General features: G+C 38.7%; 1 protein-coding gene and 1 long non-coding RNA gene across 2 annotated transcripts; both read right to left on the reverse strand.

Annotated features, from left to right (window-relative positions):
- Nucleotides 1–15,040: 15,040 nt before the first annotated feature.
- On the reverse strand, nucleotides 15,041–18,931 carry LOC141353370 (uncharacterized). The gene is made up of 3 exons (XR_012360467.1): nucleotides 17,538–18,931; nucleotides 15,259–15,341; nucleotides 15,041–15,148 (listed from the first exon to the last, which is right to left on the reverse strand). It is a non-coding gene; the product is annotated as an uncharacterized lncRNA (long non-coding RNA).
- A 3,253-nt stretch (nucleotides 18,932–22,184) lies between these two features.
- On the reverse strand, nucleotides 22,185–30,750 carry LOC129439961 (fucolectin-5). Its single transcript, XM_055198964.2, has 3 exons — nucleotides 30,696–30,750; nucleotides 23,781–24,060; nucleotides 22,185–22,335 (listed from the first exon to the last, which is right to left on the reverse strand). The coding sequence occupies exons 1-3, from the start codon at nucleotides 30,748–30,750 to the stop codon at nucleotides 22,185–22,187; spliced, it is 486 nt and encodes a 161-aa protein (XP_055054939.2).
- Nucleotides 30,751–72,089: the final 41,339 nt, after the last annotated feature.

Raw genomic sequence — 72,089 nt, forward strand, 5'->3', positions numbered from 1 at the left:
CGCAGCTGCCATGCAACAGACACGCCACGCATCCGGTGTGAATCGGCCCTTAGGGTTAAACTTGGGTTGGGGCTGTCTGGGGCTAAGCTCCGGCACATAAGATGACTGTCTTGCTACTGTGAAAGGTAGGCTTCATGCTCGCAAGTGCCTTATAGCACAAATGCTCCCCAAAGAATATGTTTCCAGGATATCGCAGTGCTTTAAGTGGGCCGGTACGCGCCGGTACTCATTACCGCCACTTCCAAATATAGCTCTTGAACGTACCACCACCTCTCCGTGTGCCCAGAACGTGCTTTTAGCGTACCAGTACACTCATTTGCACATCTGTTTAAAAATTAGAGGTTTTAATCCTTTGGCTGCGCTGCCGCTTTTCAGAGCGCCCTTCACAATGCACGCTTCCTTATTCATCCCACCGAGAGAGACTACATTACCCAAACACCCTTGAGTTTTACAAGTTAAAAGCGCATGCGTCGCTTTTGCTGCCGTCAGCCAGTGTCAACAGAGAGGTGTGTGTTTGTGTGTGAAACGCACATCCATAGCTACTCAGTGAAAATGAAAATACAAATGAACACTTAATATGCCCTCCTGGTTTTAGACTCTGAGTAGTAAAAGAACAAGGTTAGAATCAGAGGACTCGCTGGCTGACATCCCGCCAAGCCAGAATGATATTGCTGCAGGTCAGACGCAAGCTTTTCCAATACCCTTTTGTAGGTACGTGACAATGTCCGCTGTTGCGGCTGTCAGTTTGGTTCCCCTCGACGCAACTTCGGATTTCCTCAGGCGATGTGCAGAGTAAAAACATTATTGAAACTGTAATATACATTTAGTTTAATTGCTAAACTACAAGTGAACGGAATTTCAATATATTTGAAAAATGTGCACAGGAGTTTTACCACCCGCAAAATGGAAAACAATGGGACAAAATGAAGTGATGACTTTCGAGTTTCAAATGGCCAGTATTTTGTTATTCTTGAACCCATAGACATGGTATTGGTGTCATTTTAAAGTTTTTTCAAGCTCTTTCTGTCTGAACAACTAGTTTTAGCATTTAACCATGTTAAAAATGCACATTTTATTTATGTTCAGTAGCTATTTCTAGCTCAAGCAAATCCACAAAGAGTTTATTATTTTTAACAAGGTTGTCTGTTGACTGCTGAATATAAAACCCCTTCAATATTCGAGTCAGCAAAATAAACAAATAAATAAATAAATATTGCAGATTTTTTCATGCAAATGTTTTCTCTTAATTGACGAGAAGTCGTAAATGTTAGGTTAACCATAATGTTTTGTTCTAGATTAATCTACCCCCTGTCCGGGAAACCTCCCCTAAGTGTACTCGTTTGTTATCACATGAGATTTGGCAAGCAAAAGCCTATGTACTGTAAAAAATATGAAGAGTTTGGTTTTAAAACGGGATAAATGCCATTAAAAAATTGTTTCCACCAAAATCAGTATTGTATCAGGTCAGTGTTAAAAAGTAAATTCTTCATTTAATGCAAAATCCAATATGTGTTATTCTGTTATCTTTTCTCCATTCAACAAATCACAGCGCACCATTCCACACACTGTAAACAATAATGGTGGCACTTTGAATACACACCGAATCCTAGTTTTCCTCATCTACTTTGTACTTCGTGATCAACAAACAAACAAAAACAAAATAATATTTTTGATGGCATTGATAAACCCGTGGTGTTTTTTTTCTGTGGCAAGGAAGAAACGTAAGCCATCAAAATCTAATAATTTACACGAGAGACACTCGGACGAAGGAAAAATGCCGTCTGTTGCTTGTTCTCCCAACAGCATCAAGCTTCTGTCATGCTAACACATTGACCCCAGAGGATCTTATGAAAAAATTTACTTTATTTTACTTAAAGTCAACGGTATATACATCAGTATAACAGCAGCAATGACAGTGTTCTTAATATGACAAAGTAAGTGTTTTGATTAACGCCATTAATGTTCAATCAGTGTATGCCACTAGTCAACTAAATGAATATAACATGGCAAAGATGAATGCACATTTATATATTGATTCAATAGATTTAAAGAATAAAAAAAAATTGTCATGGATTTATTGCGTTTTGCAGAAAATGAATCAGTTTTTATAATAAATCTTTAAAAATTTAATTATGGATTTGAATTTTTTATGTTTTTATAACCTAAAGATGCTGTGTGAAAGTTTGTAAGAGAAAATAGTAGTTTTCATATTGTCACTTTCTTGGTATAGAAAACACATTTTTACCCAAATAGATTTATTGCGTTTTGGAACCAAACTCTTCATATGCAGGATTTTTGTCGAATCAAAATATGTTTTTATGTTACTTTTTATAAGTTATTTTTAACTTTTCCAGGCCAAAACTTAAACTAGTAGGTTGAGTTGACCAAGTTGTTTTAACTTTATGGGGTCATTCTATGAAAATGGTGGCTTTCCTGTCCCAGCCCCAACCACCAGGAAAAACACTTAAAATTGTCAGATAATGAAACAAAATATATGTTTTTTTTTTTCATTTAAGTGTTTTATTATTAATAAAACATATGTAAGACAGTTATATTGCAAACCATTTTTTATATATTTTGCAGAACACGGTCAGTACCATGAAATTGGCTTGTCCCTCGGGTCAGGAGTTGTGGTTTAGTGACATATTTTGAGTTAAAAATATATTATTCTCCCGCTTTAAATGTCATAATACAAAGGGAAGTAGTACAGTTATTTAGTGGACTACTTAAAAAACTAAAATATTAACTAAATATTATAAATAATTTACAGGGAATACATGTCCCCCAATTTCATGTCACTGGTGTTACAATTTATAAAAACCAACACTTTGAAAAAAATCAACATCCTTGCCAACTTCTTCCTGGGTCAAACATTCATTGTAGGCCTGGCTGTTTTGAAAAGCACATAGTGAGTGTGCACTCTCTCCTCATCTTTTAGCAATTTGATCAATAATTTGATAATTTCATGTGAGGACTTAAGATGTGTCACTGGTGTTACTACAGTTTATAGTAAGGGGAAAGGAAATTTTATTAATATAATTTCTCAAATTGCATGATTAAGTGATTTATTTACAATTTAAGAAGTGTGGTTTGAGCTACTGTGGCCGCAATCTTAGATATGTCATTGTGTCTGCAGATTTGTCACTGGTGTTATCGTCACTAGTGTTACTGTTGCTGCATTCATAAGAAAGCATTTTAAGGATATCATCATTCAAATTTGATCACTCAACTTCAATTACTTCTAATGTTACAACATAAAACACAATGGTAGAAATAGAAAAAAGTCACACAATAGAACTTTACGCATGCCTGTTTAAAGTAAATTATTACTAATCAAGACAATTTCTTAATATTACAATAATTTTTTCTGTCTTTGATTATGTATGCAAATAAAATAGTCAAAATACATTCTGGGAAGCCTGAATTGTCATCTAAAATATAAGTAACATCAGTGACAAAAAAATCAGTTTTTTTAATGTAATGTAGCAAAATTTTTTAATGTAATGTAGTAAAAATATAAAAATACATTAAGCTGTCATTTAAGTTGATTTATAATTTTAAGAGGTTAACTATTATCTGACTATAAGTTTTGGTATAAAAAAAATAATTCCATTTTTAAAAATTTGTTTGTTCAAAAAGCCACCATTTTCATAGAATGACCCTATGCTGCATTTTTTTACAGTGTGCTTTAAAGAGGTTTTTATTCATGAAAAAAATCAAGGAATATGGGAATATGGAGCCCTGCAATTTCAATCAACATTTTATTGTTCATAGTAAAAATAAAATAATATTTAGAGTTGGTCAATTGATAAGATTTTATAAACTTTGCATATGTACCATTTGAAGCACCCCCCACATAACAAATCCCAATTGAACCCCTGGTTCCCATCATCAGGTGTGTCAGCTGCTGTACTCACCAGAAATTAAAATCAGATGAATTAGTTTCTCCATGTTTAACTCTATAAAGATCATTAAACATTAAACAGACGAGAGAATATAAGAGATATTCAGCATTGATCTTCTGTAACACTTTGAGATTCTTATTATGTTGTTAATATGATGATAACATACCTGTGTGGAGTTATATGAAGTCTCTCTCTCTCTCTTTACTCTCTTCTTTAGTCTTCAATCAATCCCATCCATCACTTTGACTGCTTGGATTTCAGTCTCCTCCCTCCTCACATCCTCACTGTATGTATATAACGTATATGTCACTGGATCTCCAGGAACACTTTCCCCAGCACCTCCAGCTGTCATTTTGAGTCTTTTACAAACCAAATTAGGTATGAATCCAAAAATGCAAATAAAAGTGAGGTCCTTACCTGTGATGATTACAGAAATTGGTACCCCATAAAATGCCTCACTCAAGTGTTCTGTCATTCGATCATGAAGTTAACAAAATGAACATTGGCCAAATGCAAAAATGTTACAATTTAACAAATAAAAAAAAGTTGGAAGTAGACTTGACTGGCACCTTCTGCCTAGTCAAATCAAAGACATGCAAACAGCGTGGAAAAGAAAACAGCTTTCATAACACGTTGCAAATTTCCTACAGTATAAGCCTTCGATGAACTCTGTAAAAATTTGCCTAGAGATGTTAACAACCACAAGTGCCCTGGAAAGTGAACTTTACTACCTGTTCCAGCATATTAAATGAGAGTGTATATAAAGCACATGTGTTCAGTTCAGTCCTCCTTTGTGTGGCATTCAGTTTAGACAATTTGATACATATTGGGGCAGTTTCCCGGACAGGGATTACCTTAAACCAGGACTAGGCATTAGTTTAATTTGGAAATATAACTAGTTTCAACAAAAATGCCTTACTAAAAACACTACCTGTGTGCATTTTGAGGCAAAACAAAGGGCACTGATGTATTTTAAGATCAGTACAAGTTGTTTTCAGTTTGGACAGCTCTTAAAAATGTTTTAGTCTAGGGACTAGTCTAATCCCTGTCCATTTGTTTGCGTTGGGGTGAACTGAAAATGACTGAGATCGATTCATATTGCTGCAAGAATCTGGCAAGGTGAACTGAACTTGAACACAGGTCATTACAGAACTATTTCAGTGAGATGGCACATAAAAACCAGGAAGGGCAGGGGCTTTAATGGGGGCTTTAATGGGGGCAGCAGTGGTTTAAAGGTTCATGTAGGTTGTCTTCAAATCAGAAGGTTGGTGGTTCAATCCCCGGCTCCACCTGACCAAGTGTTGTGGTGTCTTGAGCAAGACACTTAACCCCAGCTGCTCCCGACGACCTGGATGGTGCCTTGCATGGCTGACACTGCCGTCAGTGTGAGTGAATGGGTCAATGTGAGGCAATATGTAAAGCGCTTTGAATGGCCATTGGTCTATGAAAGTGCTATGTAAATGAAGTCCATTTACCATTTTTTTATACTACTGGTATTACATAAAAGGTGGCACCTCACAACAAAGGAAATTACAAAAAATGAATTGACTATAAGAAATATTTTGTATGGGCTCATTTTGAATTAGTAGTACTAAAATATTTGTCAACATAAACATAGCTGTGTGTATTTTTTTGCTCTTTTAAGTTTGAAATCTATATTTGTTCATGTGGGTTAAAGCTGCATTATGTAATGTATTGTTTAGAATTTACAAAATGTAAATAATGAGAAAGTTAAACAAACATCAACTTTGTTGACCTTACCTTAAGCCTGGTTCACATTGCACCATTTTTGGTTGTACCAAATGAAAGATGGCCATTGTGAAACATGTGTGACCATTTTTATGATGGTAAATGGTGGTCCTTTGTACAGTGAGAAAGGTTTAATCCGTCTCTGAGTCCAAAGGCTACAGCCTCTCAAGGTCACATTTCTAGGCTGCTTCTGTCATCAAGCCTGTCTTTTTCAGTATTTAAACAATTTTAACATTGACTATTATTCTAAGTTAATCATAAATCGTTATAATATGCTTATGACTTGCGAATGTGATGCTCATTTAACTTAAATAAACCAGGCTTGATGATGTATGCAGCCGACATATGCAACCACCACAAGCTGCATTTTTTGGATTGAGAGACAGCCTTAAAGAGCGCTGTTATCATGCCATCAATGATCCTTCTACTTACACCTACTGAGCAGGGGCGGACTTACCATTAGGCAAATGTCGGCAATTGACTTGGGCCCCGAGCTACTAAGGGGCCTCAAATCACACGTGTGTACTTGGTGAGCTGCCACTTTTTGCCATTGGTAATTGTCACGGGGTGATTCAAGAGCGGAACTAAAAGTGGCAACTAATAGTTCCGCCCGGACGAGAATCCGTGATGCACCGCTACTTCCTGGTTACTCTGGGCAACCGAATTTGGGCTTCATTGCGTGCAGGTGTGAAAATGAAAGTGGCGAGTGTTAATTGGATGAATCAAGGAAGAGGTAGAGTATAAAAGAGCATTGAAGGAAGAGGAAGGGAGTTGTAGTTTATTCCAGTCGAGACAGGTGGTGAGAAGGAGCAACGAACTGGCTGAGAGAGAGAGAGAGAGATATACTGAATATATTGTGGATTTGGTAGCACACACGAAGAGGAATTAACAGAGTAGTGAGTTTAATACATTTAAGAAGTCTTCGTTGCAACCCGCTTTTCAGTCTCCTGTGTTTGATTGACGGCGTCATTAAGGGACGCGTGGGAGAGGATAAGGAGAAGGAAGTTGTCGTGTGCCGATGAACTTGTGAGTACGCATTGCTACAGCTCTTTGAATGTTTGTATGAACAGTGTGTGCCAGCACGACCCGACAAGGAACAGCAGTGTGGATTATGATTGCGGGGTGACGCCTATCTAGCCATTCTTTGCGTCAGCCTGTTTATCCGCCATCCCAGATCTACTCTTAAGCAAGATGGTGGTGCGGCCTTAAGTCACGTGAGTGTGTGGATTGCTGTGGGTGAGTCTTGTCATTGCTGTGTTTACACTTGAAGATTGGAGTGTGATATCGTGTAAATGTTGTCAGCACTCGCCCCTTAAGCCGAAGAGGAAGTCTTGGATGAAGGAGGGTGAGCTGGTGTCGCTGGATGACCGCTATCTTTATACATACCCAGACGGCGATCTGTAACCCATTCTTACATCTGTGGTGCTGTGAACTCTATACGGAGAGGAGGTTTACTGTTATTGTGGCTGATTTACTGGACGTCTTCGTATACGACCACAGGGCACGCATCTGTTGGACCAAACAACCCCAGGTACCCGCTACCTCCCTTACCTGTCTCCATACTTACCTGTGTGTATCCCTTCCGTACAGGAACTGGGAGCGAAGGAATTGGGCTGGAACAGCTGTGAATGGAACAGGAATACGCATTGAAAGTCACGGACGGACACGATCTCACAAAGGTGGAGCAACTTACCCCCCTGTCCCTGTGAGAGTCCAGGCGACTCCGGAAGACCCCGCTCTCCCTGGCCCGGAGAGTTAGAGTTTTAGTGTCCCCTTCCCCTTTCTTAATTTTAAGTAATTTAATAAAGTTTGTTTTAATTGTTACTTACTCTCTCGGGTGTCTGGTCATTTGGGTGCTTTTGGGACCTCCTCGAGGTGGAAACTAGGGAGGGGCGAGACTCACGACATCTGTGGTCCGCTCCGACCTGTGACATAATTATCAAGATTTTCAGAAGTTCTGAGTCTCTGGCCCTGTGTTGGGAGACAGAACTTGGGTTCTCCGTTAGTGAGTTTCTGGCCTGTGCATCCAGAGACTAAGCAGGTCACACCACGTTCCGAGCTTCTTGTCCAGAAAGGCAATCACTGACATCTGGAACAAAGGACCTTCATAGGCATGTTCCATATTGTTAAGGGGCTTCTGCACCAACTCCTGGAACGCATCTGCGTGTTCCAGATCGCTAGAATCCTCTCGGTGCTTCCCGGAGATCAGCCTTTTCACAGCACTTTTTGTTCAAGGCTGTTGAACTGAACCTGACTCTTTCCCAATTGCAGCACAGAAAAACCTGACACGTGGCAGACGTGCCACCATTGGACTGCTCATTCAATTGCACAGAACGTAAATATCACTTAAACTATTTCCTGAAACCTTAGCATTAGTGTATTATGTCAGTAACTATTTACCATAGATGCTTTTTAATACAACTGATTTTTATTGTTTAACAGATAATTCTTTAATTATTTGTTTTATAAAAAAGGTTTTCATCTTATCAGAAACAAAAAAATTTCACTTCTATTTTCTATTCTTTACATTTATTTTAGTATCATTAAGCAGTGTTTTTAGTTATTCTTGTTTATCTTTTGTTAATAAATTCCATTTTATTACCAATGTGTCTTCACTGTGTTGATAATACAGTTAAAGGGTTCTACAAGTTGGCCAGAATCTCACAAAATCCTTCAGATAAATTAGATGACAAACTCAGTCTAATTTACATATTTTTTAATTTACATTTATTTGTTGAATAATCTATTTAGATCATTCTTATTTTTAAAGTGAAATTCTTTAGCTGGTGCCCCGAGTTAAATGAGAAAGGGGTCATCTGACACACACACGCACACACATTCATACCTCTAGTGTCCTGTGTATGGCATACCACCCAATTGGTGGCCATGTCAAAATCACTACAACTTTTTGCCGCTCGAAACAGTTTGTGATAGTGATGTCACGCGAATGGCTATGATCATGTGTAAAATCTTCTGAGGCCGTTTTGTCTGATACCTTGTTGTGCAAGACCTGATGGCTGATGCTTTTTAGTGTGATGTTGTTTCGTCCGAGATTGCCTCTCGCCTAATCACAGCCATGATAATATAGACCTATATCACAGTCCTACTCCAGCGATATTTGTTTATTATTTAGTGTTGTTGCTTGAAGTTGACGGCTCTTCGATGCACAACTGGGTGATTCTCACGAAACCATTGAAACACCACGGCACTAATGATTTTAGCTTTAAAATGTGTAATATAGCAACATTAAAAAGCATCAGAATTAACACAATACTGTGTTCTACCTTGCACAATGTGTGATTTCAACATAAGAATTTATAATTGTAAATCTTATCTCATTTTCTGCTGAAATTCTCATTACCGCAATGTGTCCGGCTGTGTTTGAACATGCATTATGTTGTAATTTAATCAAATTAACACAAAAATATTAAGAAAAAAAATAAATGGATGTTTTGCTAGACTTCTTTAGATGACAGAAAAAATATTTACTGAATATTCATGTATAATAATAATGAAGAAAAATTAGGAAAATGATGTGTCCATGCCTGATGTTCTCATCCTCCGCAACACTTTGAGAACAGTTTAAGCACACATACAGAATTTTAATAAAGTTTGATTTTGAGTGACCAAGCACATGGACCAGTTACTTCAAGATGGCTACCAGGTAAGATCATTTTTTTTACAGTTAATTTTAAATATTGTCTTGTCAGAATACCAGTACCTGTACAGTAGGAAAAGTCAGTTGAGTGTTTGTACATGAAAATACCAAGAATTTGAGTTTTTACCTTTTCATGTGTATGTTTAAAATATCACTCCCCCTGAAATGAGTTTTTATAAACAAACATTTTTAATTGATTAATGTTTGGATTTTTTTATGGCAACATGTCAAGCTTATCATGTGAATGTGGTGCTTTCTCCTGACAGCATCAGTAGCGTTCTCATTCAACACAGCATGAGTTATTATAACACATCACTTTTATTGATTCGTAATCTTTGTAAGTCGCTTTGGACATAAGCGTCTGCTAGATGTAAATAATTAACAAGAATTACATTTATTGAGTTACATATTAGTTTTGTGTTAAACATGCATGTGTTATATAAAATTACAGCGCTTTATCCACTAGAGGAAGACATTTAGGAAGGAAATTATTAGCTTTTTCATTTAAAACATAACAAAATATATGCAAAACATTAAAGGCGACATATTAGGAGATTTTTTAAGATGTCAAATAAATCTTTGGTGTCCCCAGAGTGCGTAATTAAAGTTCTAGCTCAAAATACCACACAAATAAATAATTACAGCATGTTAAAATTGCCACTTTGTAGGCCTGAGCAAAAGTGTGCCTTTTTTGGGCGTGTCATTGAAAATGCAAATGAGCGGATGAAATGCAAACACTGGTCACAACGCAGTGGCGGATGCAGAACGTGACATATGGGTGGGCATGGATTAAGTCCGGGTGGGCCTGAATCTATGGGTGTCACTTTTGAATAAGAAACTATATCAAGTCTATAAAATTCGTCAAAACTTCAGAACACTAATTTAAACAGCATACACACACACCCGAACTGCACGTCACATTTTTGACATTATTGATACTTTAAATTGTAATGCAACGTGACATTTATTAAGCCTTTTTGGTCATAGCCTACAAAAAAGAACCTGCACACAGTGACAGGAAATATAAATGAACCCAAAAAAAAACCTTATACTTTTTTAAATAGCCTATTAAAGTTTTTAAATAAATACGGCTACTAAATGCTTAAAATGAAGCTTCTAACATCATATTCTCTTCATGCAAATCACTAAAAATATATTTTCGTTCTCACATATTTAAGTTAACTTACTAAATAAAAAAAGAAAAAGGGAATTGCTAGAATAATGTTAGACTCTGGTGTTAAACGAAATGACAAATAAATAAACATTTAATATACTTTTTGATGAGCACAAGAGCAAGCCTACTCGTGAAGAGCGGAGCCGAGGAGCGCGCATATCAGACGTGAACGAAAGGAATAATGGATTTAATGCTTTCACTTCATTTCCTGACAGTTTCACTTGTTAGTGAGGATATTAATGACTAACAAGATGACGCCGAATTACATACAACATTATTACCTAATTAATTCTGAGAGAATGCAAACACATTACAATATTTTTTCCTCCGCCCGACGGCCAAGGCGCAGATACATTTTTGTAGCCTGACAGGAATTCCCCATAGCCCGTAATGGACGTCGGGCAAGCGATTTTGCGAGGTTTGTGTAGTAGAAAGTCTTTCTTTAAAGTGAATTTCGTTTTGTATAAATTGTATCTTAATATTAATCAATGTTTGATCAAACAATTGCTTCGATTTAATAAATAAGAAGCAAACCAAGAACGTCTGTGGTGTGGATTGAAGTGAACCCACTATATTTCCGCAGCCTACACGTCTTTCTGCTTTTAATGCATTTCTTAAAGTAATGTCTCAATTACACAGTAGGCTTATAGGTTGTTATGATAGGCTATTTGTTGCTTAAAAGCAATAGGCTATATTGTATAAAGTGTAGCAATAAACTACCCAGTCTCCGTGGCGTGACTTATAGTGCTGCTATATCGCTATATCAAACAACATCACTATGATCAGATGTTTTCTTTCTATTTTTTACCCCGCTGTCATATTTGTTGTGTGTTTATGTTATTGAGAGGAAAGCGCGCAGCACATATTTATAACGTGCTGTTATTCAAAATACGTTTCCCACTTGCTTGCAAAAAAAGTTCTCAAAGTGATCATGCCTGAAAGCTGCTCAGGAATATTTTTCTCATTATATGTAATCTGGTGTAATCAGGCTTACTTATAATTTTACTGTTTTTAACATAACATGCAATAGATAAAATACACCACATAAAGTAGTATACATGTCTAACTATACACAGTAGTATTTTTTTACATTTCTGATTGGGCGGGCCAGCTATCAATTGTTGCAATTGAAACTTATTGTTGCAATTATTTTCTTTCTCTCTCTTTCTCTCTGTACTAAATGGCTGTGCTCTGGTTGGATAGTGCAGATAAAAGGGGCGGTACTATCCTATTCTGACAAATTACAATGACCTATTTTTTTACATGCTTGCAGAGAATAGGTGTGTTCCAGATCATCCGGCGCTGCGCAGACCGATCGGCAAGGTTTGCCGCTTGCAGTCCAGGGAGGAACTGAAGACGGAGCAGTCAACCCGGACACCTGCGGCTTGCCATAGTGACGTGTGCGCCGCGTTTCCTTCTTTTTAATCACGAATGAAATGAATTAGATGCTGAATTTGATAAAAACAAATCTTTTAAAAAAAGTTGCACCAGAAACATTTTATATTGAATATTTTAATTGCTGCTTATACTGTATACCCGAAAATAATGGGAAACAAGCTATTATTTAAATACCAATAGAGTTTGTTGTTTTCATTTTTATTTTATTACACAACACAATATAACATATTTATGCATATGAACGTGTTTTTTCCTGTTTTAAAACATGAATTTATAATGTTTATTAGTGGAACTAAAGGTTGGATTAAACTTGAAACGCACGTGATCGTTGTCATCCAAAAAACAGGCACAGGTCAAAAACAGGAATCAGGTAACAGATACAGACAGGCTAACATACAAAGTAATTAATCAGCAATGAACTGGGCAACAGAAAGTGGCTTTATACTATACATACAGGAAGTGGGACGTGAAGTGTGACATGGCATGAATATCAAAATAAAAGTACAAAACATGAAACACAACCAAAACACAAGAAAACACATAACAAAACCTTACACTGGGTTGATCTTTTTCACATTTTTTAGGTTGATAGAAGCACTGGGGACACAATTATAGCACTTAAACATGGAAAAAGTCTGATTTTTATATTATGTCCCCTTAAAGAACTATTATAAACATTAACTAATAAGCACTTCATGCCATATATATTCTGTACTGTAATCTGTTTAAAAAAATAAAATGTTTGTGGTAATATGTAATAGCAGAATTAAATAAAAAAGCTAAATCAGCATATTTTATCAGCACAAAATTTGTTGTTTTTATAAAATTACTATATTTATTGTTCACTGGCAGTTTCTATGAAAGGTTTTACTGGATGTATGTGTTGATACAGATCATGGGTGCATGTGCGCCACATACACATTCAGTTCTGGTCCGTGGATTATGGTAAAAAAAATGTTTGGTAGAAATTTACCGAGCTTGTACCAGCTGTTATGGCAACCCTTTCAGTCTTTCAGGATGTCATAATAAACAATAACTAGTCAGTCAAAATGGCACACTTTTGTCACTTACAATACGACTACCAAGAACTAGTGGCTCACCAGGGGCCGGTTGCACCAGCTGTGCGTAAGTTACAACGTAGCTTAGTTACGACGTAAATGGGCACTAAGTTACAACTTATGCACTACTAAATGTATTTGCGTTGCACCATTAAACTTAGTTTAAACGCAACAATACGTTGTAACTAAATATTTACGGAAGCCCCTGTCCATGAATAACGTTTGGAATAAGATGTCATCCAGATTATATAACATCGATGAGCTCGTATTAATTATGAAGAGCCGCAAATTCGTCAACGAGTTTTCAAGAACTGTTTAATTTTCTGTGTATCCATCAATTACAATAACATTTAAAATTTCTTCCTGTTTATTTTCTCTTCCATGTGTGGGATATATATTTTCAATTAAAAGTGTAATGTTTTGAGTTCGATAACATATGCTTTAACGTCTTTTTTAACTTTCAGTTTTGGCGAGACAAGAATGAGTTTGAAATTACGTACTGTTCAGACTATTTCCTGTTTACCCATTATAAGGCTTGTGATTGGGTTAAGAAAAATAAACGTCATTCTATGCGACAACGCATTACTTTATGGAGAGCTTATGACCTACTAGCTACGTTCTGCCTTAAGAACAAGTGGTGCAACCGAATTAAGTAAAGAGTTAGTTATAAACTAGCTAGTAGTTACTAAGCCTCTAGTTTGGACTTTACGTCCCAGTTTAAGTAAGAACTTACAAACGACTGGTGCAACCCTACCCAGAAGTCTTACACAAAAGATCTCAGAGATGGCAGTTCCCACATTTACCTCGAAAAAAAGGGGGATAGAAAACAAAATTTGAAGGAATAGGATAAACTACTATGCATAGAGATGAGAAAAAATATATCTGAGAAAAATAAATCTAACAATCTATGATGATTATTAGTTAGGTGTACTGTACTTTAACAACTGAAATGATAGCTGAAAATAAAATAATCCCTGTTGCTTTAGCTAAATTTGTAAATGTTTTGAAGTATTGTGTAGTTTTGACTGTTCTGTATCTTTAAGATCTATTATGCACAGCAGGATGATTTAATGTTTATCTTGTTAACTGTATATTTTTGTTTAGTAAATTAGATCTAATTAATGATGAACTACAGATAATCTGGGCAAACTCAGAAAATAAACTGCCTCCGCTTAAATATAGTTCACATTGTTTCTATTATATAAATTATTAGAGATGCAATAATTCGTCCAATAATTGTTATCGGGTGATAAAAGCAAATTTTCTCACTGTCGGATGATAGTTTAAAAACAGCCGATACTCAAATTTAAGCTCGGTGTAGAAAATGTAAAGAAACATCACTAGTTCAATGTTCAATATCTGATGCTTATTTTTTAAGACAATACGAAATGATGAGGAAAAAACTATACACAATATTTATTTCAGATAAACAAATAGATTGTGTAAAATCAAGGAAACTGCAAGTATACAAGTGTTGTGGACTGTATTTTAAATATATATGATTTATTTTACACTTTAAATGAAACATACAGCAAGAGCAATGATTTAAATATGTATCTTCTGTATCTCTCAGGAAGCAAATTTAAGGTTAACAAAAACCTGTGGATGAAATAGAAAGATTCAGTAAATTATAGTATATATTTATTCATACATGCGCACACACACACATATATTTCTATTGGGTATCGGCTTCGATATGGAATACAATTCTAGATTGGGTATCAGTGACATTGGATCTGCTCGGTCTTATCTGACATTTCTATGCACACCGTCAAAAGTCCACAAAGCCGTGCACACAGTTGAACACACATGCACAAACACACACGCACACACGCACACATACATACACACACACTCACTCACTCAAAAGCATGCACACACAGTTGTACACATAGCTCGCGTGAACTCTCTGGTAGAAGTCCATTGGCCACTAATGGAAGCTGGTTAATATAGTTCGTGAAGTTTTAAATATTGATCTTTTCATGGACTACACTAGGAATGCACTGAATGTACGGCAACCAAAATGTTCCGCCCCCCTCCTCAGTACTGCAGAATCGCTCAGTTTATTGTACAGATGTGACAAACTCTTAATAATTCATTTAACTTTATACTTGCCTGTATTCTGTTGTTTGACTTTCTCTTTATAAGGACGTTGTGTCCAGGACAGATCAAAATCAGAGATGTATAATGACAGAGCAGACTGCAGCTAAAATTCATCAATACACAAATACAACATTTGTGATATACTGTATCACTTCCCTCTTTAATAATAAATTTATTTGTTGAACTTTAAGACTCTCAAACTCTTTTTCTAACCTGAGAGAGGATTTTGTCGCTCAGAGCCGCTGCATCAACACTGGAGAGAAATTTCAGCCTAAAAATTCCTTTTTTATAATGACCTGAAACACAAAAAAAAACACAATCATATACAAACATAAACACTGATATTCAAGGAAAATATTTCAAGAGACCAAAATGTACACTGCAAAAAATGACTTTCTTACTAGTATTTTTATCTCGTTTTCAGTAGAAATATAAAAAAAATCTTAAATCAAGATGTATTTTCTTGATAAGCAAAATGACCTAAGAAAATAATACTATTTTTTAGACAAAAAATATGCAATTTAAGTGAATTCGTGCAACAAGCAAAAATAACTGCCAATGGGGTGATAAAATTTTACTTTTATTAAGTGTTTAAGAAAAAAGAAATCTTATTTCACAATTTTTTTCCTCACCCCATTGGCAGTTAATTTGGCTTGTTTTAAGGACAATTTCACTTAAATTGTATATTATTTGTCTTGAAACTAGACTTATTTTCTTAGGTCATTTTGCTCATCAAGAAAAAGCATCTTAATTTAAGAATTTTTAGATATTTCTACTGAAAACAAGACAAAAATACTAAGTAAGAAAGTCATTTTTTGCAGTGTATAAATCAAAGTCCAACAAAGTCCTCAAGAATCTGAAGCAAAATAAAAAAGCAGCAGCTCACAATTACGAGCACAACAAGTATTATCAACCTGAAGACTAAAATTATCATTTGTAAGAGATCTCATAATCAGAGGTAGTAAAAGTATTCATTTGTTGTTTGCTTTAATACACAGTCAACACAACCATGAGCTGATGATAGTACTGATAGAACTTTTAGACAGACTACCTTTTTGAAATAAAAGTATTCAAAGCCCTTTCTAAATCGTGTTTTGTTTCTTTTTTTTATTTAGAGCTGTTTTGGGTTTGTTTTTGTCAGAATGTCTTCTAATGCATTAAATAAATATAATAAAACCAAAAGAAAAACAAATCAAGCATTTTATGCAGCCCTGGAGTTTCATGCCTTATACGGCCACCTTTAGTTCAAGACTTGCTATATGAAAATAATATCATTAAATCTTTAAATCATTAAATCATAAAAATGGTGGATCTTGAGATAACCTATTGGGTTGAAAAAGTTTGGAAACCCCTGATATACAATCAGAGCTGGGTAGATTACTTGGAAACTGTAATCAGTAACTGATTATAAACTACATGGCAACATTTGTAGTCAGTAACCTAATATCTTAATCAATCAACAATCAACTTGGGCATAAAGCCGTGGGAACATCTCACACCCACAAATTACGCGAGTGGGACTGGATAAGTGCTGGCAGCCTAAGGACAGTAACCTTCAATCCAGTGTTATGACAACACCGGCCCTCGTGGCAAAAAAAAACTGACGGTCCACCGGGAATTCTCCCAGTAGTCCCTATGGCCAATTCGGACCTGATTTTATGATCAAAGCATGTTTTGGTCCACTGGAAGTTAAGCCTCTTGTTCTTAGTGCTTACAAACACTAGAATTAAAAATATTAAAGAACAACTATGGTCCGATTCACAATTTTACATTACCTTTGGTGTGTAATTGTGAATTACTTCATGTTAACGATATGCATGATAACGATTTGTGGTAACCGTGATATAAGAGGAATAATTAATTCTGGTCCATTGAATTATTTGAAAATAATGCACACCCGAGGTGTAACGGCACTCTGCTTCGCGTCGTGCCACATTGCACCTTGGGTGTGCATTATTTTCTTATAATTCAATGGCCCGTCGTCAATTATTCCTTACTTAACGATAAGCAAAATGTACATACCCCAAGATAAACGATGACGCGAGTTATCATGTCCAACGTAAATCTCTTTTCTTGGACTACAACAAACACATGGATTGTAGGCAACAGTTTACGTCAACAAATGCGTTTGCGATAGACACATGAAGCGACGGACACATAAAGCGACGGACACTTTGGTCAGTTATGGCTAGGATGGATCCATAACATAAGTCAACAGTTTTATTTTTCCGTGTTGGACAGGTGACATACTACGAGTAAGTAGTCAGAGTTTTTTTGAGGGTGCAGTTATTAAAATCCCCTATTATAACCTTTGGCGCATCTGGTGAGATTTCATCAAATTCTTGGTAAAAATAATGTCTGCTGCCTTATTTATGTCTGCTCTTGGATGTATATAGACAACAAATATTTGTGAAAATTAACATGGAAGAGAGTTAGGTCGCATTAAAAACGGCTAAAAGTTCAATATCAAAAGTGCAGATCTTTCTTCTTACCACAGCTGTTTTGCACCATCTGTCGTTTATCGTGACACAACCCCCCCTCCGTGTTCTTTGCCTGTAGACTTACTGCATCGATCCAAGCGTACGTTACTAAATCCGTCTGGTCAAACTTCAGAATCTAGAACTGTCTGTTAAGCCAAGTCTCAGTGAAGGCTAAGGGCCAATCCCATTTCTCTGTCTTACCCCTTCCCCTTCCCCTACCACTTCGTCTTACCCCTAGCCCTTGTCCCTCAAAACCAAGTGTTAAGCGCTAGGGGTGAAAACATACCCCTATGAAATGAGACACCGCTTACGGTTACGTCATCATACATCGTCGTTTGCTGGCTGCAACATCACCAGACGCGACAAATGTTGATCACAAACTTCCAAGATGCCGAGTGCAAGTGTAAGCGAAAGTGAATCAGCTGCCGAGTTTCTTCTGGCGTCCCTGTGTGATACAGGACGGTATACGTAAAGCACGTACCGATGTCTCCAAAGCATGTAGTGTTATGCACTGATATCAAACGAAATTCGCTGCTAACGTTAATGGAATTTAGTTAAAACTGTAGACAAGCATGCAGTCCATTCATGGCTAGTTAGAGAAATACGGGAATGTTGTGCAAATCAGCAAATACGGGAATGTTGTGCAAATCAGCAACCTAACGTTAGCGTAGCAAACTAGCGAAATTTTAAAACATTTAAATTAAGAACATAATTCAAATATATATGAACAGGACTGTGTAGAGCACAAAACAAGACGTTAGTAATTTTTAAATTAATTATTAAGCCGAAAATACTTACATTTATGGGACTCTCTGGACGCCATTTTTGCCGGTTGCGCAGTGTATTCTGGGTACCCCTTGGTTTCAAGTAAGCTCGCGGAAATTCTTGGTTTTAAAGGGTATCTACCACTTGCCCTTAGCCCTACCCCTTGATCAAAACGAGAATTGGGATAGCCCTTACTCTCACGTGAACGTGCAAAACTAAGGGGTAGGGGTAAGGGGAAGGGGTAAGATAGAGAAATGGGATTGCCCCTAAGAAACTGGAACCTTTGTTTTCCTGTTACTTAGTCTTTGCGCACTCCTCCCCTCTTCCCTCATTTTCTCTTGTATTCCTTGCCATTAGCAGTTCTTTTTTTCTCTGTAGGTATGTTTGCTTCGGTATGATTCCAATCGCCTGCGTAAGCGCTCAATTGTAGGAGAAACTCTCTGTTGTAGCGTACGTGCAATTCCGCATTGCTAGCCGGCTCACTTGCCACGCCAATAACAAACGAAATCAACCCGACTACTAAAGCTACCTCCCATACACGACTCATAGTGACTTATAGTAACAGTCTATACAGTCCATCTAATAATGGTTTATACCGAAACTAATTGCAACAAACAATCGCAACAAACAAACAAAAGACGAGACAGAGAGCCTGTTCTGCTAGTCACCACTGTGCAGCGCCAACAGACACATGTGCTCTTAACACATCAGTATTATTGGACCACTGCATCTTTGTGTTGTTGCCTCTGTGTTGCTTGGCAACCATTCTGCTACTAAACAACTACATCACTTGGCAGAAAACATTATTACATTTATTTAGGTTATTTGTGTGTTTATTTTATGAAACCTTATGAGGTACAGTATATGGATTTTATAAAAGCAATAAGTCCTGGCCGCGTGAAGGTTTGGTTTTGAGTGTTAGCACTGCTTCGTGTGACATTATTTAAACAAAATAATGCTTTCATTGGTGTAAACAAGCAGATGTTGATTGGCGTATTCATTTTCATTTCAAAGCATATCTCAGCACAACTTATATTAGTCATTCGTGAAGGTGCCACAATATACGGCAACATGTTTAACAGTTATCAGTGGGCCAGTGGCAGACAAATGTGCCAATAAACATACCAACGTGTGTCAATGTCTTCTTAAGATGCCTCTGATGGTTGCAAGCATTCAAAACAAGAGGCTAAACGTTCTGTGGACCAAAACATGTATTGATCATAAAATGCATTAGAACATATTCTGACAAAAACACAAACCTAAAAGACCTCTAAAACTAGTATTTTATGTCAAAATGTACACTAACCCTAACGTTAAGGGCACTGATCTAGCATCAGATTGACATCATGTTTATCATTAAAGTGAGCAGCTACTCGTATACTCGCTGTTGTCATGTGCTCTGGAATCTTATGTTAACTTTGTATAAAGAAAAACTTTGCGTGTCATAGTCTACACATGACTGTTGGGATTTGTGCAATGATACACCTTCAATCTACATGTTATGTGGTTTATTTTAGTGAAAGCTAAAGGAGTCTGTGTTACACCTCCACCGATCCAGGTGTGACATATTTATCATGTTTGTATGGCGAGTATTTGCATATTAAAGCTGACATAACACAAGACATTTTTGCCAATCTAATGTTAATCTTGCTTATATATATAGAGTAGTATTTCATCATTCATATGTCCAAAGAGTCTTTCGTTTAGTCAGATTTATAAAAGAAAAAACAGCCTTTCCGATTTTTGGTGTAAAAGATCAAACACCTGAAGGCTTGCAGTAGGCGGAGCTGAAGAGTTATGAGTACGCGCAGCTTCGGATACGTCTTTGGATTTACAGCCGACATAGATGGAAATCAAACTTTAAAAAAACGTTTTGTTTTTTTTAAATAACCAGCCACTTGAAAAAACTTTCCGAAACTTGTAGGAAAAAGGAGGTGTGAGTTTGGCTCAGAAATACTCTGTTACAAGCTCAACTGCTTTTTTGACACTTTGCATATTTGTTTAGCATGAGGACTACAACTCTTAAACTGTGTTAATAAGTCAGAATGCATGAAATAGCATTAAACCTCGCCTTTAACTGATTTTTGTACATGTTTTGAGAGACAGCTGGTGGAGTCAGAGACGTCTTTAAAGGAACAGTATGTAGGATTGTGGCTAAAACTGGTACTGCAATCACACAACTGGTGGCCAATGCACAACATGACAACATAAACATCAGTTGAGGCAGAGTCCTGCAACGGGTCGTACCCCCATAAAAGTGTCTCAAACGGGTGGATTGTGACATTCGTAAAATTCACGGACGGGGCCGCGGGCGGATAATTAACTCCGCGCGGGCGGGTAGTAGTGCAAATGAAAATATGTGCAAAATTTGTATGTCTAAGGATGTGCACACCAAACTTTTAAACACGGCTGTTTTTTCAGCCAAGCGCTTTTTAGCTGTGATACTTAAGCTGTGAGCCGGTTGGTTGTTGTGATACTTGTCCCACCCCTTCTCCACTGTGATTGGACGGCCATGTGAGAACTGACATTGACGAGTGGAGCATTTCACCCAAACTTGAATCTCTTTCAACTCTGGGAACAGCGCCAAGCGCAGAAAAACCGCTGACCGCCGGCTTATTTGAAAAACGGTCGCAGGGGTAAAAGCTTTGGTGTGCACGCCCTAATTACCATTACACGCAGAACATATGACATTTGACCCATCACATCACCACCACTACAACAGTGCGCGACCTTTGTTGATTCTTCTCGTAGCCTAGTTGGAGCGAGCGTTGCAGGACTCTGGCATAAAGTTTTGCTGTTGATAGCCGGAAGCTGAACGTCTCCTCTTAGAAAGCATTTCGAGACGAGACTTAGGAGCATAGCAGGGGTTGTGTAGGTAGGTTGTTATTTAGTTTTTTTTATTAATATGTCTATTTGTGTATAGTTATCAGGTTCCATTTGTGCCGATAGACTACTTAAATGGCACAAAACAGAGCGCACTTTAGCCTGTTTCATTAGCCTATTCATGATGCTGTTGTGATGTTGAGAGAGGTACGAGATAAAAAATAAAGCACTTTAATTGGAATGATTTTAGCATGGGTGATTTATGCGGGTACGGGTCGGGTAACGGGCCAAATATTAACGGGTCCGGGCGGGTGCGGATTTAATTTTGATATTATCACGGGTGACGGGTCGGATCTGGTGCTGAACTTTGCGGGTACGGACGGAAACGGGTCTCCAAAAATGGACCGTGCAGGACTCTGAGTTGAGGGGTGCAAATCTACTTTTTAAATGACAATATCCTGGCCAGACCACTGTTGTCAGTGATATAAGTATTTGAAATAAAAATTATTTCCTAATGCCTAGTGACATATCAGGGCCATTTTATGATTCATTGATATACATTTTTTACATACTGTTCCTTTAAGCGCATCCTGTTTATTTTCTTTATTTGACAAAACACAAAGATTTGTTGGAATTGTGAATGTGCATAAATAAAAGACCCTTTACAGTTTTAATGATGTCTAACACGCAAGTGTATGATTATTAATGATGGAGTATTTTAAGTTGATTCTGCTTTGATGAGAAAAAAACATCAAAAACGCGCCCCCGTGAGTTTAAGACGCTTGTCTTTTCAGCTTGTCACTATAAATCGCTTTTTTTCAATGCACAAGTGAACGCCCATGAGGAAACAAGCTTTCAAATCAAACAGGATGATGTTTCTTGAAAATGTGAAGTAGCAGAACGTTTTCTGTGATGGTTTGGGTTAGGGTGTAAAAAATTAACAAATACTTTTTTAGAGTTTGTAAAGAGCCACACAAAGCTGAGTTTGGTGATTCAGATTATTTGTTTTTTTTTTCAGTGAGCAAATCTCAAATTTCCCAGTTCTGAAAAAAGATATATATAAAAATGCTTTTAGAAATTACATTTTCCATAGATCTCTACTTCACATAAAGAGAGAAAAGATGTAGATCCAGTCATGACCACATTCACATAGCGTCCCTCCATCCCATTACATGAGTAACTGATAGTTTGACCAGCTAGAATACCAGAAGTTAGAGCACATCTAAAGAAAGAGAAAATAAATCAATCAAATCAATCAATCAATCAGTCAATCTCTAATACATTGGCCTATATATTTAATTTTAACAGTGTTCTTCACTCGCAATCCTGGAGAGCCGGTGTCCTGCAGAGTTTAGCTCCAACCTTAATCAAACACACCTACCTGTGATCTTCTAGTGATCATGAACATAGATATGTATAAAGGCTAGATGGCTTACCGGCGCTGAGAGCCAATGGGACCCGACGACGTCACACGGCGGCCATCTTAGGACAGGACCGCTCGTCCAGTTATAACATTAAATTCTATTGTGCATGTAGTGCTGAAATAACTATAGTTTGCTCAATTTTCAACCGATTTTCAAACGGCTTGGTGTGTCATAAACGTCAGGGATGCTATTTAACTGCATACTTGTGAAAAATTATACATCGAAACATCGGCATCAGTACACATCATAGCCACGTTAATAAGGTTTGTAATACACCAAACCGTTTGTAAATCCGTCAAGAATTCAGCAAGTTACGAGCATTTTAGTTGGCGTATGTCACTCACCTTCCGTCCACAGCAGCAGGGAGCAGCACTATGGCAGCACTGACCTAAGATGGCCGCCAAGTGACACAGCTGACTCTGCCTTGAGCCATCTAGCCTTTATACATATCTATGATCATGAAGACAGGAGCCGTTTCCCAATGTCAAGGATACTTCCTTGTCAGGACTAGTCCTTACAAGTCACTTCCTTTAGAGGCTAGGCGAGGCTCCTTTTAAGCAGTCGGAGAACATGTTAAATGGAACAGGCTAGCAAGTGCACGTCATTACGTCATTACGTGATTGAAAGGTGTGCTTTCGGTGCTGCGCGCAAAGGATTGTGGGTGATTTCAGCGCGTGAAGAGCGAGAAGGATACACATATGCATCCTTTCCTGTATATGGGGTATTTCTCGAACGAAGGACTCAGTCCTTGGCTGAAATTTCGAGGATCCTCGACATTGGAACAGTCCTTCGACGGACGTCGATGACGTAGCATCCTCGAAATTCTGGCTTCCGAGGATCCTTCCTTGACATTGGGAAACAGCTATTGATTAGCTTGCTCAGGTGTGTTTGATTAAGGTTGGAGCTAAACTCTGCAGGACACCGGCTCTCCAGGGCTGGGAGTGAAGAACACTGATATAGGCTAAACTGATTTTATGAGCAACGTCAAAGTCCTTTTAAAGATTTCGCTTTACTCCACTGCCATATTTTCAATGCCTCTTAGTTTTGTTACAACAAGACAAACAATACCTATTGATTCTGTACATGCTCAAAGTCCCTCCCCCAGAGGATTATGATTGACAATTGAAAGGCATTTTTACTGGGAGGCGGGACTAGAGCGATCATTCTGACTGATGCGATCTCCCCCATTCATATCAATACCAGTGACACATCTTGGTAATATTAAAATCTTTGGTAACGTTACCTGGGATTGTTGTTCCCGTTGTTTTCCAGTGAGTTTCCAATACGAATCTCTGCTCCATTGGTTTGATCATTACAACCGTCTGATCTATCAGTGATGATTACTGTGTCAATCTTACATTTAAACTGAAGATCCAACCTCCACCATGGGCCACTTTGAGATCCTATAACAGAGCAGTATGCAGCTTCACCTGGTCCATATCTTTTACCATCTATGGCATTTTGAGCTACAAAGGTAGTATATGTGGATGACTGTATAGCTGTTCCCCTGAGAGCCACATTCTCTACAAGATAAAATCAAAGAATCAGTAAATCAGTCATTTTGAAGCTCATCAAAGTATTGTGACAGCGATTCAAAAGCAGTACTGTCACTATAGGCTTAATTTGATATTTGAGTTTAAGGGGCCATGCTGCATAGTATTTATACCGGAACAAGTGCTAAAAAATTAAAGGTATAGGGGAAGATTTTCGTTTTCTGGGTGGATCATCTATATTATTGGTCATCCCAGATGTCAATCATTCTGATGATATGTTGACGTATAACCGTCGTACGTGCTCGTCTGTGTACTGCAGATAATAACTGTTCACCACACAAGTAGGCTTGTACTGACTTACAGTATAAATGTGCTTATACCTCAGGCCTCTCTTCAACTAATCCTGCTGAAACCATTCATAAAACTCTGTTTATCTATCAACACCTAACACTACACTGTTAAAAAAGTCTGTAGAAATGACAGTATTACTGTCAGCTGTTTGCCAGTAACTTACTGTAGATTTAAATGTATGTTATTTACTGGCAACAGTATGTTCAAAGTTAAATGAACATTAAACATAAACAAGTCTTTTTATTTACAGAATAAAACTATAAAATAACAGACTCATGCAAAGCATTCTGGGAACCAAAATATGAAGTAAACAACAGAAAAAGGTTCATGAGGATTTCTGCTTCCAAAAATGCTTTGCATGAGGCTGCTATTTTATAATTTATTCTGTAAAAACATAGACTTGTTAATGTTTAATATTCATTTAACTTTGAACAAACGGTTGCCAGTAAATAACATACATTTAAAGATGCAGTTTGTATTATTTGCGCCGCTGGATGGCGCCAGATCAAACAACAACAATGATGTTGTTTACTGACGCTATGAAGCAGCGTGGAATTATGGGATTTGTAGTCTTTAACTCAACCGCTGATGGCCATCAATCAGACGAGAAATCATGTTGATGGATAAGGTAATCAAGTCTTATAAATGTTGCGTTTGATGACATCGTTTATTTCATTATGTAAGTTTATACGTGATGTTCAAAACGAAATTTTCAGTCATAGATATTACAGTATTAGTCCAAATTCGATGGTTAACACAGCACAGAATTAAGTTTTCAACTTACAATCTACTATGATTTTTCACATAATGTATTGACAGTACAAATCTTATTGTGAAGTGTCTTAAAATGACCATTTATATTGCTGTACAATACCTTTTGATGTGCATATCGTCCGCGGGAAGACGCGCTGATTACAATCGACACACTAATGTTGTGATCAATATAATAGCATACGTTTTTTGAAGGGTTACGAATCAACTCACCCATCGCGTAAAACACTAGCAGGATCAGAATCTCGGTCTAGTTAAATGTTGTCGTGAAGCTCTCTCCATCCAGATAATGCAACAACAAATTGATCCTCTCTCGTTTTGTTCCAAACTCTTCTTGGGTCGTTTGGTTGGCCCGTACGCTAACAGGAGCTGACACAACCAGCGGCAGACGGTAAAGAGTTATCCATAAGTCCATAAGCAAGCGCATAGTCCCGCATTTGATTTGACCACGACACTGGCTGCGTCCGAAAACTCAAGGTAGTGAGGACTGTGAGGACTTGTTGCCTCGCTGCCTCATGAGGACCTGACTTCGGACTCGGAGGCCTGAAGGCAGCTCAGAGAAAGGCTTTCCGACGCACTTCAAAGGCAGCGTGTTTGAAATAAAAACAGAGAGTGCCTTTGTGATAACTAATCACATATTTGAAAACTACAATACTAATTTCTCGCTAGAAATGCAATTAAAATGTGTAAAAAGTGAAAATATATGTTTATTTACACTAAATTTGTGCACCAGTCGCTTCCTTGGCCACCATTTTATTTTTTCGAACTCGACCAGTGTTGTCATGTGGGTTACGTCAGTAAAGGCGGTGACAAAGGGTCACATGGATATTAACGTAATTGACAGGAGACTGCACTGCCCCGTAACAATGTTTTGAATGGAAATTTTCTCACGATTTACAAGTAGTTGAAAACATTACAGATATTGATAGTAATCAGCTGGACAAAATATATAACACTGGCCTAGTGGTTTTTGGACATTTTACTGCAAATATCCTACAAATTGCACCTTTAAATCTACATAAGTTACTGGCAAACAGCTGCATAACTACAGCTAATTTTTTAACAGTGTGATGGTAAACCAGTGGTTTAAATCTCTCATACTCCCAGGGTTTAACATGATGCTCCATAATGCACACATGTTTTGTGTAACATGTCATGTAATAATGATTGGTCAAGAATATGTGTACAGTTTACCATATATAATTTTACACAATAATTCATTGTACTACTGTAAAATCAGAAATGCAGATGCTTTCCACCCATAATGCTCTTAGTGACCCTATTTTTTTCTTTCAAGAACAGTTCATCTGCAGGAGTAAAGCTGTGCTGCTGATAGATGTCAGTGCTTTCCTCATTGCCAGTCAACTTCTTTGGCAGCTAACATTCGATTAGACACTTCTAGCATATGATTATGCTTAAATCAACTACACTTCTTATGAACAATATATTTATGTTTTATTTTCACCTGTTATTTTTTTCCACTCAAGTTGCAGCTTTTGAAATGTACCCCCAAATAAAAAAACTTTAAATGTAAGTTACATTTAAACTTCAATGTATTAAAATCATTCATCTGCTAAATATTTATTATATAGGATACTTAGCAAACTACAAGTTGTCTTTTAAAAGATAAGATCTCTGTTATTTTTTTAAAAGTACAGTATATAAAAAATACAGAGAAAGTAGAAACAAAAGAGAACCACATTGGCAGGGATTGAACCCGGGTCATTGAATGTGCTGTTGGAAGCACTAACCACTAGGCTATAATTTCTGACATTGCTTAACATTTTCATGTGATCACTCTAAAATATTACAAAAGATTTTAATTTAATTGCTACATGAAAGGATTTAATGTATAAGGACAATTTAAACATTAAATGGCTTTGTTTATTGCAACAGTATTATACTTTTCAGTCAGTAGTACATTTTTCATACATTTTTATCACAAATTACCGCTTTCTCTTTAACTTTGATCGATTTGATCCACGCTGGCTGCTCAAGAATAGCGTGCACGCGCAATTATCTTGACTAGGGAAATCTGGATCAAATTATTTGGATTGCGTAAACTTCATTTACCTTTTTAGAAACCGCTTTAGCCTCGCCTCATTTGTTAGGTAAATTCAAGTCGAGTTTGTAACTCTAATCCTCGCTTTTCCAGGGGAGTTTTATGAAATAGCCCTCTGGTGTTGCCCGTGTATGCGCCGGCGTTGTGGATTTGACGCTGGTGATTTTGCTGTGTTAAGATTCAAACAATTTTGAGATCGTTACGAATACAAATACAGACTCCGCTGCTCACCCCTAGTGTACATTCACTGACCATAAAACATAATACAATATAACATACAATACAAACTATATAAGTGCACAAAACATTTACAATTTATAAATATCATTCTTATTAACCAACGTCAATTCAAAAGTCTGATCGATGTAGGTACAAAGATTTCTTAAAGCAACTACATTTACACACAGCCAGCTATATTGTACATATACTTAATTTTCCTATTGCTGCAATATTCCTGTTTTTCCACCGCTGCAGTGATGTTTCCTATGCTCCAACAGAGGGCCAGTTTTTTCCACTGCTGCGGTAGTGATGCTTGCTCTAACTGCTTCCACATCAAAAAAGCGCACCAAACCCTTATCAGCAAAACCAACTCTAACCCGTTCGATTGTCGGCGGGGCTCACCCATACGATTGCAGCGTGTATCAAACTCCCGTCGGACCCCGCAAAGCCCTCCAAATTTAAAATAATCGAATAAACACATCATCGATAGCGGGAGCTTACCCGTCCAATCACAGGGAGTACTGTAGTCCTGTCAAACGCCACAAAAGTCCTCCAAATCTAAAATGACCAAACATCCACCTCATCATTAGCAAGGGCTTACCCGTCCGATCGCAGCAAGTATTGAACTCTCGTCGGACGCCGCTAAGCCCTCCAAATCTAAAATAACCAAATGTACACCTCATAGTCAGCAGGGGCTTAACCGTCCGATCACATTAAGTACTGAAGTCCCGTCAGATGCCGCAAAACTCCTCCAAATCTAAAATAACCAAACATCTACCTCATCATCAGCGAGGGCTTACCCTTCCAATCACAGCGAGTATTGAAGTCCTGTCGGACACTGCTATGCCCTTCATATCTAAAATAACCAAATGTACACCTCATCGTCAGCGGGGGCTTACCCGTCCAATCACAGTGAGTACTGAAGTCCCGTCAGACGCCGCAAAGTCCTCCAAATCTAAAATAACCAAACATCCACCTCGTTGTCAGCGAGGGCTTACCTGTCCGATCGCAGTGAGAATTGAACTCCCGTCGGATGGGTTCCGATCGCAGCGAGTATTAAACTCCCGCCGGACGGGTTCCAATCGCACCGAGTAATAAACTCCAGTCGGATGCCGCAAAGCCTTCCTGATATAAATTGCCCACCCCATCATCAGTGAGGGCTTACTTGTCCGATCGCAGCGAGTATTGAACTCCCGTCGGACGGGTTCGATCACAGTGAGTATTGAACTCCCGTCAGATGCTGCCAGACCCTCCCAATATAATTCATCCACCCCATCATCAGCGGGGCTTACCCATCCGATAGCAGTGAGTATTGAACTCCCGTCGGATGGCTCTGATTTCAGCGAGTATTGAACTCCCATCGGAGGCCGCAAAAAAAGCCATCCAAATATAAACCGTCCACATAATTTTCAACGGAGGCTTTCCTGTACAATCACAGTGAGTATTGAACTTCCGTCAGACGGTTCCAATTGCAGAGAGAATTGAACTCCCATCGGATGCATAGCAAACACAGCAAACATCAGCCTCATCATTTCTATTTTTGGGGGTTAAAGTTCCCTGCTGCTGTCCGAATAAGTTAATTTTGCTTTTTGGGGGGATACTCTGCGTTCGGGCCTGTTTCCGAGCTCAGAGCCCTCTCCCTGAACAGCACGCCAAATACGTTTACTAATTTAATCTATTCAACTTATTTGTAAGTGTGAACTCGTGAAATTATGTTTTATTAACGTAGTTTAGGAGGAGCACGTCAATTAAACCACTTAAGTACTTCCAGCTGTCTATAATCAGTAATCAACAAATACTCTAGTACCACCAGCTGTCCTCAATTAGTAATCATCATATCTACCCAATCAGCACAAAAACTCTGCGTTCGGTCCCATTTCCGAGCTCAGAGACCTCAGAGAAAACTGGATTGATCAATTTTATTCTAATATCTGAATAAAATCCCGTTGTCAAAAGCTATAAAGTATAAAAAAGATAGTAAATTGTATTTTACTTGGGTTTAATGAGCATATCCTTTATTGTGATTGGATGGATGTATTAAAGATACTTTACCGCAACATTTTGATAAATACAGATATAATACAAGATAAACTGTATTACAAAGTAGCATTTTAAAATGTATAAGAATTTAAATTAATATGTATATTTGTTGTGGAATATAATATATTTTATACAAATCCTTGGATTTGCTGCATGCAATCCAACACACCTCATGGCAAAAACGTGCATCTTATTAAAACATGCATAAGTGTTTGTAGCATCTAGACCTGTTTGAGTCGCGAGTCTCTAGTATCATTAACCCGGATCAGTTGAGTCCTACTACAATTCAATGTAAAACCATTAACAGCGCCACCACACACACAAACCTCTTTCAACATTATTGATGAGACTTCGCTTGCTCTACAGATCCCCTCATAACTGGCTGAACTGCGCGAGAACTGACCCGAGATTCTTACTCAGAGCCGCAAACATTGCAAACTCGAGAGACATATGCGAATCTGCTCTGACTCGAGAATCTCTCAACTCATAACCGGCTAATCCGCGCGAACTGTTTCAACTCTGCCGGAAACACTGCAGATTCGCTGATCTGCCAGAAACATTGTGGACTAGAGACTCTCCGGCTCTGGAGGCTACATAAGCAGGACACAGTTTTTTTCTATATTTTCTCTATATTATTATGCTATTAGGCCTATTTTTTTAAATGGTCGACCATACACACCAAACCCAAAACCTATAGGCATGATTTTTCAGAAGTGAGAGGCTTTTGTTGTGGATTTGCATTTGAGGAGACTTCAGTCGATCTATATATCCACTAACCGGCTCCGGCTGATCTGCGCGAATCAACCGGTTAGTGGATCTGTAGAGCGAGTGAAGTCTCATGAGTCCCATGGTCTGCGAGTCTGCAATGTTTCTGGCTCTGAGAATCTCAAGTTGCGTGGATCAACCGGTTACAAGTGGGTCTGTACCGAGTTTCCTCGGCGATTTAGCATTACCGACTCAAGTGACTCCACAACCCGGATCACTTTAGTGAGTGACTCACAATAACCCGGATCCTTAAAAGGAATCAAGTTTGCCAGGCCTAGTAGCATCTATCATGCCATTATGTTGTTTTTTTCCTTTTTTTGATGGTTAATGACCTCTAGTGCCAGTAAAAATAACATATTGCGCCTTTAAATTCAATAGTTTCAAAAATCTAATTAGTCAAATAAATGTGATTTCCTTAGTGCAAGCTAATGGTACAGAATAAAGTATCAATACTCACCTGTTTCATAAACCTCAACCTCACAGAGACCGAGAATAGCTGTACGTCCAGTCATGACCACATTTATATAACGTCCCACCATTACACCACATGAGTAACTGATAGTTTGACCAGTTAGAAAACCTGAAGTTACAGCACATCTAGAATGAGAGATAATCAGTTAATCTCTAGACGTGTTTAAAATGATATCTATAAACTGATGTCATGAATAACTTTACATGGTGTTGTTGTTCCCGTTGTTTTCCAGTGAGTTTCCAATACGAATCTCTGCTCCATTGGTTTGATCAAAATAAACATCTGATCTAGCAGTGATGACTACTGTACTAATCTCATAATAATCCAAGAGATCCAACCTCCACCATGGACTCAATTCATTTCCAGTAATGGAGCAGGATGCAGCTAAACCTGGTACATATCTTTTACCATCTATAGCATTTTGAGCTATCCATGTGGAATATGTGGATGACTGTGTAACCGTTCCTCTACGTGCTAAATTATCTAGAATATAAATCATCAAAAACCGTTGAACAGTCAATGTGGAAATATAAACACATCTGTGATAAACTACTGATAACATCTGAATCTCATTAACCCTCATGTTCAGTTTGAAGTCAGACAGACCCACAGCCTGTCAGGATCCTGCCAGAGTCTTGTCTGGTATTCATAACTAGTTCGGTATGGCAGGGTTCTGACAGTACAATGTTTTGTGTTACTTTTACCCCTCTGCCTAGTAATCCTCTCGTCTTTATTGTTTAATCATTGTCACCTTTTCCCCTCATTATTTCTCCCCTATTTAAAGTCCTTGTGCCCATTGTTCTGTCTAAGTTCTACTGCTTTGTTCCTGTCATGTTCCTGTACTGTAAGATCCAGTAAATCCAGTTCATTGTTTAAGTGTAAGTCTAGATTCGTCCAGTTTGATATTTTTATAGTCTAGTCCTGTCAGTTTTTTTGCAGTCCATTTACCATTTCAAGAAATCAATATTTTAAAATGAAGCAAATAATATTAGTATTCACAAAAATATGAATATATTCAATAAACTCTTATTCAATGTAGTGATGGGAAGTCAGACTCTTTTTTGTGAATCAGTTGTTTCGTTTCAAAGAACTGGTTCAAAAATCCGATTCACCAGTTCTTTAACGTACTTTACGTAATGACGTCATTCGCATCTAATTCTATCATCCAGGAGGGTAAAATACATAAAAAATTTCAAGTAAAGTCATGTATGGTTGATTTATTATTATTTAGTTGTCCAACTAAAGCACATTCAAAAACTTTTAACAGAAATCATGATCAAGCTCATAACAACTTAAAATATAATCTGCACACACAAACCTAACAAATACATTTTAGTCAAAACTGTGTTCCATATAATTAGCTGTACCATGCATATTTCCAGTAAGTTTTATGGTAAAATTAAATAAACGTACTTTATGTCTGTCAATCATCTTAGTTCATGTAGGCCAGGGCTATTCAATTAGTTTGTCGTGGGGGCCAGTTCATAAAAAGTATCTTAAATGAGGGGCCGGAGATATAACAGTGATGATGACTAAATTTTTCTACATTTAAACATATTCATGTTGTATTTTAAAACTGCATAACAACAAAATCAGTGCATTGTACAATAGGCTTTTTCTACAAACATGTATTTTGAAACTGCATTCAACAACATTAGTGCATTGTTAGATGTCAAAGTAGGCTTTTTCTACATCCAGACATGTTCGTTGTATTTTAAAATTGCATAACAACATAAGTAAGATGCCCAAGTAAGCTTTATTCTACATTTAAATAGGTAAATAAGATCCATATCAGACTCATTGAGAATTTAACTCATTTACTCACTTCAGTGCACATAACAAAAAAGTTTATAATATGGAACATAATTGTTTTATGCTGTTTTTATCAAAAGCTAATAATTACAGTAGCCCTTTTTAAACTACAACAGCCATCTTAATAACTGGCAAACATTAGGCTACCTTCTAATAAACAGAATATGTTTTTAGATTTCGCAAAAGCAGTAAAATCAGGTGTATGTTTGTCAGCATGATACGCATACAGTGGTGCAGGTTCTGTGCTGTGAGCGATGGGCGATTAACTGTTACTCGTTTTAATTGCATTCTTGTGTGAGAACGATGACTCGCATAATATTTGAGCCTTTGTCTGCCTTGAATTTTGGAGAAACGGCAGGATCTTTTTGTCTAGTTCACAAAATCGTTTCAACGAGTTTCCTTTATCTAACGTTAATGTCATTGTGGATAAGCATAAACATATCAGACAACAATTGTCGGAAAAGGCAGTGTTTTAAGCTGAAAATACAACAAATAAAGATAAAAAACCAAAGAGTCCGGTCTCTCACTGTCTGTCAGCTATCGCGTCTTGAGACGTGGGCGCGAGCAGGGGAGGCGATCGCTTTGAACTTGTAGACCAAAGCGCGAATATAATCACGTGACACAGCTGCTCGCACCAGTCACGTGACTCGCGCTCTGCAGCTCATGCTGCATGAAACAGACGCACGCGCATCGTACGGCCCGTTGTCTAACTTACTAAATTTATTTTAGAGATGTCTTTTTTACAGACTACAAAAAGGGCCGGATCAAATTACATTGGGGGCCGGGTTTGGCCCGCGGGCCGCCAATTGAATAGCCCTGATGTAGGCTATAGTATTAGCACAGCAACTCACTGATGTCCATACTGTTTGGCTCACGCATGCTGCTCAGTATCCACAGTTCTTTAGTTCTTCGGACGCGTGCAATAGAAACTGTTCTCAAATCAGTGAACTGGTGCCTCCGTAAATGCCGCAACCTGTTCCTGACTCGAGAGTTGCTGTATCGTGCTTTTCAGTAACACATGCGCCGTATTAACGGCTCATCAAGTCGGACGCGTCCGATAGAAACCGTTCTTGATTCAGGTATTCATTTTATCGGTGACTCTGGAATACCAGTATGTTTGTTGCGCATGCTCAGTAACAAAATTCACCATGTCTCGGTTCAGTCAGTGATACTGTTGGGGAGAGATTCTACGAGTTAAGATACGAATTGTTCTCTCTTAATTAGAATCGGAATGACTGTCGAGCACATCTGAAAGTGAGTAACTTGTGGATCATTGCTGTCTCGAGACACAAACTTTTTAAACGATTCGGTCCGATTAGGTGTACTGATTCAAGTCTGAAAAGAACTAGTTCAAAAGAACGATTTGTTCACGAACTGGACATCACTAATTCAATGTTTTCTTAAATGACTGAACTCAATAATGGATGATTATTTAAAAACTTAATATCAAAATTCAGTTTAAATTTAGATGCACCTCATTTGTGTGTCAAATATCAATAGAAGGTTACCTTCAAAACTGCTCGGAATGGAAACAAGAACTGTTGAAACAAAATAAACCATTTTAGCAGTGATATGAAAGTCATTTAAATTAAGATTAACACAAAGGTATTTTGTTCTTAACTTATATGATGTTCAAAATAAGCATCTACAATGTTAAGATCTTATGTGTTAAAATTAGGGTTAAACTTGGGTTGGGGCTCTCTCGGACTAAGCTCCGGGACATAAGCTGACTGCCTTGCTACTGTGAAAGGTAGCTTCATGCTCGCAACTGCCTTATAGCACAAATGCTCCCCAAAGAATATCTCAGAGCAGTTTCCAGGACATGGTTTATCATAGTCCCAAACTAAAATAAATGTTTGAGCTGCCTTAATAAAAAACACCTTGTACTGACATATCTTAACATATATCCGTGCCATTGTTTTGTCATTCCCTGACAGCCTTTTTTGAAAAGTTGGAAAAAGGAAAAAATAGTTGGAAGGAGAAATGCCGTCTGTTGCTTGTTCTCCCGACAGCATCAAGTTTCTGTCACGCTAACACAGGATCTTATAAAAAATGTTCCATTATTTTACAAATATCGAGAAGGACCAAAACATTTTACAGCTGATTGCTGTCAAAAAAGTTAATTGACAACGTCCCAAGTATAACCGCAGCAATGACAGTGTTCTTAATATGACAAAGTAAATGGTTTTATTAATGCCATTAATGTTTATTTTTTAATCAGTGTATACCACTAGTCAACTAAATTAATAAAACATGGCAAATATGAATGCACATTTATATATTGATTCAATAGATTTAAAGCATTTTGGAAAAAAAATTGTCATGGATTTATTGTGTTTTGCTGAAAATTAATTCGTTTTTATAATAAATGTTTGAAAATCAAAATATGGATTTGAATTTTTTATGTTATTATAACCTATGCTATGTGAAAATTTGTAACAGAAAATAATGGTTTTCATCTTGTCACTTTCTTGGTATAAAAAACAAATTTTTTGTCAAATGGATTTATTGCGTTTTGGAACCAAACTCTTCATATGCAGGATTTTTGTTGAATCAAAATGTTTTTGTGTTACTTTTTCTTAAAAAAAAAATAAATAAGTTAAACTATTTCAACTTTTCTAGGCCAAAACTTAAAATAGTAGATTGAATTGGGTTGTTAAACCAAGCATTTTTTTAGAAGTCAGCTTTAGAGATGTTTTTATTAATGAAAATAAAAGGAATTTGGGACTTGACTATGGAGCCCTGCAATTTCGATCAGCATTTTATTTTTCATAGCAAAAATAAAATAATATTTTAGAGTTGATCAATTGATAAATGTTTATAAACTATAAAACGTCTCGAAGCACCCCCCACATAACAAACCCAATTTAACCCCTACTTCCCATCATGTGTCAGCTGCTGTACTCTATGGCAAGCCGTTTTAACTTTTATTCATTGTGTTCTTGATATCAACAATTCAATTTTCACTAGTTAAAATTGTAATTCTTGATATCAGAAATGACATTTCTACTAGTAACAATGGCAATTCTTGATATCAACAATTACATTTCCACTAGTAACAATGTTAATTCTTCATATCAACAATTTAATTCTTCATATCAACAATTCAATTCTTCATATCAACAATTAAATTCTTGATATATGTAATTGTATTTTCACTAGTGAAATATCACCATAGGCTGCCATTCAAATTCAATTCTTGATATTAAGAATTACATTTCCACTAGTAACAATGTTAATTGTTGATATCAACAATTCAATTCTTGATATCAAGAATTAAATTATTGATATCAACAATCAAGTTCTTGATATCAAGAATTCAATTGTTACTAGTTAAAATGTTAATTCTTGATATCAATAATTCGATTGTCACTAGTAACAATGTTAATTTCTGTTATCTGAAATTGTATTTCTGATATCAATATCATTTCAGATATCTAAAATGGCTTTCTTACTAGTAACAATCCCATTCATGATATCAGAAATTAAAATTGTCACTAGTGACAATCGAATTATTGATATCAAGAATTAACATTTTAACTGGTAACAATTATGGCAAGCCGTTTTAGCTTTTATTCATTGTGTTCTTGATATCAACAATTCAATTTTCACTAGTTAAAATTTTGATTCTTGACATCAGAAATTACATTTCTACTAGTAACAATGGCAATTCTTGTTATCAACAATTACATTTCCACTAGTAACAATGTTAATTCTTCATATCAACAATTTAATTCTTCATATCAACAATTCAATTCTTCATATCAACAATTAAATTCTTGATATATGTAATTGTATTTTCACTAGTGAAATATCACCATAGGCTGCCATTCAAATTCAATTCTTGATATTAAGAATTACATTTCCACTAGTAACAATGTTAATTGTTGATATCAACAATTCAATTCTTGATATCAAGAATTAAATTATTGATATCAACAATCGAGTTCTTGATATCAAGAATTCAATTGTTACTAGTTAAAATGTCAATTCTTGATATCAATAATTCGATTGTCACTAGTAACAATGTTAATTTTTGTTATCTGAAATTGAATTTCTGATATCAATATCATTTCAGATATCTAAAATGACTTTCTTACTAGTAACAATCCCATTCATGATATCAGAAATTAAAATTGTCACTAGTGACAATCGAATTCTTGATATCAAGAATTAACATTTTAACTAGTAACAATTGAATTCTTGATATCAAGAACTCAATTGTTGATATCAAGAATTGAATTGTTGATATCAAGAATTGAATTGTTGATATCAAGAATTAACATTGTTACTAGTGGAAATGTAATTCTTGATATCAAGAATTCAATTCTTGATATCAAGAATTGAATTCTTGATATCAACAATTGAATTGTTGATATCAAGAATTGAATTGTTGATATCAAGAATTGAATTGTTGATATCAAGAATTAACATTGTTACTAGTGGAAATGTAATTCTTGATATCAAGAACTGAATTGTTGATATCAAGAATTGAATTGTTGATATCAAGAATTGAATTGTTGATATCAAGAATTGAATTGTTGATATCAAGAATTGAATTGTTGATATCAAGAATTGAATTGTTGATATCAAGAATTAACATTGTTACTAGTGAAAATGTAATTCTTGATATCAACAATTGAATTTGAATGGCAACCTATGGTGACATTTCACTAGTGAAAATACAATTACAGATATCAATAACTTAATTGTTGATATCAATAACTTAATTGTTGATATCAAGAATTGAATTGTTGATATCAAGAATTGAATTGTTGATATCAAGAATTGAATTGTTGATATCAAGAATTAAATTGTTGATATCAAGAATTAAATTGCTGATATCAAGAATTAACATTGTTACTAGTGGGAATGTAATTGTTGATATCAAGAATTAAATTGCTGATATCAAGAATTAACATTGTAACTAGTGGGAATGTAATTGTTGATATCAAGAATTGCCATTGTTACCAGTAGAAATGTAATATCTGATATCAAGAATTACAATTTTAACTAGTGAAAATTGAATCGCTGATATCACAAATTCATATCCTACGAATGAATAAAAGTTAAAACGGCTTGCCATAGTACTCACCAGAAAGTAAAATCAGATGAAAGAGTTTCTCCATCTCCGACAGTCTAAAGATCATTAAAGAGACGAGAGAATATAAGAGATATTCAGCATTGATCTTCTGTAACACTTTGAGATTCTTTTTATGTTGTTAATATGATGATAACATACCTGTGTGGAGTTATGATATGAAGTCTCTCTCTGTCTCTTTACTCTCTTCTTTAGTCTTCAATCAATCCCATCCATCACTTTCACTGCTTGGATTTCAGTCTCCTCCCTCCTCACATCCTCACTGTATGTATATAACGTATAAGTCACTGGATCTCCAGGAACACTTTCCCAAGCACCTCCAGCTGTCATTTTGAGTCTTTTACAAACCAAATCAGGTATGAATCCAAAAATGCAAATAAAAGTGAGGTCCTTACCTGTGATGATTACAGAAATTGGTACCTCATAAAATGCCTCACTCAAGTGTTCTGTCATTCGATCATGAAGTTAACAAAATTAACATTGGCCAAATGCAAAAATGTTACAATTTAACAAAAAAAAAGTTGGAAGTAGACTTGACTGGCACCTTCTGCCTAGTCAAATTAAAGACATGCAAACAATGTGGAAAAGAAAACAGCTTTCATGACACGTTGCAAATTTCCTACAGTATAAACTCTCTAATTTGTCTAGACATATAAACAAACGCAAGTGCCCTGCAAAGTGAACTTCACTACCTGTTCCAGCATCTTAAAAGCATATGTGTTCATTTCAGTCCTCCTTTGTGTGGCATGTTTAATTCAGTTTAGACAGTTTGATACATATTGGGGGCTTTAATGGGGGCAGCAGTGGTTCATATAGGTTGTCTACAAATCAGAACGTTGGTGATTCAATCGCCGGCTCCACCTGACCAAGTGTCGTGGTGATCTTGAGCAAGACACTTAACCCCAGCTGCTCCCGACGACCTGGATGGCACCTTGCATGGCTGACACTGCTGTCGGTGTATGAATGTGAGGCAATATGTAAAGCGCTTTGAATGGCCGTTGGTCTGTGAAAGCGCTATATAAATGAAGTCCATTTTTTAATACTACTGGTATTCCATAAAAGGTGGCACCTCACAAGAGTGAAATTAAATTACAAAAAATGAATTGAATATAAGAAATATTTTGTATGGGCTCATTTTGAATTAGTAGTACTAAAATATTTGTCAACATAAACATAGCTGTGTGTATTTTTTGCTTTTTTAAGTTTGAAATCTATATTTGTTCATCTGGGTTAAAGCTGCATTTTGTAATGTATAGTTTAGAATTTACAAAATGTAAATAATGAAAAAGTTAAACAAACATCAACTTTGTTAACCTAACCTCACCGCATCATTTTTGGTTGTACCAAATGAAAGATGGCCATTGTGAAACATTTGTGACGATTTTTATGATGGTAAATGGTGGATCTCGTACAGTAAGAGAGATTTAGTCCGTTTCTCAGTCCGAAGGCTGCAGCCTCTCGAGGTCGCATTTCTAGGCTGCTTCTGTTATCAAACCTGTCTTATTTCAGTATTTAAACAATTTTAACATTGATTATTGATCATAATTTGTTATAATATGCTTATGACTTGCGAATGTAATGCTTAGTTAACTTAAATAAACCAGGCTTGATGATGTATGCAGCCGACATATGAAACCACCACAGGCTACATCTTTTGGATTGAGAAACTTTAAAAGACGGCTGTTATCATGCCATCAATGATCCTTCTATATCTACTGAGCAGCAGGGGCGGACTTAACATTAGGCAAACTTGGGCCACGAGCTACCAAGGGGCCTCAAATCACACTTGTGTACTTGGTGAGCTGCCACTTTTTGCCATTGGTAATCATTAAGATTCTCAGAAGCCCATCTAAATTTGGTTTTGTTTCATCTTCTGTATAATTTCTGTTGTATTTTTCAGTATATCCTCATCAAAGTTTTAACATTATTATTACATCTGCACAAATAATCTCATATGAAAACGCTATTTTACTATATTAATAAGCTCATTAAATTCATTCAGATTCTGCAGCCACTGCACAGAGCAGAGTGAACGTCAAAGTACAAGATGTAGATTAACTAATAGATGATATCTGTGTAGTTCATTAATATAAAACAGTTACAAAATGTAATGCAGGAGCAATACATGACACTTTACCATCCACTGTATAAAGTCAAGTGTTAACACCTTGTTTATCTCCAGTGATAGAGTTCTTACCCGTGACCCATGAATGCATTCTTTAAAAACCATATAATGTTTTGTCTCTTCCAGGGGTGCCACTAAGAGCAGAAATTAGGACGATTCTAAGGGCCCATGCACTTTTGGGGCACCAAAGATCTTTTTTTTTTAGTAATAGTAATAATGTAATAACAATTATATAATGTGTCTACAAAACAGTTACCACTTAAACAAAGTTATAGCTTGTTTCTGCATTTCCAGCAAAATACCCCCCCCCCCCATTCACTAGATGGTTTCGTCCAGTCTTATCTACTCTTAAGACTAGAATCACGTCTGCTTGTTAGCGCTTGCGCACAATTACCGGAAGGTCACGGACGGTGCAAAGCAAAGCGAGAGTATTAACAAAGCTTCAGACGGTGTCACTGAATGAGGTCAAATTCTGGCCCTTTTATCTATCTATTGAAGGATCTGATTGATGTGTGTTCAATTTTGACTCTTAGTGTTTCCACTTTGGTAATTGTTTGCTAATTGAGCCTAAGCTGTGCTGACTTGAGTGAACAGTATCGAATGCTAGTGCTTTCCATATGACCACAAGCACTGAGAAATGTACTGAGTGTGTAGAGTTTTGAAGTAAAAGTTGACCAAATCTGAGTTAAAGCAGGGGAGTAGTGTTTATAGTTCAGCAAAATGATTGTGCTTCTTGCATTATGGTTTTGACATTTTAGTTCAAAACACTGGTTATAGTGTTTTAGCAATCAAGAAAAACTGTGATGTTTACATATTGGTTAAACTAAAAACAATATCTGGGTTAAGAGTGTGGAGAAAAAACTATGGGATAAACCAGACTTAGTCAGGGAATAAGTTTTCCTCTCACCACATGAATAATCATGATGTGGTATGCAAATCCAGGCTGCATCCCAAGATTTCATCATTCAAAGTTTTTCGGCCAACTTCTCAAATTACCACACGGCTTCTTTGCATAACCGTATTTCTCTTTTTCCAGCTTATCTGGGGAGAGTCAGGGACAACATGATGCATTTTGGCTTGGGCTCAGTTATGAAAAATGCATACAAGTATTAAACGAAATAATATGCTTTCACTGAAAATTGGAATAACATTTTAACCAAAGATGTTAACAAATAAATTTTATTGTAATCATTAACTACATTTAAGGTAAGGCGAGGTAAGGTAAGGTAAGGCGAGGTAAGGTAAGGTAAGGTAAGGTAAGGTAAGGTAAGGTAAGGTAAGGTAAGGCGAGGTAAGGTAAGGTAAGGTAAGGTAAGGTAAGGTAAGGTAAGGTAAGGTAAGGTAAGGTAAGGTAAGATAAGGTAAGGTAAGGTAAGTTAAGGTAAGGTAAGGTAAGGTTAGGCGAGGTAAGGTAAGGTAAGGTATTTTTATTGTCATTCTGTACATGTTGACACATGAGAACACAATATGTACTCAGGACCAGCAGCGTAAAAAAAATAACATACAATGTAAATTAACTAATTAATAATCATAATTTTTATAGACAATTTTTTAAATAACATATTTAATAACAAATAAAAAATGCCTAAAGTGCACCTTCTGTAATAAATAATTAAATTAATCATCAAGTTTAAAATTGAAAAGCAATGCTTAAGGCAGTGCATTTAAAAGTCTCACAGCCTCTGGGAAGAAGCTGCTTTTCAGTCTTTTTGTTCTGGTTTTAATGCTTCTTAGACTCCTGCCTGAGGGGAGTCGATCAAAAAGTTTGTTTGCCGGGTGGGTGGGATCCTTCATAATACAGGATGCTCTGCTTCTGCACCTGATGGTGTGAATACCCTCAAGAGAAGGTAGGTAGGGTTGCCAACTTTCTGAAATGAAAATAAGGAACGGGGGGGAGGGGGGGGTGTTTGGGGGGGTTGCCTGACATGCCCCCACGGAAGAGAATTTTGAAAAAAATAACCCCTGAAATAAAGACTTCTGGTGAAAATAGTGGAAACTAATTTATACATTTAGATAAATATATTTCATACAACTTCTTAGGCCTAAATATTTAATGAATAGCAAAGTATGCCTAATAAGTATACAAGACTGAACCACATAGATGTGAAATATAAAGGCTATCATGATCATTTTGCCAACACCATGGTTTTATTTAAGTTTATAATACGCCCTCTTCAAAGAGCCCACCCCTTTTTAAACCTTGAGCTATCTAAATCCATAATTATTTAATAAGCAACCCATCAGAAATGATTGACACATTATGAGACGGGAGGGAGCGGGACACAGGAACAGAGGGAGAGCACTGGAGAGATATATATGTGGATATATATGTTAGCCTAAACCTGTACTATCTCTTTTAATTTGCGATTTTTTTCTCGTTTCTTTTTCGCCGGCTGCTCGGATGCAGTCATTTTTACATTTCCCGCTGTTGTCACTTGTCGTCATCGTTGCTATGATACGTGACATCACAATGACTGAAACGACCAATTAAAAGGGCATTCCCTGATGGGGCTGCAAGATGTTAAACCGCTATACGCTGAAAGACAAACAGAGGGAGAAATTACCGCACCGTCAGGGTTTTCTTATACAAATGACGCGGTCTTCGTTCATGGCTGACATATTATAAGCTATGTGTCTGTCATGTATTTGCACTGAATTAATTTTCATAAAATACGGAACAAACTGCGTTTCAGTTCAATACGGAACAAGAATTTTATGTGTCAAATACGGGACGATTCCGTATTATACGGAACGGTTGGCAACCCTAAAGGTAGGCTGCTCAAAGTTATTTTTAGGGCCGATTTGACCACCCTCTCCAATCTCTTCTTGTCAGCAGCAGAACAGTTTCCGTACCAGGCAGTGATGGAAAATGTAAGTGTATTCTCCACTACACAACAGTAGAAAGCTAGCAGAACCCAAGAGTCCCAATGCCAACTTGCTTCAGCCTCCGTAGAAAGTAAAGACATTGTTGGGCCTTTTTTACAATGCTGGCAGTATTACTGACCCATGTAAGATCATTCGAAATGTACGTTCCAAGATACTTGATGTTTGAAACAATTTCCACTGCTGATCCTCTGATGAAAAGGGGAGAGGGGGTGTGGCTTTTTCTTCTACCCTGAATTTTGGTTTATCATTGTTTTTCATTCGCTCTTGTGAGCAGTGCGCCCTAGGGAGTGACAACTCCACCCCCAGACAGTTCAGCTGATTTGGAGACGTTTCGGCGAAGCACATGTAGACCTGTTTGCCTCCCCAGAGATGACCCACTGCTTGGGATGTCACACCGGATAGTTGACACTATTGCTCTTGCCTATTAGATGCAAGGCACGCCGTGTTCATTTAACTTGGGGTGCTTTCCACGAGGAGCATAACGTCCTCTTGGGCATTGGCTTGCGGTTCCTCACTGGCAGACATTTGTACAGCTGCAGGCTGGGCGACACCTAACACGTTTACTAGGTTCTATAGTGTTCGTGTTGAGCCCGTTTCCTCTCATGTTCTCACCTCAAATCTGTAGAAACACTGAGTGAAGTATCTGCTTTCAGCCTTCTCATCAGCTGAATTCTTGAAAATCTGTGTTAAGGCCTGGGATCCCTATGAGCGACCCCTACAGGGGGATCCCATATGTGTAATGTTTGTAGGAGTAAAAACTAAACCCACGTTTTTACCTCAGCAGAGTTACCTCTTCAGTCTCTGTACAGGTGTAGACTCATTAGTGTAGTGACTGGCCTCTCTGCAGTAAGCCCAGGTTCTACCTACTCTAAAATCTAGAGGCGGAAGGTTTTTTGCAAGGGTTTCCCTTTACGTTGGACACAGCGTGACGTCTAGTGATCGACTGAAAGGGAACACTTGTCACTTGTTACTGATGCAAATATTGCATGCCAACCTTCATTGGTTCTTTGAAAATTTCTCGAAGCAGATCTCCGTTCCCTTCCTTTAGGGAACAAGGGTTACATATGTAACGAGACGTTGTTAACATATAAATGAATACATGCATGCATGATATGGTAACATTTTGCTGTCATGTTTATTCTTTAATTAAAATAAGGTTTTCATCTTATCAGAAACAGAAAACATTCTGCAATAAATTTAACTCAGTCACTTCAATTTTCTATTCTTTACACTTTAGTTTCCATCCTTTCTATTCTTTATTATTTAAGTATCATTAAGTAGTGTTTTTAATTATTTTGGTTTATCTTTTGTTAATAAATTCCATTTTATTACCAATGTGTCTTCACTGTGTTGATAATACAGTTAAAGAGTTCTACAAGTTGGCCAGAATCTCACAAAATCCTTCAGATAAATTAGATGACAAACTCAGTCTAATTTACATATTTTCTTATTTGTTGAATAATCTATTTAGATCATTCTGATTTTTAAAGTGAAATTCTTAGCTGGTGCCCGAGTTAAATGAGAAAGGGGTCATCTGACACACACGCACACACATTCATACCTCTAGTGTTCTGTGTATGGCATACCACCCAATTGGTGCCTATGTCAAAATCACTACAACTTTTTGACGCTCGAAACAGTTTGTGATAGTGATGTCACACGAATGGCTATGATCATGTGTAAAATCTTCTGAGGCCTTTTGTCTGATACCTTGTTGTGCAAGACCTGATGGCTGATGCTTTTTAGTGTGATGTTGTTTCGTCCGAGATTGCCTCTGGCCTATTCACAGCCATGATAATATAGACCTATATCACAGTCCTACTCCAGCGATATTTCTTTATTATTTAGTGTTGTTGCTTGAAGTTGACGGCTCTTCCGATGCACAACTATTAAAGCACAGAGACATACCAGTACCTGTATAGTAGGAAAAGTCAGTCGAGTGTTTGTACATGAAAATACCAAGAATTTGAGTTTTTACCTTTTTTTTAAGTAATATTTTAGTTTTGTGTTAAACATGCATGTGTTATATAAAATTACAGCGCTTTATCCACTAGAGGAAGACATTTAGGAAGGAAATTATTTGCTTTTTACATTTAAAACATAACAAAATATATGCAAAACATTAAGAAATATTATAAACATCAACTAATAAGCATCATGCCGTATATATTCTGTACTGTAATCTGTTTAAAAAATAACATTTTTGAAGTAATATGTAATAGTTACTGAGCTTGTACCAGCTGTTATGGCAACCCCTAGCTGTACAAATTATGCCGGTCTTTCATGATGTCATAATAAACAATAACTAGTCAGTCAAAACGGCACACATGTGTCACTCACAATACGACTACCAAGAACTAGTGGGTCATCGGAAGTCTTACACAAAATGCCCACATTTACCTCGAAAAAAGGGGGATAGAAAAAAAAATGTGAAGGAATGGGATAAACTACTATGCATGGAAATGAGAAAAAATATATCTGAGATAAATAAATCTAACAATCTATGATGATTATTAGTTAGGTTTACTGTACTTTAACAACTGAAATGATAGCTGAAAATAAAATAATCCCTGTTGCTTTAGCTAAATATATGTAAATGTTTTGAGGAAGTACTGTGTAGTTTTGACTGTTCTGTATTTTTACGATCTATTATGTACAGCAGGATGATTTTTTTTATGGCAAAGCACAGTTCTGGTTGGCTTGCCTTTTTGTATACACCTTATACCTAATTTTCTCGCGTGTCCAAGATGGAGCAGGAGAACTTCACAGATGTTCGCAATTCTCACAAAAAACCCAGCCTTGTAAAAACACAAGGCAGAACAGTAATTAATCCTCAATTCAACAGATTTATCAATAAGCATCATGTAAACATTTCAAATAACAACATAACTCAGGGTTTCAACACTTATTGAACATATTGACACTTAAAATGTTATTTTTTAATCACATTTACGTTACTTGACTGTTAACTTTCAAATGTAAATAAGTTAGCTTCGGCTCGTTCGTTATATACCAACGGCCAATGTAAACAAACTAATAAAACTCATTGTTTGCTGCCAAATTTGCAACACTTATGCCATATTTTTGGGGGATCATAGAAAAAATTTAGTTAATTTGAGGTATAGGGTTTTCATTTTTACAGCGGCTATTCTTCCGATTAATGTTAGTGGATGTTTAGACCAGCGTTTGTATTTGTCTTCAATTTTCTTAAGGAGAGGAGTGTAGTTGAGAGTGAAAAGCTCTGACAGCCTGGGGGAAATCTGAACCCTAGGTACTTGATGTTGCCTGTGTGAAGGTGGAGGGAGGGGTCCTGAGCTCCAGAATCCCATGCATCATCTGATAGTGGTAGTAAAATTGACTTGTTCCAGTTGATAGTGTAATGTGAGACAAGGGAGAATCTACTGATATATTGAACGTTTCTTGAAATGACACTCGTGGGTTCTGTAGGTATAGTAAAAGATCATCTGCATATAAACTGATTTTGTGTTGTACATTGTCTACCTGAATTCCTTTGATTATGGTGTTTTGTCGTATTGCTGCTGCGAGAGGTTCAATAAAAATGGCAAAGAGGGAGGGCGAGAGAGGACATCCCTGTCTGGTGCCCTGATGCAGTGTGAAACTCTGTGAAGTAATTCCGTTGGTGGTGATGGTGGCCCCCCCTGGGTGATGAATACAGTATTTTAATCCAGTGGATGAACGACTCTCCAAAACCAAACTTGTGAAGTGTATTGAATAAAAATGCCCAGTTTACCTTATCGAAAGCTTTTTCTGCGTCAAGTGAAATGATAATTGTTTTCTGTTGTCTTTCTTGTGATATATTAAATAAATTAAAAAGTCTACGGACATTATCTGTAGCTTGTCTATTTTTTATGAAACCTGTCTGATCTGGATGAATGAGTGTGGGGGTGACTGTTTCTATTCTGGTTGCTAATGCTTTGGTGATAATTTTCAAATCAGTATTTAATAATGAGAGAGGTCGGTAGCTTGAGGGATGAGTTGGATCTTTGTTGGGTTTTAGTAGTAATGTCATGGCTGCTGTATTCATGTGTGTGGGTATGGTGGATGACTTTTTTATTTCTATAATTACTCTGGTAAAGGAATAGTCTACTCATTTTCAATATTAAAATATGTTATTACCTTAACTAAGAATTGTTGATACATCCCTCTATCATCTGTGTGCGTGCACGTAAGCGCTGGAGCGCACTGCGAAGCTTCGATAGCATTTAGCTTAGCCCCATTCATTCAATGGTACCATTTAGAGATAAAGTTATAAGTGACCAAACACATTAACTTTTTCCTATTTAAGACGAGTAGTTATATGAGCAAGTTTGGTGGTACAAAATAAAACGTAGCGCTTTTCTAAGCGGATTTAAAAGGGGAACTATATTTTATGGCGTAATAGCACTTTTGGGAGTACTTCGACTCGGCGCAGTAACACCCTCCCTCTCCCATTATGAGAGTGAGAAGGGGAGCGGACTTTTCAGGTGAGTCGAAGTACTCCCAAAAGTGCTATTACGCCATACAATATAGTTCCTCTTTTAAATCCGCTTAGAAAAGCGCTACGTTTTATTTTGTACCACCAAACTTGCTTGTCTAACTACTCGTCTTAAATAGGAAAAACGTTGATGTGTTTGGTCACTTCTAACTTTATCTCTAAATGGTACCATTGAATGAATGGGGCTAAGCTAAATGCTATCGAAGCTTCGCAGTGCGCTCCAGCGCTTACTAGCACGCACACAGATGATAGAGGGATGTATCAACAATTCTTAGTTAAGGTAATAACATATTTTAATATTGAAAATGAGTAGACTATTCCTTTAAATAGTGGTGATAATATGTCCCAAAAGTGTCTGTAAACTTCAGCTGGAAATCCATCTGGCCCGGGAGATTTATTGCTAGGAATTTTATTGAGTGCTTTAGTAAGTTCATTAATGCTTAGGGATGCGTCTAGAATGTTGGTTTTTCTAAAGTTAATTTTGGCAATGTCAGACTGTTCAAAAAAGTGTCGATTTCTGATTGAGTAGGTTGGTGAGTGGGGGAATAGAGATTGCTGTAAAAATGTCTAAATATGTTATTTATATCCTGTGGGTTTTGGTTAATATTTCCTGTGGTGTCCAAGATGGCTGGGATAATTGATTTCTCTTTCTTGTATTGGAGTAGATTTGCTAGGTATTTACTGTTTGCTTTGTTATTGTATTGAAAACCATTAAATTTCAGTTGCTGAATTTGAAATTGTGTTCTTTTCTGTGTGATATCATCAATTTGTATTTTGAGTTCTTCTAATTCCTTCTGTTTTGGTTCACTGGGATGGTGAGATTTTTGATTTGTTAGTAGTTTGATTTTTGTTCTAATGTATTCAGGGGTCAAGCCCATAATGGGCGAAGACCCCTATTGTATCCGTTAGTTTTCTTTTTATAATAATAACTATTATTATTATTCCTATCCCCTTGCGGTCTATGGCAGCCCATAGAACCGTACGTAGGAAAGTTATGAAATTTGGCACACTGAAAGAGGACAGTCCAAATAATATCCACAGCAATTTTAGAGTATCTATCTCAAACCCTCTAGCGCCACCAACAGTCCAAATTTGCACTTACGTTTTTGCTTATAACTTCTGATCCGTAAGTCCTAGAAACGAAATTTTGAATTATTCGTAAAACCTACTTTTGCGAACTCGTCCTAGGGTTTTTGCCCGATTGCCACGAAAATTGGTATGCAGCATCTAGAGACCCTCACGGCAAAAAGTTATTAAAATATTTTTGATAAACCAATGTGTTGTCGTATAGCGCGTCAACATAATTTACGTAGAGTGCAAAAAAACATGTTTTAGTCTGTATCTTCCCAAACTTATGTCCATTGTAGCGATACTTGATAGTTGTGATGCCAGTCTGGAACTGAGTGTGCACGCACCGTTTTGTCGCAGCGCCACCTAGTGGTCAGACTTATGCTTTACATGCCTATAACTTTGGATCCGATCGACGTTTTTTCATGTGACTTGTTTCTTTGGTGTTCTGAATAGTTGTCGAGTCCAACGATACCAAACATGCCACAATTCGCCTTACGGTTAACCCTGCACAGCAAAATAGCGCTTAAAAAACAAGCGTGAATATCTCCGCGAGCGTTTTTCCGATCGACTCGAAAACACCATAGGAAGAAACTTACCTTACCTTCTGAACATAAAGTTCTATTGGCATTATATTAAAATTTCCATCAGAAATGGCCGAAAATTGCAAAAAACTAAAAATTACCTTTAAATGTGGTGTTTTTTACACATAAATGGTTATAACTCTGCAACAAAATGAGATTTTTACACCAGATTTGATACACTGATGTATGAGCACATTCTGAGGCCACACAAAAAAATGTATGCTTGCATCACTAGATGGCCTTATAATTGAACAAAACCTTTGATATCAGGCCAGCCCTATGGCCATACAACTGTTTCTTCACTAAATTAAAGTGTATAGTCATAAAACTAGCTAGATGTAACTCAATCATGACCTGATGTTGCATGCACAATTTTGTCATTGGGCCATATACTGGTTTTGGCTTGCAAAATTGCTGCTTGCAGCTATATTTAGGGCCCGAGCACCGAGGAGCAGGCCAGAATGGCCTGCACCGTGGGTGCAAAGCCCTATTGTTTTTGCTTCGTTTATTAGGGCCCGAGCACACAAGTGTGAGGACCCTATTGTTTTTGCTCCGTTTATTATTATTATTAGGGCCCGAGCACACCAGTGTGAGGACCCTATTGTTTTTGCTCGGTTTATTAGGGCCCGAGCACCGAGGAGCAGGCCAGAATGGCCTGCACCGAAAGGTGCGAAGCCCTATTGTTTTTGCTCGGATTTATTCTTTTTTTTTTTTTTTTTTTTTATTATTTTTATTTTTTTTAACACTTTTGGGCATTTTGGGTGCCTTAACATACTCGAAAACTCTTGAAATTTGGCACAGACGTCATAGTCGTCCGTCATTGCGAATGGGCAAAGGCTGGAACACGGGCGTGTCACGGGGGCTCTGTAGCGCCCCCTGTAATGCAAAAACAAACATTGGTGCGCAGATCGGGCAAACATGTACGCACATTTACGAAAGTTGGTACACATATAGATCTCATCGTCCCGAACAACTTTCGCCCTCTAACATTTTTGCTCCGCCCAACAGGAAGTCTGCCATTTTGGATTGTTTAAAAAATGCATGCGGTGAACTTTTGAATACTCCTCCTAGGGGATTCATGCAAATGACACCAAACGTGGTGATCATGATGTCAAGACATTGGACTTGCTAAATTGCGAAGGGATTTTTGATATCTCAAACGGTTCTGCCATGGCGAAGCAGCAAAGTCATGGCGAAATCAGAGAAACAGGAAGTGTCTAATATCTATGGCAAAAAATATCTTATTGTGATGACACACGGGGTGTTTGTTCGTCTGAAGATTCCGATCGCATCGATGCGCCTATTGTGACTCCTGGGTATAGCGCCACCACCAGGCGGCAGGAAGTGTGTCAGTTACAAAGCTGGATTTTTTTGACAGTTCCAGGCAATGTTCTTTTAAATACTCCTTCTAGAAAAATCATGCAATTGACACCAAAAGTGGTCAACATGATGCCGAGGCATAGTAGATGATAAATTGCGAAGGGATTTTTGATATCTCGAACGCTGTTCCCATGGCAACGTGTCAAACTTTACTTTCATTTTAAAGGCATATTTAAGCCTTACAGTTTCATGCAGTGAACTTTTAAATACTCCTTCTAGAAAAATCATGCAATTGACACCAAAAGTGGTCAACATGATGCTGAGACATTGTAGATGCTAAATTGCGAAGGAATTTTTGACATCTCGAACGCTGTTCCCATGGCAACACGTCAAACTTTACTTTTATTTCAGGCATATTTAAGGCTCTTGGCGTGCTTAGATTAAATGTAAATTTGGCACACACATCAGAGTTGTCGGCTGTTAAGTGTTGACAAAAACATCAGATAAAGGCGTGTCTATTTAGTGTCTCACTAGCGCCCCCGTTTGTCTAAAATGTGGGGTTTCTTTTACCTACAGTACCTAAATGGATCAGTAGCAACATGAAATAGTCCACTGATATTTACCCACTTGATGCACATGCCCACCGTGCATCGTTTTCTCGAGGCACCGTGTAGCGGTAAAAAAAACGTGCGAGGGCCCGCCATCGCTGCTTGCAGCTATATTTATTATTATTATTATTATTATTATTATTATTATTATTATTATTCCGTTTCTTCTCCAAAGTGAATCGCATTTTTGAGGGCCTAAACATACTCGAAAACTCATGAAATTTTGCAAACATGTCAGAAGTGGCGAAAATTTACATGTGGCATAGGCGCCAGAAGTGGGCGTGTAGAAATGGCTCAATAGCGCCACCTGCAAAATTTCAAAAGAACAGCCCCCCCACTACGAAAAACGTACAGATACGAAATTCGGTAGGATCATGTATCACCCCAAGACCTACAAAAAAGTCTCTTGGAGCGAAGCTCTAAACCCCACAGGAAGTCGGCCATTTTGATTTTTCGCTGTGATTTCTGTGCAAATTTTGTCATTTCCAGCCTTCGTACTTTAATGAACTCCTCCTAGAGATTTTATCAGATCGTCATCATATTTGGTCAATCTGATCTAAAGGCCTTTGCGATGTTAAATTGCGGAGCTTTTGACTTTTCGTTGGAGGGTGTGTCCGTGGCGGCCTGACAAAATTCAGCGTTTTCGCCTTGAAACAGGAAGTTGTTCTAACTCAGGCATACAATGTCCAATCTGCCCCACACTTCACATGTTTGATAAGAGTCTCGGCCTGAACACATTTCAATGCCAATATTCACCTTCAGTCCTAGCGCCACCTAGAGGTAGCAGGAAATGCCATGTTTTACGCTGTGATTTACTGCTCTTAGAGATTTAATCAAATCATCATCATATTTGGTCAGACTGATGTTAAGCCCTTTGCCGTGATAAATTGCGAAGATCTTGACTTTTCGTTGAAGTGCGTGTCCGTGGCGGCCTGGCAAAGTGAGATGTTTTGACATGAAACAGGAAGCTGTTGTAATTCAGGCATACATTATCCGATCTGCTTCAGACTTCACACGTTTGATAAGGGTCCCGGCCTGAACACATCAATATAACAATAATCAGGTACCATCATAGCGCCACCTGCTGCACACAGGCGGTGTGGCACACCAGTTTCCCTTTGAATATCCAGCTGTATTTACCCACTTTAATTTATACCCCCCTGGTTCACTGCTTTACTAATGCCATAGGGTAGCGGTGCATATGCGTGCGAGGGCCCTTCCATCGCTGCTTGCAGCTTTAATTAGGGCCCGAGCACACAAGTGTGAGGACCCTATTGTTTTTGCTCCGTTTATTATTATTATTATTATTATTAGGGCCCAAGCACACCAGTGTGAGGACCCTATTGTTTTTGCTCCGTTTATTATTATTCTTATTCTTATTCTTATTATTCTTTTTCTTCTCCGAAATGGATCACATTTTTGAGGGGCGAAACATGCTCGAAAACTCATGAAATTTTGCACACATGTCAGAAGTGGTGAAAATGTACATGTGGCATAGGCGCCAGAAGTGGGCGTGTAGAAATGGCTCGATAGCGCCACCTGCAAAATTTCAAGAGAACAGCCCCCCCGCTACGAAAAACGTACAGATACGAAATTTGGTAGGATTCTCTATTACCCCAAGACCTACAAAAAAGTCTCTTGGAGCGCAGCTCTAAACCCCACAGGAAGTCGGCCATTTTGAATTTTTGCCTTGATTTTTGTGCAAATTTGGTCATTTCCAGGCTTCATACTTTAATTAACTCCTCCTACAGATTTAATCAGATCATCGTCATATTTGGTCAATCTCATCTAAAGGCCTTTGCGATGTTAAATTGCGGAGATCTTGACTTTTCGTCGGAGGGTGTGTCCATGGCGTCCTGACAAATTTCAGCATTTTCGCCATGAAACAGGAAGTGGCTCTAACTCAGGCATACAATGTCCAATCTGGCCCACGCTTCACATGTTTGATAAGGGTCTTGACCTGAACACATTTCAATGCCAATATTCAACTTTACTCATAGCGCCACCTAGAGGTAGGAGGAAATACCATGTTTTACGCTGTGATTTACTGCTCTTAGAGATTTAATCAAATCATCATCATATTTGGTCTGACTGATGTTAAGCCCGTTGCGGTGATAAATTGCGAAGATCTTGACTTTTCGTTGAAGGGCGTGTCCGTGGCGGCCTGGCAAAGTGTGATGTTTCACCATGAAACAGGAAGCTGTTGTAATTCAGACATACATAGTCCGATCTGCCCCCAACTTCACACGTTTCATAAGGGTCCCGGCCTGAACACATCAACATGGCATAATTCAGTATCAGTCATAGCGCCACCTAGAGGCAGCAGGAAATACCACCTTTTATGCTGTGACTTACTGCTCTTAGAAATTTAACCATATCAACATCATATTTCATCAGTCTAATCTCAAGACCTTGTGTGATGATCAATAGCAACGACCTTGACTTTTCATGAAAGGGCGTGTCCGTTGCGGCCTCGCAAAGTATCGCTAAATGAATCCCATTTTTGACAGCCTAAACGAGCTCAAAAAGTCATGAAACGTTGCACACGTGTCAAAAGTGGCGAATATTTTCATGTGATGTAGGCTTCAGAACTTGGGGTGTTAAAATGGCTCTATAGCGCCACCTACAAAAATTCAATAAAGCAGCCCCCCCGCTAAGTTAATCGCACAGATACGAAATGCGGTAGGATCATGTATCACCCCAAGACCTACAAAAAAGTCTCTTGGAGCAAAGCTCTAACCCCACAGGAAGTCAGCCATTTTGAATTTTCTCTGTAATTTGAGTGCAAATTTTGCCATTTCTGGCCTTCGTATTTTAACAAACTCCTCCTATAAATTGAATCAGATAATCATCATATTTGGTGAGTGTCATCTAAAGGGCTTTGCAATGCTAAATTGCGGAGATCTTGACATTTCAATGGAGGGTGTGTACGTGGCGGCTTGCCAAATTTCTGTGTTTCTCAATGAAAGAGGAAGTTGTTCTAACTCAGGTTTAAAATGTCCAATCTGACCCACGCTTCACAAGTTTGATAAGTGTCCTGTCCTGAACACATCAACATGGCAATATTCAGTAAAAGTTATAGCGCCACCTGCTGGAAGCAGGAAATGATATGTTTTACACTGTGATGTACTGCTCATTGAAATGTATTCAGATCATCATCATATTTGGTCAGTCTGAACTTAGGGACTTCACAATGATAAATTGTGAAGATCTTGACATTTCGTTAAAGGGGCGTGTCCGTGGTGGCCTGTCAAAGTTTTTCACCATGAGAAAGCTGTTGTAACTCAGACATGCAATGTCCGACCTGTCACAGACATCATACGTTTGACAAGGGTTCTGGCCTCAACACATCAATGTTACAACAATCAATTACAATCATAGCGCCACCTGCTGCATAAAGGAGTAGTGGCACTTCAAAGTTCCTTTGAATATCCACCTATATTTACCCACGGAAATTTCAATTCCCCTGGTTTATTGCTTTACTAAGGCCATAGAGTGTCGGTGCACATGCGTGCGAGGGCCCTTCCATCACTGCTTGCAGTTTTAATTATTATTTATTCTTCTTCTTCTCCAAAGTGAATCGCATTTTTGAGGGGCGAAACATGCTAGAAAACTCATGAAATTTTGCACACATGTCAGGAGTGGCGAAAATTTACATGTGGCATAGGCGCCAGAAGTGGGCGTGTAGAAATGGCTCGATAGCGCCACCTGCAAAATTTCAAGAGAACAGCCCCCCCACTACGAAAAACGTACAGATACGAAATTTGGTAGGATCATCTATCACCCCAAGACCTACAAAAAAGTCTCTTGGAGCAAAGCTCTAAACCCAACAGGAAGTCCGCCATTTTGAATTTTTGCCTTGATTTTTGTGCAAATTTGGTCATTTCCAGCCTTCATACTTTAACGAACTCCTCCTACAGATTTAATCCGACCATCGTCATATTGTTCAATCTCATCTAAAGGCCTTTGCGATGTTAAATTGCGGAGATCTTGACTTTTCGTCAGAGGGTGTGTCCGTGGCGGCCTGACAAATTTCGGCATTTTCGCCATGAAACAGGAAGTGGCTCTAACTCAGGCATACAATGTCCAATCTGCCCCACGCTTCATACGTTTGATAAGGGTCTTGGCCTGAACACATTTCAATGCCAATATTCAACTTCACTCATAGCGCCACCTAGAGGTAGGAGGAAATACCATGTTTTATGCTCTGATTTACTGCTCTTAGAGATTTAATCAAATCATCATCATATTTGGTCTGACTGATGTTAAGCCCTTTTCCTTGATAAATTGCGAAGATCTTGACTTTTTGTTGGAGGGCGTGTCCGTGGCGGCCTGGCAAAGTGTGATGTTTCGCCATGAAACAGGAAGTTGTTATAACTCAGGCATACAATGTCCGATCTGCCCCTGACTTCACACGTTTGATAAGGGTCCAGGCCTGAACACATCAACATGGCATAATTCAGTAACACTCATAGCGCCACCTAGAGGCAGCAGGAAATACCATGTTTTACGCTGTGATTTACTGCTCTTAGATATTTAACCATATCAACATCATATTTCACCAGTGTAATCTCAAGACCTTGTGTGATGATAAAAAGCAACGACCTTGACTTTTCATTAAAGGGCGTGTCCGAGGCGGCCTCGCAAAGTATCGGTAAATGAATCGCATTTTTGACAGGCTAAACAAGCTCAAAAAGTCATAAAACGTTGCACACATGTCAGAAGTGGCGAAAATTTACATGTGGCATAGGCGCTAGAAGTGGGCGTGTAGAAATGGCTCGATAGCGCCACCTGCAAAATTTCAAGCGAACAGCCCCCCCGCTACGAAAAATGTACAGATACGAAATTTGGTAGGATCATCTATCACCCCAAGACCTACAAAAAAGTCTCTTGGAGCGAAGCTCTAAACCCCACAGGAAGTCGGCCATTTTGAATTTTTGCCTTGATTTTTGTGCAAATTTGGTCATTTCCAGGCTTCATACTGCAACAAACTCCTCCTACAGATTTAATCCGATCATCGTCATATTTGGTCGGTCTTATCTAAAGGCCTTTGCGATGCTAAATTGCAGAGTCCTTGACTTTTCGTTGGAGGGTGTGTCCGTGGCGGGCTGCCAAATTTCGGTGTTTTCGCCATGAAACAGGAAGTGGCTCTAACTCAGGTATACAATGTCCAATCTGCCCCACGCTTCACATGTTTGATAAGGGTCTTGGCCTGAACACATTTCAATGCCAATATTCAGCTTCAGTCATAGCGCCACCTAGAGGTAGCAGGAAATACCATGTTTTACGCTATGATTTACTGCTCTTAAGAGATTTAATCAAATCATCATCATATTTGGTTAGATTGATGTAAAGCCCTCTGCGGTGATAAATTGTGAATATCTTGACTTTTCATTGAAGGGCGTGTCCGTGGCGGCCTGGCAAAGTGTGATGTTTCGCCAAGAAACAGGAAGCTGTTGTAATTCAGACATACATTGTTCGATCTGCCCCAGACTTCACATGTTTGATAAGGCTCTTGGCCTGAACACATTTCAATGCCAATATTCAGCTTCAGTCATAGCACCACCTGCTGCACACAGGCGGTGTGGCACATCAGTTTCCCTTTGAATATCCACCTGTATTTACCCACTTTAATTCATATCCCCCTGGTTCACTGCTTTACTAATGCCATAGGGTAGCGGTGCACATGCGTGCGAGGGCCCTTCCATCGCTGCTTGCAGCTTTAATTAGGGCCCGAGCACACCGGGGTGCGAGGACCCTATTGTTTTTGCTCGGTTTATTATTATTATTAATATTATTATTATTATTATTATTATTATTATTATTATTAGGGCCCGAGCACACCAGGGTGTGAGGACCCTATTGTTTTTGCTCAGTTTATTATTATTATTATTTTTCTTCTTCTTCTTCTTCTTCTCCGAAATGGATCGCATTTTTGAGGGCCTAAACATACCCGAAAACTCATGAAAATTTGCACACGCGTCAGAAGTGGCGAAAATTTACATGTAGTATAGGCGTCAGAAGTGGGCGTGTAAAAATGGCTCGATAGCGCCACCTGCAAAATTTCAAGAAAACAGCCCCCCCACTACGAAAAACGTACAGATACAAAATTTGGTAGGGTCATCTATCACCCCAAGACCTACAAAAAAGTCTCTTGGAGCTAAGCTCTAAACCCCACAGGAAGTCTGCCATTTTGAATTTTCTCTGTCATTTTTTGACATTTACAAGCGTCGTACTTTAACGAACTCCTCCTAGAGATTTAATCAGATTATTGTCATATTTGGTCAATCTCATCTAAAGGCCTTTGCGATGTTAAATTGCGGAGCTTTTGACTTTTCGTTGGAGGGTGTGTCCATGGTGGCCTGACAAAGTTCAGCGTTTTCGCCATGAAACAGGAAGTTGTTATAACTAAGGCATACAATGTCCAATCTGCCACACACTTCACACGTTTGAGAAGAGTCTTGGCCTGAACACATTTCAATGCCAATATTCAGCTTCAGTCATAGCGCCACCTAGAGGTAGCAGGAAATGCCATGTTTTATGCTGTGATTTACTGCTCTTAGAGATTTAATCAAATCATCGTCATATTTGGTCAGACTGATTTTAAGCCCTTTGCGGTGATAAATTGCGAAGATCTTGACTTTTCGTTGAAGGGCGTGCCTGTGGCAGCCTGGCAAAATGTGATATTTCGCCATGAAATAGGAAGCTGTTGTAATTCAGGAATACATTATCCGATCTGCCCCCGACTTCACACGTTTGATAAGGGTCCCGGCCTGAAGACGTCAATATAACAATAATCAGGTACAGTCATAGCGCCACCTGCTGCACACAGGTGGTGTGGCACATCAGTTTCCCTTTGAATATCCACCTATATTTACCCACTTTAATTCATATCCCCCTGGTTTACTGCTTTACTAATGCCATAGGGTAGTGGTGCACATGCGTGCGAGGGCCCTTCCATCGCTGCTTGCAGCTTTAATTAGGGCCCGAGCACACCGGGGTGCGAGGACCCTATTGTTTTTGCTCGGTTTATTATTATTATTATTATTATTATTATTATTATTATTATTTATTCTTCTTCTTCTCCAAAGTGAATCGCATTTTTGAGGGGCGAAACATGCTCGAAAACTCATGAAATTTTGCACACATGTCAGAAGTGGCGAAAATTTACATGTGGTATAGGCGCCAGAAGTGGGCGTGTAGAAATGGCTCGATAGCGCCACCTGCAAAATTTCAAGAGAACAGCCCCCCCGCTACGAAAAACATACAGATACGAAATTTGGTAGGATCATCTATCACCCCCAGACCTACAAAAAAGTCTCTTGGAGCGAAGCTCTAAACCCAACAGGAAGTCCGCCATTTTGAATTTTTGCCTTGATTTTTGTGCAAATTTGGTCATTTCCAGGCTTCATACTTTAACAAACTCCTCCTACAGATTTAATTCGATCATCGTCATATTTGGTCAATCTCATCTAAAGGCCTTTGCGATGTTAAATTGCGGAGATCTTGACTTTTCGTCAGAGGGTGTGTCCGTGGCGGCCTGACAAATTTCTGCATTTTCGCCATGAAACAGGAAGTGGCTCTAACTCAGGCATACAATGTCCAATCTGGCCCACGCTTCATACGTTTGATAAGGGTCTTGGCCTGAACACATTTCAATGCCAATATTCAACTTCACTCATAGCGCCACCTAGAGGTAGGAGGAAATACCATGTTTTACGCTGTGATTTACTGCTCTTAGAGATTTAATCAAATCATCATCATATTTGGTCTGACTGATGTTAAGCCTGTTGCGGTGATATATTGCAAAGATCTTGACTTTTCGTTGAAGGGCGTGTCCGTGGCAGCCTGGCAAAGTGTGATGTTTCACCGTGAAACAGGAAGCTGTTGTAATTCAGACATACATAGTCCGATCTGCCCTCAACTTCACACGTTTCATAAGGGTCCCGGCCTGAACACATCAACATGGCATAATTCAGTATCAGTCATAGCGCCACCTAGAGGCAGCAGGAAATACCACCTTTTATGCTGTGACTTCCTGCTCTTAGAGATTTAACCATATCAACATCATATTTCATCAGTCTAATCTCAAGACCTTGTGTGATGATAAATAGCAACGACCTTGACTTTTTGTTAAAGGGCGTGTCCGTTGCGGCCTCGCAAAGTATCGCTAAATGAATCCCATTTTTGACAGCCTAAACGAGCTCAAAAAGTCATGAAACGTTGCACACGTGTCAAAAGTGGCGAATATTTTCATGTGATATAGGCTTTAGAACTTGGGGTGTTAAAATGGCTCTATAGCGCCACCTACAAAAATTCAGTAGAGCAGCCCCCCCGCTACGTTAATCGCACAGATACGAAAAGCGGTAGGATCATGTATCACCCCAAGACCTACAAAAAAGTCTCTTGGAGCAAAGCTCTTAACCCCACAGGAAGTCAGCCATTTTGAATTTTCTCTGTAATTTGAGTGCAAATTTTGCCATTTCTGGCCTTCGTATTTTAACGAACTCCTCCTATAAATTTAATCAGATAATCATCATATTTGGTGAGTGTCATCTAAAGGGCTTTGCAATGCTAAATTGCGGAGATCTTGACATTTCAATGGAGGGTGTGTATGTGGCGGCTTGCCAAATTTCTGTGTTTCTCAATGAAACAGGAAGTTGTTCTAACTCAGGTTTAAAATGTCCAATCTGACCCACGCTTCACAAGTTTGATATTTGTCCTGTCCTGAACACATCAACATGGCAATATTCAGTAAAAGTTATAGCGCCACCTGCTGGAAGCAGGAAATGACATGTTTTACACTGTGATTTACTGCTCATTGAGATGTATTCAGATCATCATCATATTTGGTCAGTCTGAACTTAGGGACTTCACAATGATAAATTGTGAAGATCTTGACATTTCGTTAAAGGGGCGTGTCCGTTGTGGCCTGTCAAAGTTTGATTTTTCGTCATGAGAAAGCTGTTGTAACTCAGACATGCAATGTCCGACCTGTCACAGACATCATACGATTGACAAGGGTCCTTGCCTCAACACATCAATGTTACAACAATCAATTACAATCATAGCGCCACCTGCTGCATAAAGGAGTAGTGGCATTTCAAAGTTCCTTTGAATATCCACCTATATTTATCCACGGAAATTTCAATCCCCCTGGTTTATTGCTTTACTAAGGCCATAGAGTGGCGGTGCACATGAGTGCGAGGGCCCTTCCATCACTGCTTGCAGTTTTAATTAGGGCCCGAGCACCGAGGAGCAGGCCAGAATGGCCTGCACCGTGGGTGCAAAGCCCTATTGTTTTTGCTCGGTTTATTATTATTATTATTATTATTCCGTTTCTTCTCCAAAGTGAATCGCATTTTTGAGGGCCTAAACATACTCGAAAACTCATGAAATTTTGCACACACGTCAGAAGTGGCGAAAATTTACATTTGGCATAGGCGCCAGAAGTGGGTGTGTAGAAATGGCTCAATAGCGCCACCTGCAAAATTTCAAAAGAACAGCCCCCCCACTACGAAAAACGTACAGATACAAAATTTGGTAGGATCATGTATCACCCCAAGACCTACAAAAAAGTCTCTTGGAGCTAAGCTCTAAACCCCACAGCAAGTCGGCCATTTTTATTTTTCGCTGTGATTTTTGTGCAAATTTTGTTATTTCCAACCTTCGTTCTTTAACGAACTCCTCCAAGAGATTTTATCAGATCATCATCATATTTGGTCAATCTCATCTAAAGGCCTTTGCGATGTTAAATTGCGGAGATTTTGACTTTTCGTCGGAGGGTGTGTCCGTGGCGGCCTGACAAAGTTCAGCGTTTTCGCCATGAAACAGGAAGTTGTTATAACTAAGGCATACAATGTCCAATCTGCCACACACTTCACACGTTTGATGCGAGTCTTGGCCTGAACACATTTCAATGCCAATATTCAGCTTCAGTCCTAGCGCCACCTAGAGGTAGCAGGAAATGCCATGTTTTACGCTGTGATTTACTACTCTTAGAGATTTAATCAAATCATCATCATATTTGCTCAGACTGATGTTAAGCCCTTTGCCGTGATAAATTGCGAAGATCTTGACTTTTCGTTGAAGTGCGTGTCCGTGGCGGCCTGGCAAAGTGAGATGTTTTGACATGAAACAGGAAGCTGTTGTAATTCAGACATACATTGTTCGATCTGCTCGAGACTTCACACGTGTGTTAAGGGTCCCGGCCTGAACACTTCAATATAATAATAATCATGTACAGTCATAGCGCCACCTGCTGCACATTTTCCTTTGAATATATACCTATATTATTTACCCACTTTAATTCATATCCCCCTGGTTCACTGCTTTACTAATGCCATAGGGTAGCGGTGCACATGCGTGCGAGGGCCCTTCCATCGCTGCTTGCAGCTTTAATTAGGGCCCGAGCACACCGGGGTGCGAGGACCCTATTGTTTTTGCTCGGTTTATTATTATTATTATTATTATTATTATTATTATTATTATTATTATTTATTCTTCTTCTTCTCCAAAGTGAATCGCATTTTTGAGGGGCCAAACATGCTCGAAAACTCATGAAATTTTGCACAAATGTCAGAAGTGGCGAAAATTTACATGTGGTATAGGCGCCAGAAGTGGGCGTGTAGAAATGGCTCGATAGCGCCATCTGCAAAATTTCAAGAGAACAGCCCCCCCGCTACGAAAAACTTACAGATACAAAATTTGGTAGGATCATCTATCACCCCAAGACCTACAAAAAAGTCTCTTGGAGCGAAGCTCTAAACGCAACAGGAAGTCCGCCATTTTTAATTTTTGCCTTGATTTTTGTGCAAATTTGGTCATTTCCAGGCTTCATACTTTAACGAACTCCTCCTACAGATTTAATCCGATCATCGTCATATTTGGTCAATCTCATCTAAAGGCCTTTGCGATGTTAAATTGCGGAGATCTTGACTTTTCGTCAGATGGTGTGTCCGTGGCGGCCTGACAAATTTCTGCATTTTCGCCATGAAACAGGAAGTGGCTCTAACTCAGGCATACAATGTCCAATCTGCCCCACGCTTCACATGTTTGATAAGGGTCTTGGCCTGAACACATTTCAATGCCAATATTCAACTTCACTCATAGCGCCACCTAGAGGTAGGAGGAAATACCATGTTTTACGCTGTGATTTACTGCTCTTAGAGATATAATCAAATCATCATCATATTTGGTCTGACTGATGTTAAGCCTGTTGCGGTGATAAATTGCAAAGATCTTGACTTTTCGTTGAGGGGCGTGTCCGTGGCAGCCTGGCAAAGTGTGATGTTTCACCATGAAACAGGAAGCTGTTGTAATTCAGACATACATAGTCCGATCTGCCCCCAACGTCACACGTTTCATAAGGGTCCCGGCCTGAACACATCAACATGGCATAATTCAGTATCAGTCATAGCGCCACCTAGAGGCAGCAGGAAATACCACCTTTTATGCTGTGACTTACTGCTCTTAGAGATTTAACCTTATTAACATCATATTTCATCAGTCTAATCTCAAGACCTTGTGTGATGATAATAGCAACGACCTTGACTTTTCGTTAAAGGGTGTGTCCGTTGCGGCCTCGCAAAATATCGCTAAATGAATCTCATTTTTGACAGCCTAAACGAGCTCAAAAAGTCATGAAACGTTGCACACGTGTCAAAAGTGGCGAATATTTTCATGTGATATAGGCTTCAGAACTTGGGGTGTTAAAATGGCTCTATAGCGCCACCTACAAAAATTCAATAGAGCAGCCCCCCCGCTACGTTAATCGCACAGATACGAAATGCGGTAGGATCATCTATCACCCCAAGACCTACAAAAAAGTCTCTTGGAGCGAAGCTCTAAACCCAACAGGAAGTCGGCCATTTTGAATATTTGCCTTGATTTTTGTGCAAATTTGGTCATTTCCAGCCTTCATACTTTAACGAACTCCTCCTACAGATTTAATCAGATCATCGTCATATTTGGTCAATCTCATCTAAAGGCCTTTGCGATGTTAAATTGCGGAGATCTTGACTTTTCGTCAGAGGGTGTGTCCGTGGCGGCCTGACAAATTTCGGCATTTTCGCCATGAAACAGGAAGTGCCTCTAACTCAGGCATACAATGTCCAATCTGCCCCACGCTTCATACGTTTGATAAGGGTCTTGGCCTGAACACATTTCAATGCCAATATTCAACTTCACTCATAGCGCCACCTAGAGGTAGGAGGAAATACCATGTTTTACGCTGTGATTTACTGCTCTTAGAGATATAATCAAATCATCATCATATTTGGTCTGACTGATGTTAAGCCTGTTGCGGTGATAAATTGCAAAGATCTTGACTTTTCGTTGAGGGGCGTGTCCGTGGCAGCCTGCCAAAGTGTGATGTTTCACCATGAAACAGGAAGCTGTTGTAATTCAGACATACATAGTCCGATCTGCCCCCAACGTCACACGTTTCATAAGGGTCCCGGCCTGAACACATCAACATGGCATAATTCAGTATCAGTCATAGCGCCACCTAGAGGCAGCAGGAAATACCACCTTTTATGCTGTGACTTACTGCTCTTAGAGATTTAACCTTATTAACATCATATTTCATCAGTCTAATCTCAAGACCTTGTGTGATGATAATAGCAACGACCTTGACTTTTCGTTAAAGGGTGTGTCCGTTGCGGCCTCGCAAAATATCGCTAAATGAATCTCATTTTTGACAGCCTAAACGAGCTCAAAAAGTCATGAAACGTTGCACAAGTGTCAAAAGTGGCGAATATTTTCATGTGATATAGGCTTCAGAACTTGGGGTGTTAAAATGGCTCTATAGCGCCACCTACAAAAATTCAATAGAGCAGCCCCCCCGCTACGTTAATCGCACAGATACGAAATGCGGTAGGATCATCTATCACCCCAAGACCTACAAAAAAGTCTCTTGGAGCGAAGCTCTAAACCCAACAGGAAGTCGGCCATTTTGAATATTTGCCTTGATTTTTGTGCAAATTTGGTCATTTCCAGCCTTCATACCTTAACGAACTCCTCCTACAGATTTAATCAGATCATCGTCATATTTGGTCAATCTCATCTAAAGGCCTTTGCGATGTTAAATTGCGGAGATCTTGACTTTTCGTCAGAGGGTGTGTCCGTGGCGGCCTGACAAATTTCGGCATTTTCGCCATGAAACAGGAAGTGCCTCTAACTCAGGCATACAATGTCCAATCTGCCCCACGCTTCATACGTTTGATAAGGGTCTTGGCCTGAACACATTTCAATGCCAATATTCAACTTCACTCATAGCGCCACCTAGAGGTAGGAGGAAATACCATGTTTTACGCTGTGATTTACTGCTCTTAGAGATATAATCAAATCATCATCATATTTGGTCTGACTGATGTTAAGCCTGTTGCGGTGATAAATTGCAAAGATCTTGACTTTTCGTTGAGGGGCGTGTCCGTGGCAGCCTGGCAAAGTGTGATGTTTCACCATGAAACAGGAAGCTGTTGTAATTCAGACATACATAGTCCGATCTGCCCCCAACGTCACACGTTTCATAAGGGTCCCGGCCTGAACACATCAACATGGCATAATTCAGTATCAGTCATAGCGCCACCTAGAGGCAGCAGGAAATACCACCTTTTATGCTGTGACTTACTGCTCTTAGAGATTTAACCTTATTAACATCATATTTCATCAGTCTAATCTCAAGACCTTGTGTGATGATAATAGCAACGACCTTGACTTTTCGTTAAAGGGTGTGTCCGTTGCGGCCTCGCAAAATATCGCTAAATGAATCCCATTTTTGACAGCCTAAACGAGCTCAAAAAGTCATGAAACGTTGCACACGTGTCAAAAGTGGCGAATATTTTCATGTGATATAGGCTTCAAAACTTGGGGTGTTAAAATGGCTCTATAGCGCCACCTACAAAAATTCAATAGAGCAGCCCCCCCGCTACGTTAATCGCACAGATACGAAATGCGGTAGGATCATCTATCACCCCAAGACCTACAAAAAAGTCTCTTGGAGCGAAGCTCTAAACCCAACAGGAAGTCGGCCATTTTGAATATTTGCCTTGATTTTTGTGCAAATTTGGTCATTTCCAGCCTTCATACTTTAACGAACTCCTCCTACAGATTTAATCAGATCATCGTCATATTTGGTCAATCTCATCTAAAGGCCTTTGCGATGTTAAATTGCGGAGATCTTGACTTTTCGTCAGAGGGTGTGTCCGTGGCGGCCTGACAAATTTCGGCATTTTCGCCATGAAACAGGAAGTGCCTCTAACTCAGGCATACAATGTCCAATCTGCCCCACGCTTCATACGTTTGATAAGGGTCTTGGCCTGAACACATTTCAATGCCAATATTCAACTTCACTCATAGCGCCACCTAGAGGTAGGAGGAAATACCATGTTTTACGCTGTGATTTACTGCTCTTAGAGATATAATCAAATCATCATCATATTTGGTCTGACTGATGTTAAGCCTGTTGCGGTGATAAATTGCAAAGATCTTGACTTTTCGTTGAGGGGCGTGTCCGTGGCAGCCTGGCAAAGTGTGATGTTTCACCATGAAACAGGAAGCTGTTGTAATTCAGACATACATAGTCCGATCTGCCCCCAACGTCACACGTTTCATAAGGGTCCCGGCCTGAACACATCAACATGGCATAATTCAGTATCAGTCATAGCGCCACCTAGAGGCAGCAGGAAATACCACCTTTTATGCTGTGACTTACTGCTCTTAGAGATTTAACCTTATTAACATCATATTTCATCAGTCTAATCTCAAGACCTTGTGTGATGATAATAGCAACGACCTTGACTTTTCGTTAAAGGGCGTGTCCGTTGCGGCCTCGCAAAATATCGCTAAATGAATCCCATTTTTGACAGCCTAAACGAGCTCAAAAAGTCATGAAACGTTGCACACGTGTCAAAAGTGGCGAATATTTTCATGTGATATAGGCTTCAGAACTTGGGGTGTTAAAATGGCTCTATAGCGCCACCTACAAAAATTCAATAGAGCAGCCCCCCCGCTACGTTAATCGCACAGATACGAAATGCGGTAGGATCATGTATCACCCCAAGACCTACAAAAAAGTCTCTTGGAGCAAAGCTCTAAACCCCACAGGAAGTCAGCCATTTTGAATTTTCTCTGTAATTTGAGTGCAAATTTTGCCATTTCTGGCCTTCGTATTTTAACAAACTCCTATAAATTGAATCAGATAATCATCATATTTGGTGAGTGTCATCTAAAGGGCTTTGCAATGCTAAATTGCGGAGATCTTGACATTTCAATGGAGGGTGTGTATGTGGCGGCTTGCCAAATTTCTGTGTTTCTCAATGAAACAGGAAGTTGTTCTAACTCAGGTTTAAAATAACCAATCTGACCCACGCTTCACAAGTTTGAGGCTGTTTACACTTGGCATTAACATGTGTTTTCGTCGATCGGATCACAAGTGGACGACGTTAATGCCAGGTGTAAACGGTGTTCAAAACGTTTTGAACTCGTCCACTTTCAACCACTTTCAACCACATCCAGAGGTGGTCGAAACCACTTTCGATCGGATCGCTTTGGAGTTGCGGAACGCACATGTGGTTGAATGCGTTCGAACAGCCACACGCGACCGCCTTCTCTCCGCCCATTTATCTAAACTGAGGTATTAAACACATATTTTACGTCTTTTTTTACTTCTGGCGTGAACATTCGGTGAACAGCGTGAAGATCTTGACATTTCGTTAAAGGGGCGTGTCCGTGGTGGCCTGTCAAAGTTTGATGTTTCGCCATGAGAAAGCTGTTGTAAGTCAGACATTCAATGTCCGACCTGTCACAGACATCATACGTTTGACGACAGGTCCTGGCCTCAACACATCAATGTTACAACAATCAATTACAATCATAGCGCCACCTGCTGCATAAAGGAGTAGTGGCACTTCAAAGTTCCTTTGAATATCCACCTATATTTATCCACGGAAATTTCAATCCCCCTGGTTTATTGCTTTACTAAGGCCATAGAGTGGCGGTGCACATGAGTGCGAGGGCCCTTCCATCACTGCTTGCAGTTTTAATTATTATTTATTCTTCTTCTTCTCCAAAGTGAATCACATTTTTGAGGGGCGAAACATGCTCGAAAACTCATGAAATTTTGCACACATGTCAGAAGTGGCGAAAATTTACATGTGGTATAGGCGCCAGAAGTGGGCGTGTAGAAATGGCTCGATAGCGCCACCTGCAAAATTTCAAGAGAACAGCACCCCCGCTACGAAAAACGTACAGATACGAAATTTGGTAGGATCATCTATCACCCCCAGACCTACAAAAAAGTCTCTTGGAGCGAAGCTCTAAACCCAACAGGAAGTCCGCCATTTTGAATTTTTGCCTTGATTTTTGTGCAAATTTGGTCATTTCCAGCCTTCATACTTTAACAAACTCCTCCTACAGATTTAATCCGATCATTGTCATATTTGGTCAATCTCATCTAAAGGCCTTTGCGATGTTAAATTGCGGAGATCTTGACTTTTCGTCAGAGGGTTAGTCCGTGGCGGCCTGACAAATTTCTGCATTTTCGCCATGAAACAGGAAGTGGCTCTAACTCAGGCATACAATGTCCAATCTGCCCCACGCTTCATATGTTTGATAAGGGTCTTGGCCTGAACACATTTCAATGCCAATATTCAACTTCACTCATAGTGCCACCTAGAGGTAGGAGGAAATACCATGTTTTACGCTGTGATTTACTGCTCTTAGAGATTTAATCAAATCATCATCATATTTGGTCTGACTGATGTTAAGCCTGTTGCGGTGATAAATTGCAAAGATCTTGACTTTTCGTTGAAGGGCGTGTCCGTGGCAGCCTGGCAAAGTGTGATGTTTCACCATGAAACAGGAAGCTGTTGTAATTCAGACATACATAGTCCGATCTGCCCCCAACTTCACACATTTCATAAGGGTCCCGGCCTGAACACATCAACATGGCATAATTCAGTATCAGTCATAGCGCCACCTAGAGGCAGCAGGAAATACCACCTTTTATGCTGTGACTTCCTGCTCTTAGAGATTTAACCATATCAACATCATATTTCATCAGTCTAATCTCAAGACCTTGTGTGATGAAAAATAGCAACGACCTTGACTTTTCGTTAAAGGGCGTGTCCGTTGCGGCCTCGCAAAGTATCGCTAAATGAATCGCATTTTTGACAGTCTAAACGAGCTCAAAAAGTCATGAAACGTTGCAAACACGTCAAAAGTGGCGAAAATTTACATGTGGCATAGGCGCCAGAAGTGGGCGTGTAGAAATGGCTCAATAGCGCCACCTGCAAAATTTCAAAAGAACAGCCCCCCCACTACGAAAAACGTACAGATACGAAATTTGGTAGGATCATGTATCACCCCAAGACCTACAAAAAAGTCTCTTGGAGCGAAGCTCTAAACCCCACAGGAAGTCGGCCATTTTGATTTTTCGCTGTGATTTCTGTGCAAATTTTGTCATTTCCAGCCTTCGTACTTTAACGAACTCCTCCTACAGATTTTATCAGATCGTCATCATATTTGGTCAATCTGATCTAAAGGCCTTTGCGATGTTAAATTGCGGAGCTTTGACTTTTCGTTGGAGGGTGTGTCCGTGGCGGCCTGACAAAATTCAGCGTTTTCGCCATGAAACAGGAAGTTGTTCTAACTCAGGCATACAATGTCCAATCTGCCCCACACTTCACATGTTTGATAAGAGTCTCGGCCTGAACACATTTCAATGCCAATATTCAGCTTCAGTCCTAGCGCCACCTAGAGGTAGCAGGAAATGCCATGTTTTACGCTGTGATTTACTGCTCTTAGAGATTTAATCAAATCATCATCATATTTGGTCAGACTGATGTTAAGCCCTTTGCGATGATAAATTGCGAAGATCTTGACTTTTCGTTGAAGTGCGTGTCCGTGGCGGCCTGGCAAAGTGAGATGTTTTGACATGAAACAGGAAGCTGTTGTAATTCAGGCATACATTATCCGATCTGCTTCAGACTTCACATGTTTGATAAGGGTCCCGGCCTGAACACGTCAATATAACAATAATCAGGTACCATCATAGCGCCACCTGCTGCACACAGGCGGTGTGGCACACCAGTTTCCCTTTGAATATCCAGCTGTATTTACCCACTTTAATTTATACCCCCCTGGTTTACTGCTTTACTAATGCCATAGGGTAGCGGTGCATATGCGTGCGAGGGCCCTTCCATCGCTGCTTGCAGCTTTAATTAGGGCCCGAGCACACAAGTGTGAGGACCCTATTGTTTTTGCTCCGTTTATTATTATTATTATTATTTATTCTTCTTCTTCTCCAAAGTGAATCGCATTTTTGAGGGGCGAAACATGCTCGAAAACTCATGAAATTTTGCACACATGTCAGGAGTGGCGAAAATTTACATGTGGCATAGGCGGCAGAAGTGGGCGTGTAGAAATGGCTCGATAGCGCCACCTGCAAAATTTCAAGAGAACAGCCCCCCCCACTACGAAAAAAGTACAGATACGAAATTTGGTAGGATCATCTATTACCCCAAGACCTACAAAAAAGTCTCTTGGAGCGAAGCTCTAAACCCAACAGGAAGTCCGCCATTTTGAATTTTTGCCTTGAGTTTTGTGCAAATTTGGTCATTTCTAGCCTTCATACTTTAACGAACTCCTCCTACAGATTTAATCCGATCATCGTCATATTTGGTCAATCTCATCTAAAGGCCTTTGCGATGTTAAATTGCGGAGATCTTGACTTTTCGTCAGAGGGTGTGTCCGTGGCGGCCTGACAAATTTCGGCATTTTCGCCATGAAACAGGAAGTGGCTCTAACTCAGGCATACAATGTCCAATCTGCCCCACGCTTCACATGTTTGATAAGGGTCTTGGCCTGAACACATTTCAATGCCAATATTCAACTTCACTCATAGCGCCACCTAGAGGTAGGAGAAAATACCATGTTTTATGCTCTGATTTACTGCTCTTAGAGATTTAATCAAATCATCATCATATTTGGTCTGACTGATGTTAAGCCCTTTCCCTTGATAAATTGCGAAGATCTTGACTTTTCGTTGAAGGGCGTGTCCGTGGCGGCCTGGCAAAGTGTGATGTTTCGCCATGAAACAGGAAGTTGTTATAACTCAGGCATACAATGTCCGATCTGCCCCTGACTTCACACGTTTGATAAGGGTCCAGGCCTGAACACATCAACATGGCATAATTCAGTAACACTCATAGCGCCACCTAGAGGCAGCAGGAAATACCATGTTTTACGCTGTGATTTACTGCTCTTAGATATTTAACCATATCAACATCATATTTCACCAGTGTAATCTCAAGACCTTGTGTGATGATAAAAAGCAACGACCTTGACTTTTCATTAAAGGGCGTGTCCGTGGCGGCCTCGCAAAGTATCGGTAAATGAATCGCAATTTTGACAGGCTAAACAAGCCCAAAAAGTCATAAAACGTTGCACACATGTCAGAAGTGGCGAAAATTTACATGTGGCATAGGCGCCAGAAGTGGGCGTGTAGAAATGGCTCGATAGCGCCACCTGCAAAATTTCAAGCGAACAGCCCCCCCGCTACGAAAAATGTACAGATACGAAATTTGGTAGGATCATCTATCACCCCAAGACCTACAAAAAAGTCTCTTGGAGCAAAGCTCTAAACCCCACAGGAAGTCGGCCATTTTGAATTTTTGCCTTGATTTTTGTGCAAATTTGGTCATTTCCAGGCTTCATACTGCAACAAACTCCTCCTACAGATTTAATCCGATCATCGTCATATTTGGTCGGTCTTATCTAAAGGCCTTTGCGATGCTAAATTGCAGAGATCTTGACTTTTCGTTGGAGGGTGTGTCCGTGGCGGGCTGCCAAATTTCGGCGTTTTCGCCATGAAACAGGAAGTGGCTCTAACTCAGGTATACAATGTCCAATCTGCCCCACGCTTCACATGTTTGATTAGGGTCTTGGCCTGAACACATTTCAATGCCAATATTCAGCTTCAGTCATAGCGCCACCTAGAGGTAGCAGGAAATACCATGTTTTACGCTATGATTTACTGCTCTTAGAGATTTAATCAAATCATCATCATATTTGGTTAGATTGATGTAAAGCCCTCTGCGGTGATAAATTGTTAATATCTTGACTTTTCGTTGAAGGGCGTGTTCGTGGCGGCCTGGCAAAGTGTGATGTTTCGCCATGAAACAGGAAGCTGTTGTAATTCAGACATACATTGTAGGGCTGTCAAATTTTAATTCGAATTTCGAATATACGTCGAATGTAAAAAAAATATGCATATTCGAACGTAAAACTTTGCATTCGAATATTACCTGTGTCAGGAAGCTCACGCAACGTTATGATGACGTAACTGACGCGGATTGTTATACTTGCGGAGCAAGCCAGCGTTATTCATTTGAAAAATAGCAAGAAAAGACAGTGGGGATTACGAGTCGGACAGAATACGTATTAAAAGGGCTGTGTGATGCTTTTTTGGTTTTTGGAGCATCAACTGGAATTCAACCGCAAAGTGAAACTAGCTGAGATGACAGAATTAGTGTCGTCTGGTTCTAAATGCAGTTTTAAAGTTTAAAATAACTGATCAACACGAAAGTGCCATAATACAGCTGCTTGTTTAGCAACATTAAAACCATATGTGCATCTACAGAGTCCACAACGCATATGAGAGAGTTGCAATGTAGCGCCGCGGTGGCTTTATTTTTATGACTGACTGGAAACTTGACTTTCACCTGGACATTTGATATGCAAGTTTTTCATTAACATTATCTGCGTGAAATATAAACATGATGATCATCTGCCAACTCGACTGTTTCAGTACGTTTCTATTAATTACGGAGAGTCTGCTTTATTAACGGCTTCGCTCTGCACGTAAGTTAAACATTTCTGTTCTGTACTTTATTACTCGCTTATATTTCTACATATTTTCAACCAAGGAACACACAAAATATAATATAAGTTGTTGTGAATCGCGTTTAAGCTTGACAAAATTTAAATGACTAATGATCTTTCCCACTTATTTTGGCTTAAATAAAGATTCATTCGTTTTCATACTTTATTAGAAACACGTACATTTATCTACTTATATATTATATAAAATGCCCTATATTAATATGCATTGTCTATGTATGGCATTCGTTTTGTACATTTACAGGTGCACAAATATACTGGTTAATTTTGATTTCATTAAGACACTGTTGTGTTCTGTATTAACTGAGGCTTTGTAATTTTTTTTTAAATTTAATTAATGTACGGTACATAAAATAATTTGTAAATGTATACATGGATAGTTTTTTTTTGTGTTAATAGCCTACACACGCTGGCTGTTGAGGCATTTTGCACTTTCAGATATCTATGTGCACTTTTGTTCCTTTGCATATGAATTT

Source organism: Misgurnus anguillicaudatus, chromosome 21 (assembly GCF_027580225.2).
Source record: "Misgurnus anguillicaudatus chromosome 21, ASM2758022v2, whole genome shotgun sequence".
Lineage (NCBI taxonomy): Eukaryota > Metazoa > Chordata > Actinopteri > Cypriniformes > Cobitidae > Misgurnus > Misgurnus anguillicaudatus.

Bases quoted from the DNA above. Each gene is read 5' to 3' on its own strand.
- LOC129439961 (XM_055198964.2), bottom strand. From the start codon at position 30,750: ATGACTGGACGTACAGCTATTCTCGGTCTCTGTGAGGTTGAGGTTTAT. The intron at 24,061-30,695 runs GTGAGTATTGAT...TTTATCTTGTAG, and splicing joins GGTTGAGGTTTATGAAACAG to AGAATGTGGCTCTCAGGGGA. The intron at 22,336-23,780 runs GTAACGTTACCA...CTCTTTCTTTAG, and splicing joins AACGGGAACAACAATCCCAG to ATGTGCTCTAACTTCTGGTA.